Source organism: Bos indicus, chromosome 5 (assembly GCF_029378745.1).
Source record: "Bos indicus isolate NIAB-ARS_2022 breed Sahiwal x Tharparkar chromosome 5, NIAB-ARS_B.indTharparkar_mat_pri_1.0, whole genome shotgun sequence".
Classification (NCBI taxonomy): domain Eukaryota; kingdom Metazoa; phylum Chordata; class Mammalia; order Artiodactyla; family Bovidae; genus Bos; species Bos indicus.
This window is the reverse complement of record NC_091764.1, coordinates 5,708,047-5,780,135: the sequence shown is the minus strand read 5'-3', so window position 1 is coordinate 5,780,135 and position 72,089 is coordinate 5,708,047. Positions and strand designations below refer to the sequence as shown.

Here is a 72,089-nt window from a genome sequence, read left to right as displayed (position 1 = left end):
TAATCTGCATGATTTTAATCTTTTAATTTATCTATATTTTCTACATGATCATTTTAATCCACATAATTAATCTTTTAATTAATCTACATGATCTTAATTTTTAATTTACCTATATTTTCTAATTTTTTGAAATGCATGTGTATCATCTAATTTTTATAAGTAGAAGAAATTTTTAAAAGATGAAGAGTTTTTAATTCAGATGATGACTATTTAAAAAAATAAATAAAAATCCAAATTGGCCATCACCAGGGTATTGGAAAAATGTATGGGAGTGAAAAATATTCTTACTCTTAGAAAAACAAATGAAAGAAAAAAAGATCTCAGGTTAAAAAAATTGATGAAGAAAAAATATTACAAAGAAAAGAACAACTAGATGCAGTTTAAGAATATCCTCAAATGAAAAGGCATTTAAAGTGTCTATGATAATAATTACACTGTTTAAAATTACTTACTTTTAGAAAAATTTCTCTCTAAATGTTTACAAATTACAAGAAAATAATCACAGATATTAAATTAATGAATTAAATGTTAATAAATTAATTTTATTGATAATAAATTAATGTTAAATTAATAAACACAAAATTCATAGATTAAACAATAGAAATATTATGGATTCTAGATATGTATATTTTATAAAGAGATTTATCCTGACTTTTCAACATCAGCCAGTTTTTCAGTCATTGTCAAAGACAGAAAAAGGAATCAAAAGTAAAGAGAGAAAAAGGAAGCTATTAGTCAGAGATAAATAATTGTTCAGGGAAATGAACTCCTCTGAAGGAATATTTTGAAGGTAATTCTTAGTATCAGAATTTTAAGTTGCTAAAAGTTCACCATGCCAGGAGGAGAAGTTGACCACTGGCCAGGCGTTGTTTTATCTCTTCATGTGGTCATACAACAAATCTTTTTTTTTCCTAATTGGTTCTGCTGGGTCCTCGTTGCTGCACAGGCTTGTCTCCAGCTTCCACAAGTGGAAGCTGTGCTCTCGTTGCGGTGTGCGGACCTCCCATCGGGGTGGCCTCTCCTGTTGCAGAGCACAGGCTCTAGGCACGAGGGTGCCCCAGTTGAGGCACACAGGCTTCATTGCTCCGTGGCATGTGAAATCTTCCTGAACCAGGCATAGAGCTTGAGTTCCTGGCATTGGCAAGCAGATTCTTAACTGTTGGGTCACCAGGGGAGTCCAAAAGTTTCATAGACTTTTAATGTGTGAAGGACAAAAAAGAGGTAATAAGCCTTCAATTAGAAGAGAATATTCAACATAAATTTTGGTATGCCTTTTTATGTAGGAAAAAAAGGAAGCAAGGAAGGAAAGGAATTGTATTCCTTACAATTGCCTTGCTTGAGAGGTTTGTGTTTCTCATCCAGACATTTTGTAGTTGAGGATCATGAAGTTCAGAGAAAGTAAATAATCACTGGAAGGTAACCCAAGGCAGTACTGGAGTGACTCTGAAACCAGAGCTCTTTTCCAAGCAAACAGCTCCTAAGTGTCAGGCATTCAGGCATCAGTTTCTGAAACTGTTATACGTGAATACCATAGTAATAGCATACTAACTTGTCAATTCAATTTAAAATTTTTAAATAATTATTTTAAAAAAATTGTATTACTACTACAAATGGAATATAGTATCAGTGATACTAGATACTAGATACTCTAGATACTCTTCCAACAACACAAGAGAAGACTCTACACATAGACATCACCAGATGGCCAACACCAAAATCAGATTGATTATATTCTTTGCAGTCAAAGATGGAGAAGCTCTATACAGTCAACAAAAACAAGACCAGGAGCTGACTGGGCTCAGATCATGAACTCCTTATTGCCAAATTCAGACTTAAATTGAAGAAAATGGGGAAAACCACTAGACCATTCAGGTATGCTGCTGCTACTGCTAAGTCGCTTCAGTCGTGTCCGACTCTGTGCAACCCCATAGACGGCAGCCCACCAGGCTCCTCCGTCCCTGGGATTCTCCAGGCAAGAATACTGGAGTGGTATTCAGGTATGACCTAAATCAAATCCCTTATGATTATACAGTGTAAGTGACAAAGAGATTTAGGGGACTAGATCTGATAGACAGAGTGCCTGATGAACTATGGACGGAGGTCCGTGACATTGTACAGGAGACAGGGATCAAGACTATCCCCAAGAAAAAGAAATGCAAAAAAGCAAAATGGCTGTCTGAGGAGGCCTTACAAATAGCTGTAAAAAGAAGAGAAGCGAAAAGCAAAGCAGAAAAGGAAACATATACCCATTTTAATGCAGAGTTCCAAAGAACAGCAAGGAGAGATAAGAAAGCCTTCCTCAGCGATCAATGCAAAGAAATATAGGAAAACAATAGAATGGGAAAGACTAGAGATCTCTTCAAGAAAATTAGAGATACCAAGGGAACATTTCATGCAAAGATGGGCTCAATAAAGGACAGAAATGATATGGACCTAACAGAAACAGAAGATATTAAGAAGAGGTGGCAAGAATACACAGAAGAACTGTACAAAAAAGGTCTTCATGAACCAGATAATCATGATGGTGTGCTCACTCACCTAGAGCCAGAAATCCTGGAATGTGAAGTCAAGAGAGCTTTAGGAAGCATTACTACAAACAAAGCTAGTAGAGATGATGGAATTCCAGTTGAGCTATTTCAAATCCTAAAAGATGATGCTGTGAAAGTGCTGCACTCAATATATCAGCAAATTTGGAAAACAGCAGTGGCCACAGGAGTGGAAATGGTCAGTTTTCATTCCATTTCCAAAGAAAGGCAATGCCAAAGTATGTTCAAACTACTGCACAATTGCACTCATCTCACACGCTAGTAAAGTAATGCTAAAAATTCTCCAAGCCAGGCTTCAAGAGTACGTGAACTGTGAACTTCCGTTCAAGCTGGTTTTAGAAAAGGCAGAGGAACCAGAGATCAAATTGCCAACATCTGCTCAGTTCAGTTCAGTCGCTCAATAGTGTCCGACTCTTTGCGACCCCATGAATTGCAGCACGCCAGGCCTCCCTGTCCATCACCAGCTCCCGGAGTTCACCCAGACTCATGTCCATCGAGTCAGTGATGCCATCCAGCCATCTCATCCTCTGTCGTCCCCTTCTCCTCCTGCCCCCAATCCCTCCCAGCATCAGAGTCTTCTCCAATGAGTCAACTCTTCGCATGAGGTGGCCAAAGTACTGGAGTTTCAGCTTTAGCATCATTCCTTCCAAAGAAATCCCAGGGCTGATCTCCTTCACAATAGACTGGTTGGATCTCCTTGCAGTCCAAGGGACTCTCAAGAGTCTTCAACACCACAGTTCAAAAGCATCAATTCTTCAGCACTCAGCTTTCTTCACAGTCCAACTCTCACAGCCATACATGACCACTGGAAAAACCATATCCTTGATTAGACAAACCTTTGTTGGCAAAGTAATGTCTCTGCTTTTGAATATGCTATCTAGGTTGGTCATAACTTTCCTTCCAAGGAGTAAGCGTCTTTTAATTTCATGGCTGCAGTCACCATCTGCAGTGATTTTGGAGCCCAGAAAAAGAAAGTCTGACACTGTTTCCACTGTTTCCCCATCTATTTCCCATGAGGTGATGGGACCGGATGCCATGATCTTCATTTTCTGAATGTTGAGCTTTAAGCCAACTTTTTCACTCTCCACTTTCACTTTCATCAAGAGGCTTTTGAGTTCCTCTTCACTTTCTGCCATAAGGGTGGTGTCATCTGCATATCTGAGGTGATTGATATTTCTCCCGGCAATCTTGATTCCAGCTTGTGTTTCTTCCAGTCCAGCGTTTCTCATGATGTACTCTGCATATAAGTTAAATAAGCAGGGTGACAATATATAGCCTTGATGAACTCCTTTTCCTATTTGGAACCAGTCTGTTGTTCCAGGTCCAGTTCTAACTATTGCTTCCTGACCTGCATATAGATTTCTCAAGAGGCAGGTCAGGTAGTCTGGTATTCCCATCTCTTTCAGAATTTCCCACAGTTTATTGTGATCTACACAGTCAAAGGTTTTGGCATAGTCAATAAAGCAGAAATAGATGTTTTTCTGGAACTCTTTTGCTTTTTCCATGATCCAGTGGATGTTGGTAATTTGATCTCTGGTTCCTCTGCCTTTTCTAAAACCAGCTTGAACATCAGGAAGTTCACGGTTCACATATTGCTGAAGATCATGGAAAAAGCAAGAGAGTTCCAGAAAAACATCTATTTCTGCTTTATTGACTATGCCAAAGCCTTCGACTGTGTGGATCACAATAAAATGTGGAAAATTCTGAAGGAGATGGGAATACCAGACCACCTGACCTGCCTCTTGAGACATCTGTATGCAGGTCAGGAAGCAACAGTTAGAACTGGACATGGAACAACAGACTGGTTCCAAATAGGAAAAGGAGTATGTCAAGGCTGTATATTGTCACCCTGCTTATTTAACTTCTATGCAGAGTACATCATGAGAAACACTGGGCTGGATGAAGCACAAGCTGGAATCAAAATTGTTGGGAGAAATATCAATCACCTCAGATACGCAGATGACACCACCCTTATGGCAGAAAGTAAAGAAAAACTAAAGAGCCTCTTGATGAAACTGAAAGAGAAGAGTGAAAAAGTTGGCTTAAAGCTCAACATTCTTAAAACTAAGATCATGGCATCCAGTCCCATCACTTCATGGCAAATAGATGGGGAGACAGTGGAAACAGTGGCTGGCTTTATTTTTGGGGGGCTCCAAAATCACTGCAGATGGTGACTGCAGCCATGAAGTTAAAAGATGCTTGCTCCTTGAAAGAAAAGTTATAACCAACCTAGATAGCATATTCAAAAGCAGAGACATTACTTTGCCAACAAAGTTCCATCTAGTCAAGGCTAGTTTTTCCAGTAGTCGTGTATGGATGTGAGAGTTGGACTATAAAGAATGCTGAGTGCAGAAGAATTGATGCTTTTGAACTGTGGTGTTGGAGAAAACTCTTGAGAGTCCCTTGGACTACAATCCAATCAGTCCATCCTAAAGGAGATCAGTCCTGAATGTTCATTGAAAGGACTGATGTTGAAACTGAAACTCCAATGCTTTGGCCACCTGATTCGAAGAACTGACTCATTTTAAAAGACCCTGATGCTGGGAAAGATTGAAGGCAGGAGGAGAAACGGATGACAAAGAATGAGATGGTTGGATGGCATCACTGACTCCATGGACATGAGTTTGAGTAAACTCGGGAAATTGGTGATGGACAGGGAGGCCTGGCATGCTCTGGTCCATGGGTTGCAAAGAGTTGGACATGACTGAGCAACTAAATTGAGCTGAGTATCAGTGGTCATAAACAGAAGGTATAAAAATGTGCAAAAATGCTTGGTTTTCAGTTCATCCCAAACCTATTTCCACCTCATTGTGATTTTAAAATTTCTTTCTGCCTTGGGTGGCCCTATGGGGTCTTGGTCAACTTCTATTTCCCACCCTGCCCCAGTCTCTCTAGGAACTGAAGGCTGTACATCAAATAAATATGAATGCCATCTGTCTCCAAGCTTGTCCTGAGAAGCCCTCCCTGCCCTACCTCCAGGACTGTAATATTCATCTTCTGTACAGTATAAGCAATCTGGGAAACTCTGAACCAAACTCCTTCCTATCCTTCTCTTCTACAAAAAAAAAGTACCAAACACAAATACTGCTGAGGGATCAAAATATACAAATGAAGAGTGCAGTTCTGAGGCATATGAATTGCCCTAGTCATTCAGTAATGACTTTGGAAAAACACAAAGGGCTCATGTATCCTTTTTAGTAGATAACATTTCTCTTTTAATGTTCTCCTTGGCGACATTTATTTATTTTTAGAGTTTTGTGGCTAGCAGACTAGACGGGGGCATGATCGATCTATTCCTTTATGCTCTCTTTAGTGTTGAAGGCAGTTGTTAGCACTGAATCAATTCTATCATGAACCAGACTAGAGGTTATGACCACGAACACAAACGGGCTAGCGGTGCCTTGGGCTTTTATCCTGTAGGCAGTCATTGTCTCTCTCTGGTTCTTTCAGAATCTGGGACGGACCATTCTTTGTAGCTGCGATGCATTTTCTTTGGAACTTAAGTGGGTAAATGTTGATTGTCTGAAGGCTTCTTCAGGTGATGACAATTTGGTTGTTCAGTTCAGTTCAGTTCAGTTGATCAGTCGTGTCCAACTCTTTGCAACCCCATGAATCGCTGCACGCCAGGCCTCCCTGTCCATCACCAATTCCTGGTTGTTGCTACTGCTACTGCTAAGTTGCTTCAGTCCTGTCCGACTCTGTGCGACCCCATAGACGGCAGCCCACCAGGCTCTGCCGTCCCTGGGATTCTCCAGGCGAGAACACTGGAGTGGGTTGCCATTTCCTTCTCCAATGCAGGAAAGTGAAAAGTGAAAGTGAAGTCGCTCAGTCGTGCCTGACTCTTAGCGACCCCATGGACTGCAGCCTACCTGGCTCCACTGTCCATGGGATTTTCCAGGCAAGAGTACTGGAGTGGGGTGCCATTGCCTTCTCCGAGTGTAGCCTATTCCTTTCGGGTATGCAGATCCTTAATTCCTGATCTGTGTGCACTTATCAAAGAGTTAGATTGTGTCCCTGTAGAATCTGCACTTCAGGACAGCCAAGATTCCAAGTTTCTTGTATTTTGCATAGCATCTATTCTCTGTTTTCCTTATGTGGAATCTTGTTAGGTTAAATTAAAAAAAAAAATCCTTTACCATTAAAAATTTAAAAAGCAAGGAGAACAAGGGTCTAAGTAAAATAAGCATCCAGTATATAGGGAGCCCTCACCCTATGTATGTAATCCTTTCTCAAAGTATGGACACTGATTGGGGGAAAACTGTAGGGGAGGAAAAACAATCTCTTTCCTCCTCGGTTCTCTACTTAGAGCCACGTAAATTAGACTGACAAACAGATTAACTAGAGGAAAGCTTACTAAATTATTTAGTATAAGTTTTGCATGACATGGTAGCCTTATAAGGAAATGAAGACCTGAGAAACAGTTAAGTCTGAGTATTTTTAAACTAGGTTTGATGTAGAATGGAAAGTCATGGGGCATTATGAGAGGAAAAAAAAAGAGTATGAGCTAAGGGTAGTAAACTAGGGAAACTTGGCGAAGCCGGTCCCCCAGACTCCTCTATGCATCTCAGAGACGAGGATTCTCCTCTCCTCTGGGTGTAGGACGGCACCTCTCTCGGGGGGATGCGGGTCGGGGGAAACGACCTACTTCAGAGGAAGATCAGAGAGTCCTCCCTACATCTGTCATTGCTCGGATTCCTTCAGTGTAAAATTTTCACAGTGGCAAGGTACTGTATTGTGGGGTAGCATGTTCTGAACCTCACCACGACTAAACATTTTTTTTGCTTAAACAAAGACTCTTTGAGAGTCTACTGTGCTCTCAACACCTTTTCTACGGAAACAATAGGATGAATACTGTTTGGACTCCAGGGCCAGCTCACTGAAGCCTTTTCCCCTCACTTGGAGTGAAGCTGTGCCACGAGATGTGCAAGTCAGACCTCTGAGCCCTGGGAACAATAGGCCACGTGACAAGACAGGAGGAGGAGAGGAGGGGGAGAGAGAGCGGTCCCTTCTGTTGTAGGGACTGACTCGCCCTAGGACCAGTGATTAGGAAATGCTTACTGTTACCGTGTTATTTGGGGCTAGGCACTCACTGTTCTACGTGATTTATGTAAAATAATTCCTTTACACAGATCTGTTTTGGTTTGTGCTGCCAGCCGCTTTCCTTCCTGTCCCCCTTCTCTCCGCAGCACCTGTCTCTGTGTGACCTGGGCACGTACGGGTGTCCTGTGCGCTCTGCTCTGGCTCCTGCACCCTCTGCTCTGGCTCCTGCACTGGCCAGATGGGTGCTCCACAGTGCTCCATGTTCTACAGTCCTCTCTTCTCCAACCCTCACTCACCAAAGTTACCGTCACTTCACTGTAGCTGATCTTAGGTGCTAACAAGAAACTCTTTAGAGATGCTTTCATATGCAAAGAGGAGACCTCATACGTCAAATGCATTTCTGGTGGTATTTCAGGCAGGTGGGTCTAGCAGTGAGGAACAGACACGTCTGGGTTCCAGGTTACTGAGTGGAAGGGTTGGCCCTTCTGAAGAGCTCATTTGTGGAGACCACACCTCAGAGCTGTTTCTGTTTTTATAGCATCTTCCCTTCTCCACTTCTGAACATGAGAAAAGCACAGGAGAAAACTACCAGCAAAGAAAAACTGGCACACTCAGCTTCTCTTAAATTCTATAGAGCAGACCAAGGCAGGGGAAGTCAAGGCAATGCTGTGGAAAAAAAAAAAATGGGGATCTTCTTTGGGCTTCCCTGGTGGCTCAGATGGTAAAGAATCTGCCTGCAATGTGGGATACCCACGTTCGATCCCTGGGTCAAGAAGATCCCCTGGAAAAGGGAATGGCTACCCACTCCAGTGTTCTTGCCTGCAGCATCCTGTGGACAGAGGAGCCTGGTGGGCTATACATAGTCCATGGGTTTGCAAAGAGTCAGACACAACTGAGTGACTAACACTCACTCACTTTCTGTCATTGTTGTTAATGTTCTAACACCTATATCTGGGGATTATTGGCTGACCCATGTGAGAATTAATTCATACTTACTCCTTTTTCAGGCAAGCTCTAAGTAGAAAAAAAAGTCTTAAAAATTAACTTCTAGAACTCTTAGACCATAATGGTGGTTTTTTTTTTTTAAATCTTAATTCTTAATGATGATAGCAGACTAAAGCCTTCAAAGACAGGAGATGGTTTTCCTTAGTCATTTTTTGGGTATAGCTTTCTGAAGTAAGAATTAATCATTTCACAAAGGCATGATCTTTGCTTGCTTATAAGGCATGATCTTTACTTCTGAACAGAAGGTTCAAGTCCTATTAGTCTTTGTCTTCTCCAGATTAATAATGCAGAGGTTAAAAGCGACGACATCGTTTCAACTCAATTTTCATTTTTATTATAGTAAAACTGTTTTATGTACTTTCCAGGGGAATCTTTAAAACAAGATTTTCACTGAAAGAAAAAGAAGTGGGAGAATAATTAGATGGTACTTCTTGATAAGTAAAAGGCACATTTATGCCTCATATATTGTTGTTTTTTCTAATGAATTGATTGTCAAATTACGTACAATGGAATATCAGTGCATAATAGAATTGCTGGCTAATGATCACAAAGTCTACTTTCAGAGGTTTTTCTTACTAACTGACCCATGAAACCACTATTGCCTGGCTAGGCGATGCCACCATTCATTTACATTTTGTGGCTCTAATCACAATTATAATTAACAATTTGTGTTATTCTTTATATAATCTCTTCTTTCCCTATTCAACTGTGAGCTCCCTGAGGAAATTTCAGTCATGTTCACCTCTCTATTTTGCATCCCAGGTGTGATCATAGCCCCCTAAACATAATAGGCTTCATAAATACCTTATATTTACATAAATATAGTCATATGCTGAATAAACAGATAATAGCACTGAACACATGAGGTAAGTTCATTGTGCTAGTTTAGCAATGAACTTGGCCAAGTTTCTTGGCACTGAAGACCCAAGTGAAAACATACTGGGCTTTTGTTCTAACTGCAAATAACATGTACACGAAGAGACACTTTTCTTTCAACTGAACCCCAAGGCACCAAGGAACAGAAATGACCACATTTGTGATTTTGCAGAACAACCAAATACTTTTCCAATGTGCTACTTTACAGATGCTCTCGAAAAGTTTACATTTTACTAGTGAGAATGCTTTTGTAGATAACAGATTGCACAGCCCGGGTACACTGATATCAGTGAGTCAAGACGGAATATAGTTTGGAGTTTAACTGCTCAGACTGTGGAGTCAGGAGGCCCTGGGTATGCACTCTGGCTCCACCCCATAGAAGCCGGGTGATCTGGGCGATACACTCCCTCTGAGCCTTGGTTTCCATATTGTAACACTCATTCTACTCTTCAGTGTGTTGTGTGAATTAAATGAGAGAACTTATATACTCCTCAGACAAAGTAAATACTCAATAAATTAGAGCTAGTATTATTAGCTTACAGTACTGAAGCAAATTCCAAATCCTGAAAGATGATGCTGTGAAAGTGCTGCACTCAATATGCCAGCAAATTTGGAAAACTCAGCAGTGGCCACAGGACTGGAAAAGGGCAGGTTTCATTCCAATCCCAAAGAAAGGCAATGCCAAAGAATGCTCAAACTACCACAAAATTGCACTCATCTCACATGCTAGTAAAGTAATGCTGAAAATTCTCCAAGCCAGGCTTCAGCAATATGTGAACTGTTACCTTCCTGATGTTCAAGCTGGTTTTAGAAAAGGCAGAGGAACCAGAGATCAAATTGCCAACATCCGCTGGATCATGGAAAAAGCAAGAGAATTCCAGAAAAACATCTATTTCTGCTTTATTGACTATGCCAAAGCCTTTGACTGTGTGGATCACAATAAACCATGGAAAATTCTGAAAGAGATGGGAATACCAGACCACCTGACCTGCCTCTTGAGAAATTTGTATGCAGGTCAGGAAGCAACAGTTAAAACTGGTCATGGAACAACAGACTGGTTCCAAATAGGAAAAGAAGTACGTCAAGGCTGTATATTGTCACCCTGTTTATTTAACTTCTATGCAGAGTACATCATGAGAAACGCTGGACTGGAAGAAACACAAGCTGGAATCAAGATTGCTGGGAGAAATATCAATAACCTCAGAAATGCAGATGACACCACCCTTACGGCAGAAAGTGAAGAGGAACTCAAAAGCCTCTTGATGAAAGTGAAAGTGGAGAATGAAAAAGTTGGCTTAAAGCTCAACATTCAGAAAACGAAGATCATGGCATCCGGTCCCATCACTTCATGGGAAATAGATGGGGAAACAGTGGAAACAGTGTCAGACTGTATTTTTCTGGGCTCCAAAATCACTGCAGATGGTGACTGCAGCCATGAAATTAAAAGACACTTACTCCTTGGAAGGAAAGTTATGTCCAACATAGATAGCATATTGAAAAGCAGAGACATTACTTTGCCAACAAAGGTTTGCCTAGTCAAGGCTATGGTTTTTCCTGTGGTCATGTATGGATGTGAGAGTTGGACTGTGAAGAAGGCTGAGCACCGAGGAATTGATGCTTTTGAACTGTGGTGTTGGAGAAGACTCTTGAGAGTCCCTTGGACTGCAAGGAGATCCAACCAGTCCATTCTGAAGGAGATCAGCCCTGGGATTTCTTTGGAAGGAATGATGCTGAAGCTGAAACTCCAGTACTTTGGCCACCTCATGAGAAGAGTTGACTCATTGAAAAAGACTCTGATGCTGGGAGGGATTGGGGGCAAGAGGAGAAGGGGACGACAGAGGATGAGATGGCTGGATGGCATCACTGACTCGATGGACGTGAGTCTGAGTGAACTCCGGGAGTTGGTGATGGACAGGGAGGCCTGGCGTGCTGCGATTCATGGGGTCGCAAAGAGTCAGACTTGACTGAGCGACTGATCTGATCTGATCTGATCTGACTGAAGCAAAACTAGGGGAAAATCTAAAAAAAAAAAAAAAATGAATAATGTCCGTTCCCTGGCAGTCAAGTGGTGAAGATTCTGTGTTTCCACTCCAGGGCATGTGGGTTCCATCCCTGGGGAACTAAGATCCCACATGCCCTGTGACGTGGCCAAAAAAACAAACAAACAAGAGTTAATAGTGATCATAACGATAAAAGTTCCTTACAATCTCAGAGGCTTACGTAAGTATTATGAAGTAACATATCTCAATCAATTCTTGAGTGAATTTTTCCCACCACAGGTATGGGAAATGAAGATATTTTATGTGAGTGGATAATGGGAGTCATCTTATAGATACCAGGTAGTAGAGAGCAAATTTGTTCTGCTGAGGAAGAAAAGATACCAAGCTTTGGCATTCTGACCCGGGCAGAATTTCCACTCAGTTGATTGGAAGTGCAGATGGCAAGGGTGAGTGTAAATATAATCAAGTTCTTTTATCAAAAATTTGATTAAGTACCTGATTGAGGCTCCCAAGGTCTATTCCACATAAAGAGAAAGGGCAGCAGAACATTATGCCATCCTGGACTGTGGGGACGAGTCAGGTAAAAGGGGCACCTCCAAAGCTGCTGAAACAATTGAGGTACCTTTGGAGTCCGCTTATGTTGTTCTGTTAATATGTTGCAAACTGCCACATTTGTATAGGTATAACTCTTTGAGTTTGGGAGTAAAGACATCTAAGACCTTTAACATCAACTAGCCAATTGATCTGATTAACTCTTAGGAAGATTTTTTCTGCGTGAAACAGGAATGTGAACACCACAGAGTCCTCACCCTCCTGTTTTCTATAGCAGGAAAGCATTGATTCCACTCACCTATTAATTGTCAAAATGAAACGGGTCTGTGACATAGCTTTCATTTCTAGCTGTATTCCTAATATGATGGAGTAAAGCATTATAATGATAATATGAGAATAAATGTTTCTGAAATTTATAACCAGATAATGGAAGAAAGCTGATGTAGTTCAAAACACGAATTGATCCGTGATTTAGGAGTGAGAACAGGTCATACTTTGATTCCATCTAGGCCTTACCTATATGGTTCATTGGAGAAAATAGTTAAGCAGTTTCATTCTCTATCTTGCATTTAGGGCAGGAAATCTGAAAAATTATAATAAAGTGAGTGAAAGTCTCTCAGTCATGTCCAAGACTTTGCAACCCCGTGGACTGTAGCCCACCAGGCTCCTCTGTCCATGGAATTCTCCAGGCAAGAATACTACAGTGGGTTGCCATAGCCTCTACAGGGGATCTTCCCAACCCAGGGATCACACCCGGCTCTCCTGTTTGGCAGGTGGATTCTTTACTGTCTGATCCGCCAGGGCAGCCCTCCTGATCAGATCATCTAGAGCAGGGTTCCTCACACTCCAGAATCTGATGCCTGATGACCTGAAGTGAAGCTTACGTAATAATAAAAGAAATAAAGTACACAGTAAATGCAATGCACTTGAATCGTCCCAAAAGCCACCCCACCCCCCACCCCAGTCTGTGAAAAAATTGTCTTCCGTGAAACTGGTCCCTGGTGCCAAAAAGTTTGGGGACCACTGATCTAGGGCTCTTCTGTCTCACTTGTAATCAGCAGCTACATGTGGCTATCTAAATTGAAATAAATTAAAATTAAATAAAATTAAAATATCAGAGAGAGTCCCTTGGACAGCAAGGAGAGCAAAGCAGTTAATCCTAAAAGAAATCAACCCTGAATATTCATTGGAAGGGCTGATGCTGAAGCTGAAGCTCCAATACTTTGGCCATCTGATGTGAAGAGCCAACTTATTGGAAAAGACCCTGCTGCTGGGAAACATTGAAGGTGGGAGGAGAAGGGGACAACAGAGGATGAGATGGTTGGATGGCATCACCAACTCAATGGACATGAGTTTGCGTAAACTCCAGGAGTTGGTGATGGACAGGGAGGCCTGGTATGCTGTAGTCCATGGGGTTGCAAAGAGTTGAACACAACTGAGCAACTGAACAACAAGAAAAATATCAGTTCCTCTATCACAGAAGCCACATTTCAGGTGCTTGAGAGCCATTATGTGGCTGCCATATTAATCAATGCAGATACTGAATGCGCCAGTCATTGCTGAAGGTGGACAGAACTGGACAGTTCTGTTCTAGAATCACTAAAATTACTGGCTGTTTATTTGGGATGGCTCCTAGGACCTTACAAAATTCCAACATCATTCTAAGTTGGTAGAATTGAGGAAGGTGATTTGTCCAACTATGGACGGAAATGTACACTTGTAATTCCTCTTGCAAATGTCATGCCCTCAGTAATTCTGTCCTGACATCTGAGAACAACTTCTCTTTCCAACTGTAACGCTATGTTACTCGGTCTCTACTAAACAAGGGTTTTCTCATTAAATCTACACAATAGTTCTATGAGAAAGGTATTGTTATTTTCAAAATGCAGATGGAGAAAGTAAAGCTCAGCGTGATGAATCTACTTGTCCCACGTTATTCAGCTGGTAAGGGGACAATAGGAACTTCAACCCTATGCTCTCTTAATTCCAGAGTCCTGTGTACTCTTCACCACCTTCTCCAGTCTATCAGAGAAAACTGAAATAGTGCTTTTTGTGTACGAGCCCCTTTAGAGCTTTAGATCCTTGAGCCAGACTCTCACACGTAATCGCTGTGTTACCTTGAGCAAACAATTTAACCACTCTGTGCTCGGTCCCTTATCTGGAAAATGGGAATGATAACAGTAGCTGCCTCAGAGGGCTATGAAAGGTGAGCGCCTGTGAAGCACATGGAGCAGTGCCTGGCCCTGGGAAGAGCTCAGTTAAGTGTTTACTGTTATTATCTCATTCAGTGTTTTTGTTTTTAAAGAGATTGAGAAATAGCTTTTGGTAATGTCAATTGCTAACTATTTATAGGTCTGAAAAACCCTTTTAAAACAGTATGTTTTTTGAGATATCAAACAAAAGAGACCAGAAGACCAACCTTCCTTCATCTCCACCCCCAAAAGTTGGCTGACTTCAGCCAACCTGCTGAGTTATCACGAAAGGAGAAGTGTCTCCAAAAAGCCTGTGTGCAGCAGCAAAAAGTCCTCAGAGTGCAGGAGGTTTAACCAAAGCTTAGACAGAGTCTATTTTCACTCACCCTTTTCTTTTTTTCCCCCCGAGAATGTAAGAAATGGACATAGGATTCAGAACATTAGGTAGAAAGAATATTATCAGAAAGGGACCGTGTACGGAGTGCCATCAAATGCAGACCTTACTTGCTGCTGCTAAGTCACTTCAGTCGTGTCTGACTCTGTGTGACCCCATAGACGGCAGCCCACCAGGCTCTGCCGTCCCTGGGATTCTCCAGGCAAGAACCCTGGAGTGGGTTGCCATTTCCTTCTCCAATGCATGAAAGTGAGAAGTGAAAGGGAAGTCGCTCAGTCACGACCGACTCTTCCCGACCCCATGGACTGCAGCCCACCAGGCTCCTCCGTCCATGGGATTTTCCAGGCAAGAGTACTGGAGTGGGGTGCCATCACCTTCTCCGAGACCTTACTTAGGGTCATTCATTTTGCAGTTCTGAACCTAGAGGACTCTAGGAGAGCCTTTCTTGTTGGCACCTGGGAAGAGGAATTCAGAGTTCATAAACAGAAAACCTGATGGGTTTCTGGGGCAATATTTTTTGTAAACTGGGCAGAAAAATGGAATGTCAGAGCTGGGCAGCCCTTTACTATCCAGGATGGAATATTCTGAGTTTTCTGCCTAGAAAGAGGGTTGGAAGAAACCATGCCAGCTGGCACACAGTTCTGAAGCTGACGGCCCCGTACTCCATAGACACAGGCCATATCAATAGTGCCAGCCCCGGGGAGGGGCTTCCCAGGTGGCACAGGTGGTCAAGAACACACCTGCCAATGCAGGAGACACAAGAGATGCATATTCGATCCCCAGGTCGGGAAGATCCCATGGAGAAGGGCATGGCCACTCACTCCAGTGTTCTTGCCTGGAGAATACTGGATCCAGTCCTTAGTCTGGTGGGACACAATCCTTAGGGTCACAAAGAGTCGAACACTCGCTCCCAGCACGCTCACTCGCAGCTTCAGGGAAGAGGGTTCTGAAACAAATCAAGTTCCAATATCAGAAAAACAAAAACCAAAAAATTCCCCAAACACACACAGCAAAATAAATATCCAGGCCTCATCATTTCATTCTTCTTAGAAGTACTCTCGTGGTGACCTTCTGGAGTCAATTACATTGTGCAACTCTTAGAATAGTTCTAAGAAAAGAGGGTGGTGGTGGATTTCTGGTCCCAGAAGGAATGGAATAGCCCCTCACAGTAGGCCAGAGGAGCAGAGGGAGAAATTCAGAAAGTGGGGCTCTTTTGGAAAATCTACAGTAGCATTTCATTTTCCAGTAGGGCTAGTTCTCCTCAGGGCATCTCTTCTGCAGGCCTTAGGTGTTGCATTAGGAGAATAGGAAGATGGCATTAAAGCTGCAGCCAGAGGAACTGAAACCACTGCTGCTGCTGCTGCTAAGTTGATTCAGTCATGTTGATTCTGTGAGACCCCAGAGACAGCAGCCCACCAGGCTCCCCCATCCCTGGGATTCTCCAGGCAAGAATTCTGGAGTGGGTTGCCATTTCCTCCTCCAATGCATGAAAGTGAAAAGTGAAAGTGAAGTAGCTCAGTCATGTCCGACTCTTAGCGACCCCATGGACTGCAGCCCACCAGGCTCCTCCATGCATGGGATTTTCCAGGCAAGAGTACTGGAGTGGGGTGCCATTGCCTTCTCCGACTGAAACCGCAGCCTCATTTAAATAAGTGAGAGAAAATTTAGGGACAAAAACATTTCCTCCTTATTGCTTTCTGTTTTCTCCAAAACTCATTATTCTAAATAATTAAGATTATTTCTACTTAATTTTTCTCAGTTGATCAGTATTCTGTTTATAAAAGAAAACATAATGAGCTTCTAAGTGCTTCCCTGGTGGCTCAGCTGGTAAAGAATCTGCCTGCAATGTAGGAGTTCCCGGTTTGATTCCTGGGTGGGGAAGATCCCCTGGAGAAGGGAAAGGCTACCCACTCCAGTAGTCCTGCCTGGAGAATCCCCATGGACAAAGGAGCCTGGCAGGCTACAGTCCATAGAGTTGCAAAGAGTCAGACATGACTGAGTGACTAAGCACACAGCACAAATGCTGATGTGTGCCAGGTCCTGTGCAAGCCACTGAAGCATGATTTCGTCTTGTCTTCACAAACCTTGACCGAGATTGATAGTAAGTGTCAGAACCAGGATCAGAAACCCACAGCTCCCCACCCTTTCGCCAGGAGACTGTTCTGTCCCATGCAGGTGTGTGTAGTCCATTAAAGAAAATTGCGTCCGCCACCCCCTTCTCCACCCCATTACCAGCCACAGTGAGGCCCTCAATTATAACGAATAGAAAAGTTAGCTTGTGAAGGTTTTCCTTTTGAACTGTTTGTCAGCATGGGGTCCCTCCCTATCATTTTCAGTTCAGACGGGACTCACACCACTGTCATGCGCACACACACACACACACACACGCACGCACACGCACACCCTTTGATGTTCATCTCCATCTAAAATTCCTTGGAAGGGTATAGCAGCTCCTAAACAAACAGATGCCTGCAGGAGACTAAATAGGGGAGGGAAGGACCAGTCTTATGTTTTTTATTTTCTTCGTTTTATTTCCCCCTACATCCCACTGAAGCTAATATAGTTGTTTTAGGCTTTCCATGAAAATATAACTTCACACAATGCCAAATGTAACTTTTCCCATAGTCTAGACCAGACATTAGCGAACTTTTTCTGTAAATGGCCATAGAGTAAACAGTTCAGGCTTTGCGCAGTTTGCCTCTTTTGCAACAGTTTAACTCTACCATTATAGGGAAAACAAGCTTAGACAATATGCAAACTCATATACTTGGCTGTATTCCATTACCCTCTAGGGTATGTCCTTATCTACACTGTTGAAGACCCTTTGCCACCAAGTCAGTGAGAATGTGGAGAAGGCAAATATCTTAAACCCACCCCTAGAAGCTGCACGTGCCTCTTCTGTTCGGATTCTATTGGCAAGAACTTGATAACACAGTCATAACTCAGTGTTCAGGGCCTGAGGAAGTTAGTCTCGGATGACAGCCATAGTCCCTGGAGGGAAACAAGACTGGATTTTTGTAAGGAAGAGTCTCCACTAAGGGGTATTCTCCTCCCAGGCTGATGGGGCTGTGAGTGTGGAAATCATTCTTCTAATATCAACTTCATTATCCTATATAATGACTGTAACAGTCCTATGGGATCAAAATTATTTCCACTTTACAGATAAGGAAATTGAGACATTATGTAACTTTCATAGAATATTGTTCCTTGTTATAGTACATTTTTCCTTTTTTATGTTTATTTGCAATGTGTCCTCAAATAGATCATAAAATCGTGTCCCCAGTGTTAACAGAATAGAACTTTGTTAATTGAATGAGCAAATTAATGATTAACATATGTTTATGTGCTGATGCTTGAAACGAAGAGAAACAGACTTCTTGCTTCATAAGTAAATTAGTTTGATTTTTTTTTTTTCGGCTGTGCCACATAGCACATTCCCCAGCCAAGAATCAAACGTATACCCCTTTCAATGGGAGCACATAGTTTTAACTACTGTACCACCAGGGAATTGCCTAAATTATTTTGGTAAAAACAAATGTTTTAAAATTCAGGTACTCAAGACATCTATTAAGGAGTATTAAATATGGCTGCTAATTTCTTCTGTAATGCTGTCATGGAATCATATTTATTTGATTAGTCCTTTAATCTAGCATTTGAAAAAAACCAAACTAGTCAAAAAAGCTAGTAGTTCAATCAAAAGATTTATGCATATAACACATAAAAAACCACTTGGTAAAAAAAGGGAAAGCTTTCTATAGCCAAGGTTGGTCCTTAGATTAGAACAAGAAAAAGAAAGAAAACTACAATTACTGAGTAAATTGTATGATGGGCCCTTTATATACATATTCCTCACAAAATCCCATTAGGTAAAGTGAAAGTCGCTCAGTCACGTCCAACTCTTTGTGACCCCATGGAACTCTCCAGGCCAGAATACTGGAGGGGGTAGCCTTTCCCTTCACCAGGGGAATCTTCCCAACCCAGGGATCGAACTGGTGTCTCCTGAATTGCAGGCAGATTGTTTACCAACTGAGCTATCAGGGAAGACTATCAGGGAATTTTTATTAATATTTACATGTACAGGAGTTTACAGAAAATAAGTGAAACTCAAAGAAGCAGTTATACTCTGGAGCTTTTATACACTTCTTAGGAAAGACAACTTGAGCTAAATTGTGGGAAAGTGACTAACAGGAAGCAACTATTAGAACTGGACATGGAACAACAGACTGGTTCCAAATAGGAAAAGGAGTACATCAAGGCTGTATATTGTCACTCTGCTTATTTAACTTATACACAGAGTACATCATGAGAAACGCTGGGCTGGAAGAAGCACAAGCTGGAATCAAGATTGCCGGGAGAAATATCAATCACCTCAGATATGCAGATGACACCACCCTTATGGCAGAAAGTGAAGAGGAACTCAAAAGCCTCTTGATGAAAGTGAAAGTGGAGAGTGAAAAAGTTGGCTTAAAGCTCAACATTCAGAAAACGAAGATCATGGCATCTGGTCCCATCACTTCATGGGAAATAGATGGGGAAATAGTGGAAACAGTGTCAGACTTTATTTTTCTGGGCTCCAAAATCACTGCAGATGGTGACTGCAGCCATGAAATTAAAAGATGCTTATTCCATGGAAGGAAAGTTACGACCAACCTAGATAGCATATTCAAAAGCAGAGACATCACTTTGCCAACAAATGTCCATCTAGTCAAGGCTATGGTTTTTCCAGTGGTCATGTATGGATGTGAGAGTTGGACTGTGAAGAAAGCTGAGCGCTGAAGAATTGATGCTTTTGAATTGTGGTGTTGGAGAAGACTCTTGAGAGTCCCTTGGACTGCAAGGAGATCCAACCAGTCCATTCTAAAGGAGATCAGCCCTGGGATTTCTTTGGAAGGAATGATGCTGAAGCTGAAACTCCAGTACTTTGGCCACCTTGTGGGAAGAGTTGACTCATTGGAAAAGACTCTGATGCTGGGAGGGATTGGGGGCAAGAGGAGAAGGGGACGACAGAGGATGAGATGGCTGGATGGCATCACTGACTCGATGGACGTGAGTCTGAGTGAACTCCAGGAGTTGGTGATGGACAGGGAGGCCTGGCGTGCTGCGATTCATGGGGTCGCAAAGAGTCGGACACGACTGAGCAACTGAACTGAGCTGACTAAGAAATATATCAAATCAGATCAGATCAGATCAGTCACTCAGTCGTGTCCGACTCTGCATTTGGTGATCTAGACAGTAGGATGGCAAGACTCACTAAACTAGTTTCACAGATCAGAAAACCAAGTAACAACAAAGAATACAGTGACTTGACCACAGCCAGGCAACTAGTTGGGAACATTGTTGCAACCATGATCTAGGTCTTCTAAGTCCCATTACAGTGCCTATTGTAACTATTTCATTACTGCCTCTTCCTTAACTGCCCACCCAAGGAATTTAAATAGGATTATTCTATTTAACCACAGACCTCTGGGGCATAACCTTCAGGGTAATATGAAGGTCACTGTTCCAAAATCTCACAACCAGGTTTATCCATTTACTGTTCTGTGGGAATAATAGAACCCACCTGTGGGATGCACTTGGAAGGAGATAAGGCAGTGTGGATGTGAAAGTCACTCAGTCATGCCCAACTCTTTGTGACCCCATGGACTGTGCAGTCCATGGATTTCTCCAGGCAAGAATACTGGAGTGGATAGCCTTTCCCATCTCCAGGGGATCTTCCCAGCCCAGGGATCGAACCCAGGTCTCCCGCATTGCGGGCGGATTCTTTACCAGCTGAGCCAGCAGTAGGGAGTATTACAAAGGGGCCTCCATTTCCCTGCCCTCTGGCGGCAGGTTTCCCTTTAGAAGAAGCTCCACGGGGAGGTTTATTCTTTCTGACTGAATTGCTTATCTCCAGGGCAGAAGGTGTGATGCATCTGGTGGGGAAGTTGGGAGAAAGAACTGGGCAAACAACCCAGTCTCTTCTTGGGTTCCCTTTATTTCAGAGCTTGTTGTCCACTTCTCTCTTCTGCCTTCCTGAGGGGACAGGAGAACCTGTGCCTCAAGGTGAAACTATGCAACCCAGACTGGGACTTGAACCCATGGTCTTTTAGCTGAGATCACACCTGGTCTCAGTGCTTCTCTGTTGTCTCAGATGGTAAGGATTCTGCCTGAAATGCAGGAGACCCGTGTTTGATCCCTGGGTCGGGGAGATCTCCTGAAGGGAATGGCCACCCACTCCAGTATCCCTGCCTGGACAGTTCCCTGGACAGAGGAGCCTGGCTGGGCCCCAGGCCATGGAGTCAGAGTCAGACACGACTTAGTGACTAACAATAACACATGTGGGCTCAGGACTTAATGAAGCTCAGGTTCTTGATGTCTCACCACAGAAGGAATTCAGTGAGAGACAAAGTGATAGGAAAGAAATAGATTTATTTAGAGAGAAATACACTCCACCGGCAGAGTGTGGCCATTCTCAGAAGGCGAGAGCAGCAAAAGCGGTTATCAGTTTTTATAGGAGTGGTTAATTTCATAGGCTAATGAATGGGGGGAGTGTTCCAGCTATTTTGGGTAAGAGGTGGGAATTTTTAGAAATTGGTCCAGCACCCATTTTTTGACCTTCATGGCAGCTGTGGGTGTGTCATTTAGCTTGCTGATGTGTTAGGATGGGTGTAACATCAAGGCTCAAGGTCTCGTGGAAGTTGCCTCCTCCACCATCTTGCACCCATTTGGTTCTAATCATTTTGTGTCATGTCCTTGGGCTATGTCATTCTTTTAATGGTTGTGCCCTGTCCCCTTCCCTCCTGTTTCAGGCGAGGAGGCCTGTGTTAGTGGTGAGGTCTGAGCAGATACAAAGCCATGTTCTCCGACTTACTTTTCCTGCGCTATTTTGATCTCTGTCTGCTTACCTCCTGCATCTGTCTTTCAACTGGTTCTAAACTCAGGCAGGGAAAATGGATTTTATTTACTGGCTTCCTGGAACCCAAAAAGCAGATAGATTCCTTTGCTTTCCTTGCTCATAGGAGAAGGTGTCCTAAATTCACTGGAAAAAAAAAAAATGTGTCTGAGCAAAGTTATACATAATTTTTGACGTGTGAACCAAGTTTTAACTTGTAGGTGTGAAAAATGCTTTTATGTAATTATAAATCTAAATGGGTATGGCTTTTCCACTAAAATCACAGTTTTTATTATTGGTGGTTCTGCTGAAATTTGCTAAGTATTTTAGAACTTTCAATATGTCATAAGAACAAACTGGATATAAAAAAAGAACACCTGATGAAATGGAATAATAATTATAATACTAATAAAATATTACTAAAGTTGGAAAATTGGAAGTGAAATCCCTCTCCCTTTTAAGTTAGAGCCTCAGAGTGATTAGCAGTAGGGAAGTTCTGGGATCCTCCTCTGATGTTAATTTTGATACAAGAAAGTCATAGCCCATTTGGGCTGTGAATAATTTTTCTTTAAATTTGTAGTATTTCTTACTGAGATCTGGGATCTCTTTCACGCAAGGGAATCAGCATATCAACTCTGAACAAGATTAGCTGTAGCTCAGTCACTCAGTTATGTCTGACTCTCTTTTGACCCCATGGACTGTAGCCTTTCAAGCTCCTCTGTCCCTGGGATTTCCAAGGCCAGAATACTGGAGTGGTTGCCATTTCCTACTCCAGGGGATCTTCCTGACTCAGGGATTGAACCTGCACCTTCTGAATCTCCTGCATTGGCAGATGGATTCTTTACCATCGCACCACTTGGGAAACCTCCTGAACAAGACCGAAAGTTACTCAGTTGTGTCTGACTCTTTGTGACCCTGTGGACTGCAGCCTGCCAGGCTCTTCTGTCCATGGTATCCTCCAGGCAAGAATACTGGAGTGGGTTGTCATTTACTTCTCCAGGGGATCTTCCTGATCAGGTATCAAACCCTGGTCTCCTGCATTACAGGCAGGTTCTTTACCATCTGAGCCACCAGAGAAGCCCCTAGTCTGGTAGATATTGGCTGATTTACCTTTCTCCTTTGGCATCTCAAATTCTACTCTCCTCTGCCTTTCTTTCTGCTCTAGGTCTCCTTTGCTTACTCCTCCTCTTCTGCCAACTCTTTAAATGCTGGAGTTCGTGGTTCTCTTAATTTCTTCTTTCCTTTTCTACAAGGATCCTCATCTACACTCCTTGCATTGAGGGTTTCTAAATCTGTACTTGCCACTGGAGTTATTCTCCTGAACTTCATGCATATTTTCAAATTTCTAATTGCTGGAGGCATCACAGCTGTCTCAAACACAGCATGTCCAGAACTGAACTCATTTTGTGCACTCCTCCCAATATTGGGAGATTTCATGTGTAAAAGTCAGCCTCTCTTGAAAAATTGGAAAATCTGATAATACTGAGCCCATGTGACTACAGCTGGCTGGAGGTGGGGAGTAGCTACTCCCTGTAAAGGAGGCCAGTGGTCTCCTGTTGTTCAGTCTCTTCCTCTCCCTTTATCCTATACCTGGCTGACTTCACACAATAAATTCTTGGCCTGGCAACTGTAGATGTTTGAGTCTGTGGCCATGATCTAGGCCATACTACACCATGTGATGAATAAAGAAATAAACTGAAGAAACAGACAGCATAACTCTTTTTATGTTCTTGCTGAAATCGTTTCAGCTTTGGCCATTGGGAACTCTTTCAGATTGGCTCCTCTGTCCTTTTGACATGCTTCATCGCTTTTATCTTTTTTCAAACTTCCTTCCTGTTTGGCATTAGAAGATATTCCAGACTCATATTTTCCCTCCCCAGTCCTAGAGAATCAGCCATTTCTCCTTTTCTAGGAAAATGGTATTTAGAAATCAAAATCAGGGTGCTGGGTGTGCTTATTGCTATTAGAATCCCATTGCTTCTAGACCCTCTCAATGGACAAAGCTAGGAAATATACATATATATATATATACTAAGCTATGTATACACACATCTATCTATCTGTTCATCTATAACATGAATTTCTGCTGATGGCCCTAATTTAGCACCCCAGGGCTCATTTTAGCTTTCTCTCCTTGTTTATAACATTTTCTTTAATAATGAGAGACCTGGCTCCCATTATCTAGAATTATTTACTTATTTGTTTGAGCCTACTATTATGAATTAAATCGTGTTCTCCTGAAGTTTATATGTTGAAGTCCTAGCCCCCAGTACCTTATAATGTGACTTTATTTGGAGGGCGTCTTTACAGAGTTAAGAGGTAAGCAAGTTAAAATGAGATTATTAGGGTGGGCTCTGATCCAATATGACTAGTATCCTTAAAAATAGGGGAAATTTGGACACAGACACATGCAAAGAGGGAAGAAGATGTGAAGATACAGGGAGGAGATGAACATCCACAAGCCAAAGAGAAAGGCCTGGAACAGATCCTTTCCTCACAACTGTAGATTTAAAACTGTGAGAATCCAGGACTTGTGAGGCAATACATTTATGTTGCTTAAGCCACCCGGTCTGGTACTTTGTTATGGCAGCCCTAGCAAACTAATACAGATTTTCTAGTGTACAGGGAAATTAGTTCTGAAATTCCTAATACTTAGCCCTATGAGAAACAGACTTACCAATCAGAGTACAAAGTTTGTGTATAGCTCTTTTTGCCTTTAGCCTTATAATATCTAGTCACAACACTGTTTTCCAAAGTCAGTTCCTTGTCTACCTACCCCTTCAATCAATGAGGTCATATTATATATTTGTAATATAATAGTTTGTCACTGCCTGCATTCCATCCCAGGATTTCTCAGCATCTTGGTTGGTTTTTAAAATTTTGAATACAGCAAACGGGTTTTGACAAATGCATCATGTCCATTTGGCTTCCCTGGTGGCTCAGAGGCTAAAGAGTCTGCCTGCAATGTGGGAGACCTGGGTTTGATCCCTGGATTGGGAAGATCCCCTGGAGAAGGAAATGGCAACCCACTCCAGTATTCTTTCCTGGAGAATCCCATGAACAGAGGAGCTTGGTGGGCTATAGTCCATGGGGTCGCAAAGAGTCGGACACGACTGAGCGACTTCACTTTCACTTTCACCTGTAGAGTAGATGAGTTTCTACCCTAAAGCATCCCCTCCCTCCACAACACCTTCAGAGTCAACCCTTTACCACTCCTGAAACCCTGGCAACCAGTGGTATGTTTTCCATCCCTATAATTTCACCTTTTCCATAAGCCATATAAATGGAATTATATAATATATAACCTTTTGAATCTGGCTTCTTTCACTAGCAAAAATTCATTTGAGATTCATCCATATTGTTGAGTAAATTAGTAGCTTGTTCCTTTTCATTTCTGAGTGGTATTCCATTGTAGCAGTATTTATCGATTCACTTGTGGAAAAACATCTTTATTGCTTCTGGTGTTTTGCAATTATGAATGAAGCTGCTATAAATATTCACCTCCAGGTTTGTGTGTGTATGTGCATGCATGCACAGTTTTCAATTCACCTAGATAAACACCCAGATATGAGAAAGCTGGGTCATATGGTGAGTGTATATTTCATTTTATAAGAAGCCGTTAAACTGACTTAATGACTGTGCCATCCTGCATTCATGCCAGCAATAAATGAGAGTTCCTGTTGTTCCACATATATACCAGCACTTTGTATTACCAGTTTTTTTTTTTTTTAATTTGAGCAACTCTAATAGGTGTGTGATAATATCTACTTGTGGTTTTATTTATTCAATCTTATTTTATTTTATATTTAGCTACACCGTATGGTTTGTGGGATTTTAGTTCCCCAGTCGGAGATTGAAACCAGGCTCTTGTCAGTGAGAGCACGGACCCCTAACCCCTGGACCACCACCAAGGAATTCCCCTGACTGTGGTTTTTATTTTGCAAGCACTGCATTTTACAGATTCATTCCTGTTGCCATATTACGTCCCGTGTTCTGTTGTATAATTCTCTATGATGTGCATCTGCCACATTTCACTATCAATTCTCCCAATGACAGACACTCCGACTTTCTCCAAAAAATACCATGAAATTTATTTTCTTTATTCATTATGATCTCAGAGATTTCAGTATTTCTTTACATTCTTTTCATCATCAAGTTATTTCATACACGAGGGAAAATAATATCTAAACAAATATTCAAACAATATCCAAAGCGTATCTAAAAATCTTCTTGCATTGACTAGATTCTCAACTTTTCTCACATAAACTCTGTGATAAATGTAGACATGATGCAGTTGTCCTCAAAAAAGGATGATTTATTAAAGTATTGTGACTTCTATTTTGTTTTCAATGACATTTCTTTCCTTTCTCCCTCCCTCTCTTTCTTTCCTTTCATTTAATCTCCCCCCAAAATATTTATTGAAAATCTCTGCCTGTAGTAGTCATTGTTCAAGCCAAGTGTATACACAAAGACGTGGCCTGCTCTGCTGTGGTGTGTGCTGGAGAGAAGGAAACATGGGAACAGACAGACAGACACAGAGGAAAGAGTTGTCTGAAAACAGACAAAGAAGTGTAGCCAGATTGGCCTTGGTGAGCTGGGAAGGATTCCCGCAGGAGATAAAGATTTGAACTAAATATTAAAGGATTAATAGAAGGGGAGAGCAGAAGGCGCAGAAACACTCCTCATGTTGAGGGTCTACTGTGTAGTTCAAAATCATGAAATGTGGATTTCATGAAAGTAGATAGGGGGACATATGGCTAGAAACAGAAAAACTATACAAAAAAGATCTTCACGACCCAGATAATCACGATGGTGTGATCACTGACCTAGAGCCAGACATCCTGGAACGTGAAGTCAAGTGGGCCTTAGAAAGCATCACTACAAACAAAGCTAGTGGAGGTGATGGAATTCCAGTTGAGCTATTCCAAATCCTGAAAGATGATGCTGTGAAAGTGCTGCACTCAATATGTCAGCAAATTTGGAAAACTCAGCAGTGGCCACAGGACTGGAAAAGGTCAGTTTTCATTCCAATCCCAAAGAAAGGCAATGCCAAAGAACGCTCAAACTACCACACAATTGCACTCATCTCACATGCTAGTAAAGTAATGCTCAAAATTCTCCAAGCCAGGCTTCAGCAATATGTGAACTGTGAACTTCCTGATGTTCAAGCTGGTTTTAGAAAAGGCAGAGGAACCAGAGATCAAATTGCAAACATCCGCTGGATCATGGAAAAAGGAAAAGAGAGTTCCAGAAAACCATCTATTTCTGCTTTATTGACTATGACAAAGTCTTTGACTGTGTGGATCACAATAAACTGTGGAAAATTCTGAAAGAGATGGGAATACCAGACCACCTGACCTGCCTCTTGAGACATTTGTATGCAGGTCAGGAAGCAACAGTTAAAACTGGACATGGAACAACAGACTGGTTCCAAATAGGAAAAGGAGTACATCAAGGCTGTATATTGTCACCCTGTTTATTTAACTTCTATGCAGAATACATCATGAGAAACGCTGGACTGGAAGAAACACAAGCTGGAATCAAGATTGCCGGGAGAAATATCAATCACCTCAGATATGCAGATGACACCACCCTTATGGCAGAAAGTGAAGAGGAACTCAAAAGCCTCTTGATGAAGGTGAAAGTGGAGAGTGAAAAAGTTGGCTTAAAGCTCAACATTCAGAAAACGAAGATCATGGCATACGGTCCCATCACTTCATGGGAAATAGATGGGGAAACAGTGGAAACAGTGTCAGACTTTATTTTGGGGGGCTCCAAAATCACTGCAGATGGTGACTGCAGCCATGAAATTAAAAGACGCTTACTCCTTGGAAGGAAAGTTATGTCCAACCTAGATAGCATATTCAAAAGCAGAGACATCACTTTGCCAACAAGGCTAGTCAAGGCTATGGTTTTTCCTGTGGTCATGTATGGATGTGAGAGTTGGACTGTGAAGAAGGCTGAGCACCAAAGAATTGATGCTTTTGAACCGTGGTGTTGGAGAAGACTCTTGAGAGTCCTTTGGACTGCAAGGAGACCCAACCAGTCCATTCTGAAGGAGATCAGCCCTGGGATTTCTTTGGAAGGAATGATGCTAAAGCTGAAACTCCAGTACTTTGGACACCTCATGTGAAGAGTTGACTCATTGGAAAAGACTCTGATGCTTGGAGGGATTGGGAGCAAGAGGAGAAGAGGATGACAGAGGATGAGATCGCTGGATGGCATCACTGACTTGATGGACATGAGTCTGAGTGAACTCCGGGAGTTGGTGATGGACAGGGAGGCCTGGCGTGCTGCAATTCATGGGGTCGCAAAGAGTTGGACACGACTGATCGACTGATCTGATCTGATGGCTGGAAAAATAGGATGATTCTGCGTGGGATGGGCTTTGTAGGGCTTATGTTGTCATGTAGACATCAAAGAGCCATTAAAGGTTTTATTAAAAAGTTGACTTTATTAGATTTGTATTTTAGAACCATAACTTTGGCATTTAGGCCAGAGGGGGATGAGAATGGTAATAAAGAGACCAAGTGGAAGTCTATTACATATAATTCAGGTAAGAAATATTGAACACAGACATGGCCTGTTTTCTCACTAAGTTGTCCATTTGTGAGAAACAAGGAAAAAAGTGAAATCTGGGAAAACAGAACTTTATTTAGCATGTGAGTTAAAAAAGAAGAAGATGGAAAAAAAAAAAAAGAATCAAAGAGCAACATAAGGTACCCTTGCAGTGAAGGAATCTTGCCTGATGTGATACAGAAACTTACACATAATAACACTGTGTACATCTAAATACACACAAGTGGATTGAAGTAAAACTGGGGAAATCTGAATAAGATTATGGATTGTTGTTACCTTTGTGGTGAACTGGGTAAAGTTTACATGGATTCTTTTATACAATCGTGAGTTAATCTACAACTACTTCAATGGTTAAGCCTCTGAGCTTCCAATGCGGGGGCCTGGCTTTGATTCCAGCTTGGGGAACTAAAAATCCCATACGTCACCTGGTGCAGTCAAAAAAAAAAAAAGCAAAATAAAGATGTTTTCAACCACTCTCCTCTGCAAAAACCTATTAATCCTCTTTTGGATGTAGAGGGGAGATTCAAGGCAACTTTTCCACAATTGCTTACTGAAATTTTGGTTGATTTTATGTTGTAGTTATATAATAATTTGGAAAAAAAGAAAACCAGATTCAAAATTAAGATAAGGTACTAAAATGTGCAGTTTTTAGATAATTATGATTGGTGCCATTACATATTTTATATATTGATTGTGAGGACAGAAAATAAACATTCATTGAGTGCTTAAATGCAATCATTGCTCTGGGGTGGGGGCTTACATACAGTTTCTATTTGATGCTGTCAAAGTGGCAAATTTTATTAGAATTATTCATACACTTCTCAGATAGGGAAGCCTAAGGGTCAGTATGTGTAAGTACTTTTGAGAAGTCACAGTCTTAGGATGAAGCTAAGCCTGTCTTTCAAACCTGTGTACTGTCCTATGACTTAGGGACAGTTCCAGACACAAGACGTTTAAGATAGCAGCTCTGTCACTGATTTGTCTGGTTGAGCTCTACAGTATCTATATCCAATATTTAGAAATGTGGAATATAGTACTTTTCTAGTGTGGATTATTTCAGCTCAGGAAAATATGTTTTCAAATTTGTGACAAGATAGCTTTGATAAAATATTTACCCAAAAAAATGGAGTCGAATATGATTAGACTTCAGGATAGTTCCTTCAACCTTTAAACAAAACAAAACCTCAGTAAGAAGTTTATAATGTTTAATTTTTATGAAATGTTTACTATCCATCAGGTGCCAGGTCAAGCAACTTACATGCTGTTTAACATTTCACAATAAAATAGGCATAAAATGGGCTATGTGACTTCAAAGCCACACTTCCAACCCACTGGGCTACAATGCTGTAAGCATCCGTCAGATGAAAATAACGGGGAATGAAGAAAAAAGAAACTCTAATAAAAAGTTTTGCATGATCCAAAATTACTGACCAGAGCCACCATTTATTGTAAATAAATTACATGAGTTAACTACATTGTGTGATTCCGGGGCCTAAGGGGGTCGAAGCCATGTGAAAAGCTCAGTGGTTTATCAGATCACAAAGAGTCGGATAGGACTGACTGAACCGAATTGATGCTCAGATCAGTCATCTTCTACCCCTTTACGTCTTTTTATTTTCTCCACAGCTCTTTCACTTACTAATATGTAAAAGTATTTCATTGCTTGTCTATCACTTGCCCCATCTCACCAGAACACAAGTTCAATAAAATTAAGAATCATGTCTTTCTTGTTCAATGCTGTATTTCCAGTGTCTCAAGGTGTTCCTGAGAAACATTTGCTGAATGACTGCCTAAATGATTGCCCTTCTCTGGGCTTAAATGGTAGAGGTTTAGATTTACAAACTGTGGTTCAAAGGATCACATTAGCAATCTATTAGCGTTTCATTTCTTTTCTTTCTTTCTTTTTTTTTTTTTTTTAGCATTTCATGTCTTAGATTGGCTAGGATAAGTGAAAGAAAAGGGAGGAGGAAACTGGAGGAAGGAGCTGGAGAAAAGGGAAAAGAGAGAATATAAACTGGTGATGATAATCCTTTGAATAGGGGGTGGGAGTTGTCAGGAATTAGGAAGTGTCAGAAATTAGGAGCCTTAGATCAGCGGCTGAAATTGGTGGGGTTCCCAAGAGTGGGATGGAAGCCATCATGAAGGCTAATTTCAATTTGGTCTCAGATAGTCAAACCACAAAAGGTTATGCAAAGGAGGTACAAGTTATTTAGCTTTGATTAGACTGCACTGGGGCTTCCCTCATGGCTCAGACAGTAAAGAATCTGCCTGCAATGTGGGATACCTGGGTTCGATCCCTGGGTTGGGAAGATCCCCTGGAGAAGGGAATCGCTACCCACTCCAGGACTCACGGGATCGCAGAGTCGGACATGACTGAACGAATTTCACTTCAGCCTGCATTGCTCTTGAGGCTGCCAGAGAAGTCAGTGCCAAGGGTACTGACATACTGGGCGCTGGTCTACCTATCTTGTATATTGGAAATTCTTCTTGAGGAGTCATTACTGATGTTACTATAATCCTTGTGAGTTTTACATCACGGTCGAGTAGAATGTCAATGAAGACAAACGGTTGAGAAATCAAAAGAATCACATGTGAAGAACCAAAATGAATGGATAAACTGAGGCATCTGTAGCATAGAGTGGGAAAGACAACTAGTTTCAGTGAGGTTGGGAGCGCTGAGGAAAAAACCTGTATCCTCTAAAGTGGAACTGGGTTAGTTACAATAGACGACTCTAAGTAGTTGGAAGTTTCAAGGACTACAACAGAGAAGAGTTGTTAAAGTTTTTAATCTCAAGGACCCTTTATAGTCTTAAAAATTTAGGAGTCCAAAGATGTTTTATGTGCATTAAAGATAACTATATCGTATTTGAAATTAAGAAATGAGTAATTATTTCATTTTAAACAATAAACCGATTAAATGTTAACAGAGAACAATATTTTATATGAAAAGTAACTACTTTCCAAAATAAAAAAATTGAGCAGAGTGATTTTATGTTTTTGCAATCTCTTTAATGTCTGGTTGAACAGCAGATGACGGGGATTCTAATATTTGCTTCTGTTTTCAGTGTTTCCATATCACATGTCATGTAGCCTCTGGAAAATTCCACTGTGTAATTATGACAGAATGAGTGTCAAAGCAAATAACATTTTAGAATTACTATGGAAATACTTTGACTTCCCCCTTGAAAGAGTACTGGAACCCTCCGACCACACTTTAAGAACCACTGTCTTAAGAGTTAGTATTAGTCAATCCAGCTTCAATTGAAAATAGCCATGAGGTTGGATTTACTTTTTCAAAATGAGGAAACAACACTGTCCTCATTATAAAGCGTCCAGACCATACACGAACATGCCATTTTCATCCATCAAACATAAGAAAGCAGAAATGAGGGATTGCAAGTCACGTAAGAGGATGGAGAAGTTGGAATGAAGAGCATCCCCGGAAGCCACGGTAAACCACTGAGTTAGGAAAAGCAAAACCGGCAAAAGACGCCACCGAGGCCGTTAGGAGGAAAGAACTGTTGTTCTTACGGTAAAAAATGGGCGGGGAGAGGAAACGGTTATCCGGGATCCTAGAGTTTGTAGGAATTAGGCCCCGACACGGTAGGAAACTAAGGAGCGCTCGCTGTCCGGATGCGGCAAGGCAGGACCCGGAGGTTGGCCTCCCGCCCTCATCCTTCCCGGTACCAGGCCGGGGTGGGAAGTTGGGGGAGGCGGGGGCCGAGGTGGGCCGTGAGCGAGGCTGGGGTCAGGGCCGTACCCCGGAACGGAAGGGGCGACGAGTTCCTTTCTTGCTAAGAGCGTAGAAAAGAGATGGCTGGAGGCGTCGTAGGGGGCGGAGGCGGGAACCCAAGTCTGGCGCTGCGAGTTTGGAGGTCGCCGGGGGAAAGGAGGAAGGTTCCGTTGCTAGGCGACCGGTCCTGGCCCCGCCTCCCAGTCGCGTCGCTAGGAGACGGGGAGGCCGGGGGGCGGGCGGCGGAGCCAGCCCTGCGTGCTGACGCTGATTGTATATGAGCGCGAGCGGCGGGCTCTCGGGTCTTTTTTAGCGCCATCTGCTCGCGGCGCCGCCTCCTGCTCCTCCCGCCGCCGCCCTGAGTCACTGCCTGCGCAGCTCGGGCCGCTCGGCTCCCCGCGCTCGCCACCGGTAACGGGCTGGGGCCCGACGGAGAAGGGAGGGACGTGGAGGCCCCGGGCGGCCCGCGTGAGCGGAGGGGTGAGGGGGCTGGAGACGGCGAGCGGGGCCTCCGGGGCCGTCCGCGGAGGCCGGAGCCCGAGCCGCTGTGGGAGCCGTGACCCCGCCGGCGGAGAGGGCCCGCGGCTCGGCCGATGCTTCCCGGGAGAGCCGACCGGGAGGCGTGTGGGGCGGGGGAGCGTCGGCGCGACCCGGGAGGGTCCGCCCCGGGGCCCTCTGAGCCCCGTTGGCCTCTCCGCGCCCGCGAGGGCGCGGCCCCGGCGAAGCCCTGGCGCCCGGAGCGGGGAGGCGGCCGGGGCGCAGGCCGAGTCGGGGTCTGCAGCCCACCGTCGCCGCGACGCCCACTCCCTGGAGGGGAGGCCGCGGGGGGAGAGAAGGAGCCGCGGAGGCTGCGAATTCCGACGGGAGGGAGGGGCTGCGCGGGGACCAGGCCCCGGGGCGGGGAGGGGCGAGGAGGCGGCGAGGCTCCGGGCTGCCCGCCCCCGGGAGGTGGCGACCCGGCCGGGAGGGGAACCCCCGCGGCTTCCCGCTGCACGTGGCCGGGGCCCAGGCGCGGGTGCAGACCCCCTTCTGGTAGCCCTCCACTAAAAGTTGAGGAGGTGGTGGGATGCGAGGGTGAGCAGGAAGCCAACCAGTCCAGCTCTTGGGTTTGCAACTCTTCTCTGCTTCTCGTTCATCTTAATCTTTTTAGGTACCGCAAGAAAGAGTGAATGTTAGTTGATGGATGAAGGAGCGGGGCCTTCACTACTAGGATTTTTAAGAATTATCGCGTGTAAAGCACTTACGTTAGCTGTTGTTAACAAGAGATTCTTTTGTGTCCTCTCAAGTACAAATTAGAATTAGGATGGGTATCTTGATCAGGGTTTTTTTTATTTGGGAAGCATTGGTCGTAATTAGTCGACTCCTGAACAGTGGAAGTAAATGATTTGGTCTGCAGTGTCTTTTTAATTCGTCGAGGGCGTCTGTTGCTTTCTTACTAGTTCCTTTATTCCCGTTCCCACTGTAAGATACTTAACTAGCTGTTTGGTGTTTAACGTTATGGTGGAGGCGTTAAGGGGTGAAATGAGACGCACAAGTAAGCGTATACTGAGCCAGGGTTGTAACCTGCTGCCTCATCAGTGCTTCATGCTTTGCCCTCAAAAAAAAAAAAGAGGCCGGGAAAGGAGGCGGGGAATGAAGGCCTGTCGGGGAGGGCTGGGTTTTTGGAGGAAGAAAGAGCCGGGCACGTGATGTCCTCAAAGAGCCCCAATTTTATTCTGTTTGATTGTGGGTTCTGTAAGGACTGCATTTTAAAAGCTCACAACTTAACACTGCTTATCTGACTTCAGGAGAGCTGAGCTGGAAAACGAAATTTGCCATTTTTGAAAGTAGGTGGCATCAAAAATACTTTTTCAAATTAGTGTTTTAGGTCCTGTTTTGTTGTTAGCTTTAATAACTACTTCTATACTTATTTTCCTTAGGAAGTAATACACCTTACCTTTGATTGGATAAAGGAAAAGCCTTATATTTAGAATAACTTACTTAAAGCTGACAGGAGGTAAATGAGGTTTACAGTGACCTTGTGGGACTGATGTCTTAGGCTTATTCCGAAGTTGTCTGAGTTCAGATTAGTGGCCCAGATCTAAAATGGGCCTTTTACTTTTTAAAAAGATTGGTCCTTTCATACCAGTCTGAAAATTTTCATAAGTTTTATTTGTTGTAAAGTACCTGTTTTTGATATTGGACCTATTGACAGGGAAAATTGTTAAGCTGATACTAAATGTGACACGATTGTCTTTGTCATCTAACGATTAAAAAAACAAAACCCACACGTGTACCAGAACTAACTTAATCCACAGTGCTATTGCTTGTTTTATTACTTACTCAACTTGCCCATATTGCCTTGAGATGACTGATTCTGAACTCTACCGAATGTATTCAGTACATATCCTTTTGTAGGAAAAGTGGCTAAAAAAGGTAGAATCTGTTTGACTTCAAGGTATGAAGATATCAAAATTAAACATTGCTTTTCTTTGTTTTCTGCTTGATAATTTGAGATATTAATGAAAGGCAATGAATCCTGATCAATTTAGGAAATAAGGATCAATCTGTTCATACCCTCAAGTCTAATCAAATCTGTAATTGCTTATGTTCTTAGTTGATTCTTTGAGTAAATATTTTAGCTCCTATTTGGACATATATCATGAGCCAAACAGGCAAATTGGTTATTTTATATAAATTGTTGAGTGGTTATGAGTGTTCTGAAGAAAAAGAGCTGGAAAGTGGGAGATAGAGGAGTATCTATAACCTCCTTACATGAAGGAATTTGTTAAAATTATGCTAATATTAAGTCCCATTTCGTACTAATTCCATCTGAATAAGTTGGGCAGAGTAGGGATTAGAACGTGAGCACTGCTGTTTTCACTCATCCTTGTAAGTTACTTAGTACTTGAACTGCAGATCAGTAGACCACATTGCTGGACTTGCCAAGTGGTCTCAGCCCAAAGTTAGTTCTGGTTACCAACTGTTTTCTACTGCTACATAGTTTGATATATTTTTACTTGTTCAGAAGTTTTATACATTTTGATTTTTGTTGGAGAAGGGGGTCATAATTTTGAAGAGTTTATTAATTACTGTGAAAATATTGTCTCAGATACAGAGGGTACAGACGAATACAACAGGCATAAAATAATAGGATTTCTTGCATGATTATTCAGGCAGTGTTTTAAAATTATTATACATATATATAACTCAGTGCTCCCAGAGATAAGTAGTATCAACAATTAAATGAGGAAACAGGTACAGAGCAGTTAAAGAACTTATTATCCAACGTTACATAACTGAGAAATGATAGTTTATAATAAGGATTTTATATTGGTTTAAAGCAAGTTCCCTTGACTTAATTGTTGTACTATACAGTATATAGGGCTTCTCTCAGCTCAGTTGGTAAAGAATCCGCCTGCAGTGCAGGAGACCTGGGTTCGATTCCTGGGTCGGGAAGATCCCCTAGAGAAAGGGATAGGCTACCCGCTCCAGTATTCTTGGGCTTCCTTTGTGGCTCAGCTGCTGAAGAATCTGCCTGCAATGTGGGAGACCTGGGTTCGATCCCTGTATTGGGAAGATCCCCTGGAGAAGGGAAGGGCTACCCACTCCAGTGTTCTGGCCTATACAGTCCGTGGGTTCGCAAAGAGTTGGACACGACTAAGCGACTTTCACTTCACTTTATAGTATGTATCTGCTTAGAATTTAAAAGCACTCTTTCTTGGGTTCCACTGGGCTTCCAAGGACAGTTAAAGCACTTATAGTCATGAAGATTTCTTCCAATATATGTCTGATATTGTGAATACCTTGTAGTTTTGTTAATTTTCACCAGATTATCAGTCCATGTGTGTTTCTCTGCTGTTTGGTCAGATGGTACTATAGATAATGCGATTACTTGAACAGAAGATAGTGTTCTCAAATAGTGTATTTGGCTTGGGACCCGTATAAAAGTCAGTTCTAGATTGACTTGGTATCTCTGAAGTGAAAAAGTGAGCATAAAGAATGAGATGTTCTAGCTACATAAAGAACGAGATGTACTACTACTACGAGGTTGTGTTGGAATCAAGTACTGAGCCCCTGGCCCACCGAAACTGTTGGTAGAACAGCAGTGTCCAAAATACAGGTTTGTTTAAAATGCATTCAGCTTGAGGTAGGTCTCAGGTAAAGGGAAATTCTTTTTTTGGGGTTTTACTGGTTCCCTTGAACCTTTTTGCTTTAAAACGTGTGTGTCCGTGCACACTCAGTATCGGGCTCGGTTCCTCTCTAGAATTTTCCAAGCAGGAATACTGGAGTGGGTTGCCATTTTCTCCTCCAAGGGATCTTCCCCACCCAGGGATTGAACCCAAGTCTCTTCTGTCTCCTGCATTGGCAGGTGGATCAGTTACCACCGTGGGCTTCCCCGGTGGCTCTCAGAGAGTAAAGAATATGTCTGCAATGCAGGAGACCTTGGTTTGATCCCTGGGTTGGGGAGATCCCCTGGAGAAGGGAAAGGCTACCCATTCCAGTACTTTTGACTGGAGAATTCCATGGACAGAAGCACGCTACAGTCCATGGGGTCACGAAGAGTTGGACACAGCTGAACAACTAACACTTGTTGTAGTTTTCTTTTTGTTATCCTTTAAAACTTTTAAAACTTTACTTTAAATTTTTGATTGTGCTGCGAGGCTTGTGGGATCTTCGTTTCTCAACCAGAGGTGGAACCCAAGCCCTCACAATGAAAGTGTAGTGTTCTAACCATTGGATTGCCAGAGAATACCCCCAATATGTAGTTTTTAATGATTGGCTATTTCACTGTGAAGCAGCTATTTTCTGTAAAGGAATATAACTAGGTTATATAATCTGTGTAGTGGGTGATAGGGTTTGGCTTTTGGAATAGTGGAATCGGCATGGGTATTGGAAGTCAGATTTTAATTCCTAGTGTTTTCATTTGTGTGTGGCTGAGCAAGTTGCTTACCGTTTTATCTGCAAATAAGAGGAAAGTCTGTAAGTCTTACAGAGTAAGCTCTGTAAATGTTATTTTTCTTTCCTTCTCGTTGGAAATAAGAACAGAATCAAGTATACTGGAATGGTAGATCATTTGATTTCTGGACGTCTAGCTTTTATATAACCACAAAATAATCAGCTAACGATCTGATTGAATCACTCATTTCCACCTCTTTCTCCATTGGAAGATTTTCTTCATGTTCAGGTTTTCTGGTTAAGATTTGCCTTCAGTCTTGTTATGAACCCTGTCTTTACATTGAGATCTGTAACACTGAGTACTGGGTTGAACTTTTTATTGTAAATGTTAATCCTTAGGAATGTTTCTCCTTTAAATCTTTTTTTTTTTTTCCCAATGTTAGTACAATGACACCAGCTTTTGGTTAAGGATTGTATTTTACCTTGAAGCTGTTTGTATTCTTGTTACAGATGTGTTTCTTATAAGTTGGATGCAGTTGAATTTTCTTTAATCTGATAGTTCTAAAAGGGAGCCTTTAGTTGATTTATGTAATCACTATGATAAGGTTTAATTTTAATTTGTGTGTGTGTGTGCTTTTTATTTGTCCAACCTGTTTTTCTTTTAGATGGATGTAAAAATAAGTATAGCTTCCCCAGTGGCTCAGTGGTAAAGAATCTGCCTGTAGTGCAGAAGTTTTGGGTTTGATCCCTGAGTCGGGAACCCACTGCAGTATTCTTGCCTGGAAAATCCCATGGACAGGATCCTGGTGGGCTCCAGTCTATGGGATCACAAGAGTGATCTGTTTCCAAACTTTTGGGGTCACCCTAGAAATTCCAACGTGTTTATTTAAGAACAGTAGAGTAATCCATTTCCTCCCCACTTATTCTCAGTGCTGACTTAATATTATGGTAGTTTAAATTTGACACATTACACAGGGGTAATATTTCTTTTAAAATATTTATTTTGATAGTATGCTAATATCCTTATTTCCTCTCATTTCTTGTGTCTTTAGACCTTCTCTTTGGGATCACTTGACTTATGCCTGAAAAATATACTTAACAGAATTTATTAATGAGAGTGCTGGAGATATTTTAGCCTGAAAGTACCTGTTTTACCTTCTCAAAGGATATTTTGGTTGGGTGTAGTAGTCTAAGATCCTTAGTTACTTTCAGCACATTGAGCACACAGACCGTTCCGTCGTCTTTTGGTGTCTGTTGAAGAGAAGACGGCTGTCAGTCTTTTATGCGTTTGACGTTAATCTGAGTCTTTTTTCTGAGTCCTTTTGAGGAGACTTCTGTTTCGTCTTGGATTTTCACTCAAGCATCTTAAGTGTGGGTTTTTTATTTTGCTAACTGGAATTTATAGACTTGTCTTCCATTAGTTCTGGAAAAGAACTTGGCTATTTATTTCTTCAAATATTCTGTCCATTCTCTCCTCTACTCCTAGAACGTCTGTTAAATCTTTGTTAGACTTCATTGTATCCTAAAATGTCTTTTCCATAGTTTTTATTCTCTAGTCTCTGCCATACTTCGGAAGATTTCTTCTAAGCTCACTTTCAAACCGCTTAATTCTCTCTCCAGCTGTGTTTGGTTTACTGTTAAACCTGCCCATTTAGTTTGTTTTTTTTTTTTCTGTTATTTGCTTTTTTTTTCTGTTTTTGCTTTCTGTTGTTTTTATTTCTGGAAATTCTGTTCTTTGCCAGGTTTGCTCTTTTCACCTTTAGTAAATGAGTTTCTTATAGATACTGCTGCAGACACATATTTTCAAACTTAAAAGGCATGGTTGTTTTTTGTGTGTGTGTGGTCTTTTAGACAGTATTGAGGTCTTCCATAGGATTGACGTCTGTTGCTCTCCGTCGCCCCTGTTCTTGCAGATGACTTCATGAACTTCGTAAGGTCTAGCGTGGTGCTCTCACTTACATCTGGTTATGCAGGTGCCTGGGAGTGCTGATGATGGCTCTAAGCTCACAGCTTGAAGTTCGGGGCACAAGGCTGATGAGGTGGATTGGGGTATTGTCCTGGAGAACTCATTTATTATCTCTGAGAAAATAGCGCTTTGAGGTTTCTGCTTAATTTGGGAAGGTTGCTCTAAAGATTCCCTACCTTGGTAAGTCCAGAGCTTTTGGTTTCCGCAGACCGTTCGCATCTGAGGTTGGCAGGTTTCCCTCTGGGCAGAAGTAGTTTACTTATCCTTTTCCTTCCTGTTTTGCCTTCAGTTTCGGTTAGTAATTTCTTATTATCTTACTTTTTTAAACAAATATTTGGTTCTGTACTTTTAATTAATTTTCATTAGTAGAGTTGGTCTGCATAATCTAGCTTGTCACTTCCAGGAATGGAAAGTCTTCAGATCTCTTAGAAAGCAAATTCATGTCTGATAAGTAAAAATCTCACTGATTTTACTTAAAGTTGTTGACTTGCAGTTAAAAAAAAAATCTGTAGATATTAAACTAAACTTGTGTTTTTTGATGTGATCTGATTGCCTGAGACCACCTGTCTCAGAACCTGGTTTCTTATTTAGAATTTTTTTTTTTTTTTGCATCTACTCTCTCAGACATGTTAGTTTTGAATCTGGGTATGGGAATTGGTCCATTATTTTTATTTTTTTAGATTTGTTTGTAATTTTAGATTTATGGGAAAGTTGTAGAGATAGCTTAGAGTTCCCATTTGCCCTTTACCCAATTTTCCCTAATGTTAATATCCTACATTACCAGGGTGCATTTACTGGTCAGTCTGTACATTAATCAGAACTGAAAGAATCTGATTTTAGCCATCATGCCAGCTAATTGTTTTGCGAAGGATAGTTCAAAATGGACAGATTGAAAGAAACTCTGTGTTTGTTGAGTATTAATTAGATATCAAACAGATCTTTTACATGAATTTGCTTCTTAATAAGAGAAACCAATGAAGGAACCATTTTCTTCTGTGTTGAAGATGAAATAAGGCCAGAAGTTGTTTGCCTGAGCTAAATTCCCACAAAGCTGGTGTTAGCCCAAATGGTCTGACTTCAAAACTAGGCGTTGTTGTGTGCGCGCCCAGTTGTGTCTGGCTCTTTGCGGCCCTGTGGCAGGCTGCAGCCAGGCTTCTCTGGCCATGGGGTTCTCCAGGCAAGAATTCTGGAGTGGGTTGCCATCTCCAAGAGATCCTCCAGCCCAGGGACTGAACTCATGTCTCCTGCATTGCAGGCAGATTCTTTACCACTGAGCCATCAGAGAAGCATACTTTAAAAAATAGAAGTGTATATGACCAAGAAATCTATTACTTTAGCCGGAACGGGCAGATTGGAGAGGGCATCTGTGAGGAAATGAATTGCCCTCCTGTTCTATCTTGAATCTCTGTAATAATGCATCAAAACGATAAGAGTTTGAATTCTGAATATAATGGTAGCAAAGTGGACGCTGAGGAACAGTGTAGCCAGTCTTCTGTGAACATGTTAGAATGTTATAAAATTTTGAATTTAGAAATTTTGGGTGTTTCTTTTTCTTTCATGCTTTTTGATAATTGTTGGATTTAGTAGACTATATATTCAAGGGAGCAAATTCTAAACTGTTAGTAAATAGTATCTGGATAGGAAAACCTAATAATGCAGTATGAAATGTAAGCTCTCATTTACTTCTAGTCTTTTCTCTCTCATACACACCTGCTGTTAGGTTTCTGGTGTATTTTTCTAGAAATGTCTTATTCATAAGAAAGTATGTGGATGAGAATGGATATTCGTATACAGTCAGGTTGCGTTTTACTCCTGCTTTGTTGCTCTTTCCGTATCAACTCAGATCTGCATCTTTTTTTTCCTTTTTTTTAAAAATTATTTTACTTTTGGCTCTGCTGGCTGTGCAGGCTTTTCCTGTGTGGGCTTCTCGGGGTCGTGGCTTTGGTTGTGGAGCAAGGGCACTGCGGTGTGCGGGGTTCAGTAGCTGCAGCTTGTGGGGTCTTCCCGGATCAGGGATCGGACCCGTCTCCTGAGCTGGCAGGTAGACTCCTCACCACTGAGCCTCCAGGGAAGTCTTGCTTTTTCTTCTGTTGTTGTTGTTGTTTTTAATTGCAAAGCATTCCATTGCATGCACATTCCACACTAGTGGTTTAATTTTGCTAAGTAACTGTAGCGGCCATATATGTGTCTGTGTGTGTATATATATATAAACTTCGTATACTACTCTGAAGGATACAGTGCAGTGATTGGAAAAAGCAGATATAATCCCTGGAGTCATGAATGTTATGGTCTGGTCACTGGTGGAAGACAGACCTTAGTCAAATAATCACAATAATCTATAATTACAAACTGGAGGTATCTTATGATGGAAAGAAATGGGGCTTTATAAGAGTGTGTACAACCAAGAAATCTTACTTAGCCAAGATGTACAGATTGGAGAAGGCATCTCTGAAGGAGTCAGTGCTAGTCTGTTTTGTCTTGAAGAAGTAAAACTTTGAGCGGACAGTCAAAGAATATGTAGGACTTGGATTTTAGGAGAACCTATTAGACAAACGTGACAGGTGTACAGGCACTTAGATCCTTTACTTCTGTTTTTTCAGGGTAGGTTCTCACAAATTGAATAACCAAGTCTGGAGATGGACATGTTTAAGGTGTTTGTTATTCCCATAGCCAAATTGCTCTCCAGAAAGATAACAGTTTATGGAATTCCCTGGCGACACAGTGGTTAAGAATCTGCCTGCCAATTCAGGGGACATGGGTTTGCTCCCTGGTTCAGGAGGATTCTACAGGCCTGGATCAACTCAACCCACCCGCCACGACTGCTAGAGCCAAAACGAGAATAGCCCCCACTCATCACAACTAGAGAAAGCCTGTGTGCAGCAGGGAAGACCCAGCACAGCCAGAAATAAATAAAGGAAAGAAAATAGTTTCTGTAAACGGTAGCCATATTTAAGAATGCATATTCACCATAATTTTCCCTGCATTATTGATCTGATAGATCTGAAGCCCACTTGTGTTTCTTTGATTCAATATTTTCGTTATTTTTGAATTAGTATATTCGTAATTTTTTGCTAAGTGTTTTGTTAATGCTGACTTAATTAACCAGCATCGCTAGAGAAATACATCAGTGCTGTTAGAGATTATTTACAGTAAATAGAAAATATTTAAAAATAGAGTAGGTTATAGTAGGAAGAATTATTTCCTTTATAATTGTCTAAAGGATGGATGTTGGATTAGTAATAATGCTCCAAAGGATAGCACTTGACTGCTAAAATCAGAAAGTCAGTTTTTTAAAGTGAAACGTGTATTAAACATATTGATATGAGGAATCAAATCTTGTCACTTTTTGTGAGTGAAAGACTAAGGTTTTGGGACTTCCTGGTGGTCCAGTGGTTTAGAATCCACTTTGCAATACAAGGGATGTGGGTTTGATCCCTGGTTGTGGAACTGACTCCACGTGCCACGGAGCTCAGAAGCATGTGCTCCGGAGGCCTGGGCCACAGCTGGGGGTCCTCGCGTGCCGCATGGCCAGCGAAGGCCTGCACACCACGGCTGAGACCTGGTGCAGCCAGATTAATAAATAAAATGCTTTTTAAAAGATGAAGGTTTTAATTTTTCAAACATTAAAAACTGATTTTAATGTGGGAGTCTATAAGCCTTTTTTTGTTTTGTTCTGATTAAACTTTTTTAATGGGTCTCAAATTCTGTGACAGATTTTTGGTCATTTCTATTAAAAAGTACTGATTTTAAAAGCTAATAACTTAAAGCTGCCACATACAAAACTAATGGTTCGCAAAACAGTCTTCTGAAGGTTTTGCAGTGCAGGTACCATTAACTAGACTTTTACTGTAAAAACTTAAATGGCCAGTTGAGACAAACACCACTGATACAGCCTGGGGCGGCCCTACGGGGGTAATGCTCATGCAGCCTTGGGCTCTCTGGGCACACTTGGTGGCCTTGCCAGTCCCAGGTGCCGCCTCTTGTCTGCTGCTTTGATAATACCGCCAGCAACTGCCTGTCTCATGTCACGAGCAGCAAAACAGCCAAGAGGCAGATAGATAGGCCGAGAAACTCTTAACACACATGGCCTTGCCAGGAATCATATCAGTGATGGCAGCATCACCAGATTTCAAGAATTCGGGGCCACCTTCTAGCTTTTTCCCAGAACACTTGGTCTTCAGTTCAGCATGCTTGCATTAGAGCTGTGTGACAGTCCAGCACTGATTTGGGCCTGGATGGTTCAAGATCGTCACCTGAGCTGTGAAGCCAGCTGCTTCCGTTGGCGGGTCATTTTTGCTGTCACCAGCCACATTGCCACAAAGAACATGTTTGACAGACATGTTCTTGAATCTCACATTGTCCACAGGAGGGCCATTAATCAAAGCATCATGGTGCATTTCAAAAGACTTGTTTCCTTGACTGGAGCAAGGTGACCACATTGCCAGGTTTGAGAATACCAGGCTCTATTTGACCCACAGGGACAGTACCAGTACCAGTACCACCAATTTTGTAGACATCCAGGAAGAGCAAACCCAAGGACTTATCAGTTGGGCAAGTTGGTGGCAGGATGCAGTCTAGAGCCTCAGGCAGTGTGGTTCAGTGGGCATTGCCATCTTTATGGGTGACTTGGCATCCCTTGAAAGGCATAGTGGCACTTGATTCCAGCAGTGTTGTCACCATGACAACCAGAAATTGGCACAGATGCTTCTGTGTTGGGATTGTAGCCAATTTTTTTATGGAGGTGCTGACTTCCTTAGCAGTTATCTCTTCTGGCTATAGGGTGGCACAATGCAGTCCATTTCGTTACCTCCAGTGTAACGAAGGTTCCACACCCAGAGAGGAAGCCAGAAGGGCCTGCTCGTGGGTCTGCCCTTTCTTGGAAATACCAGCTTCAGATTCGCCAGCACAGGTGCCGGAATGTGCCTGGAGTAGTGTTTTTGATGAACTCTCTGTGTCCTTGGGGCTTCCTTGGTGGCTCAGTGACAAGCTGCTTGCCAGCGGGGGAGCTGTGGGTTTGATTCCTGGGTTGGAAGGGTCCCCTGGAGGAAATGGCCACCTATTTCAATCTTCTTGTTTGGGAAATCCCATGAAAAGCAAAATCCCATCAACAGAGGAGCCCAGTGGGCTGTAGTCCATGGCATCTCAAAAGAGTCTGACACAGCTTAGTGACTGATCAATCACTGTGTCCCAGGGCGTCAGCTAGGTCACAGAGTACTTGCTGGTCTTAAATTGACACAGGGAGATATCACTGGTGATTGATAATCACTCGTGTTAGCTTTCCGATTGTCCTAGACCCAGGCGTACTTGAAAGAGCCCTTTCCCATCTTGGCAGCCTCCGTTTGGACTTTTCAGTGGTTCCCGGCTGAATCCCACAGCGTTTGTAGATCAGGTGGCCAGTAGTGGTAGACTTTTCTGAATCTACATGTTCAGTGACAACAGTGTTGACTTGGGTCTTCTTTCCCATTTTTGCTCAGGTTTAGTGGTGGTTTTTATGACACCTGTGTCCTGGTGGCAAAGCTGTTGTGAAAAAACTAAGCTTATTAAAAAAGTAAATCTGCATTACCCATGGCACTCAGCTGTTTTTCAGTCTTCTCTAAGTTAATCCTGATCCTATAGTGTGAAAGAGTGTAGGATATGCTTTGGCCAGTCCAGCATTCAGAAAACGAAGATCATGGCATCCGGTCCCATCACTTCATGGGAATAGATGGGGAAACAGTGGAAACAGTGTCAGACTTTATTTTTCTGGGCTCCAAAATCACTGCAGATGGTGATTGCAGCCATGAAATTAAAAGACGCTTACTCCTTGGAAGGAAAGTTATGACCAACCTAGATAGCATGTTCAAAAGCAGAGACATTACTTTGCCAACAAAGGTTCGTCTAGTCAAGGCTATGGTTTTTCCTGTGGTCATGTATGGCTGTGAGAGTTGGACTGTGAAGAAGGCTGAGTGCCGAAGAATTGATGCTTTTGAACTGTGGTGTTGGAGAAGACTCTTGAGAGTCCCTTGGACTGCAAGGAGATCCAACCAGTCCATTGTGAAGGAGATCAGCCCTGGGATTTCTTTGGAAGGAATGATGCTAAAGCTGAAACTCCAGTACTTTGGCCACCTCATGTGAAGAGTTAACTCATTGGAAAAGACCGATGCTGGGAGGGATTGGGGGCAAGAGGAGAAGGGGATGATGGAGGATGAGATGGCTGGATGGCATCACTGACTGGATGGACGTGAGTCTGGGTGAACTTCGGGAGTTGGTGATGGACAGGGAGGCCTGGCGTGCTGCGATTCATGGGGTCGCAAAGAGTCGGACACGACTGAGCGACTGATCTGATCTGATCTGATCTGAACTGCTTAGTCGCTTAGTCACGTCCCACTCCTCGGACCCTGTGGATGGTAGCCGGCCAGGCTCCTCTGTGGAAGTCTCCAGGCAAGAAGACTGGAGTGGGTTGCCATGGCCTCCTCCAGGGATCTTCCCAACCCAGGTATCAAACGCAGGTCTCCCACATTGCAGGCGGATTAGTTACCGTCTGAGCCACCAGGGAAGCCCTAATAACCAAGAACATTATGGACGAATGTGCTGACATACTCAGGGTAAGCTGGAGGCATGGTAGTACTCAGTGATGTGACATTAAGTGCGTTTGAAGGGATGGGGAATGTTTACTTGGTGGATCTGGACCAGAGCTTTATAGCTGCCATTGAATAGTTTAAAGGGCTGACATTTAATAACCAGAATTATTAAACTTAGGGGGAAAATAAAAGATCTCCAGGGGATCATGAGTGCAGTACGTGGCAGATTTTGGCTTTTAACATGAATTTGATAAAAATAACTGTTAAAAAATCAAGTGGGTTTGAGAGAAGTAAAGCATTTTGTCTGTGTGTCGGACTCTTTGCAACCTCAGGGACTGCAGTCCACTAGGCTCCTCCGTCCATGGGGTTTTTCAGGCAAGAGTACTGGAGTGGGTTGCCATTTCCTTCTCCAGGAGATCTTCCTGGCGGAGGGATTGAACCCTGGGTCTCCCGCATTGTATGCAGATACTTTACCATTCTAGGCAGATGCTTTACCGCCTGAGCCCCCAGGGAAGTGCATTTGTCCATACAAAGAGGCAAATGCTTATCGCGGCTCTATTTGTAATACCCCCTCCCCCCAAAAGAAAACCCAAGTGTCCATCAACAGCTGAAAACTTAAACATAGAATAGAATGTATGTTTTCAATGGAATACCACTATACAATAAAAAGTAATGAACTATGCGGTAAGTACTACAACAGATAAATCTCATTCTGGATGGAAGAAGCCAGACCAGAGGGGAAAGTACATACTCTATGATGCCGTTTCTATAAAATTCCAGAAAATATAAGCTATAGTGACAGAAGGCAGAGCAACGCTTGCTTGGGATGGGAGGCAGGAAGGGTAGGAGGGAGGTATTCTAACAAGGCAGGGGTATATTTGTTATCGTGACTTTGATGGTTTCATGGATGTGTATATATATATATATGTTTTCATCAGAACTCCTCAAGAGTACTGGGAGGTACTAAGCAGCCCAAAAATTGACCGTTCATGGTTAAAGGAATTTGAATAAAGACTCTTTGTATTACTCTTTTCCTGTGATTCTAGCACACCTCAGATTCTTTTAGCCAACAGTGCTGCTGTAAATATCCTTGCCCCGTAGATTCTGAATGCCAAGTAGTAACTTTCCTGTTTTAAGTAGCGTCCTCTGAAGAATTTACTTCAGTGACTAGTGTCAGTGTTCCACCTCCTGGCCCCTGTTTGTTTTTAAACACTTTTAACGGGAGTGTATATATATACGTGTGTGTGTGTGTGTGTGTATAATACCTTAGCATGGTATTGATGTAAAGAGCTTTGGTTTCAGATGTTTTTACTGGTTTTAAATAAATTGTATGTTTTCTTTTTTTAACATTGATATTTCTCTCCATAGATATTTGGCATTTGTACAACATGGCAGACATCGACAAGTAAGTGACAGAAAGTTGATTCTTTTTTCAGAGATTTGGCTTCACTGTGTACTGTGTGATTTAATTAACAGCAGTACTAATTATGTATTATGAAAATGTAATGACTAATGCTTAGTACCTACTATTTTGAAAGTTGGGTACAGTGTATCCAAGACAAAATATAGTATACATAATCATTGTCATAAATATACTAAACCATTTGTCAGTGTTTATTCTTAGGAAAGTGCTGAGCACAATAATGAGTCATAAATATTTGGAGAATTCGTTTTTTACCATTTCTCAAAGATTTTACAACTTGGACTGTAAAGTATCGTACATAAAGATAAGTTTATAAAATTTAATGTGTAGAGTTGAAAGAACAACAGGACACTTGTGTGCAAGTTTTTAAGAATTGCAGCATTACTCTTAGAAGCCCTGTGTGACCCTTCTCATTTGCATCCTCCTCTTCTCTCCAGATGTGTCAGTACTATCCTGGCTTTGTCTAGTTCGCTTCTGTTTTTCTGTAGAGCTTCAGCCCCTACAAATTCTTAATCAGTATTTACTTTTGAAACTCTTAAATAGCAGTCACAAACTTAGCTGTGTAAAGAAAAATTGCAATATAGCTGAGAAGTCAAAAGTACGAAAAGAAAGACTGTCTGGGTCATGGTCTGCCTTCAGCTTTCCTGAGTCTTACAAAGGCTTATTTTGAAGAAGTCCCTGGGCAAGGTCATACATCCAGGAACCACAGGTTTACTGATGTTGGCATCTGGCAGGCTTCTGGTGCGGATGGATGTCTTGCGGAAGTATGGTCCAGGAGAATGGGATGAAGGGCACTGTTTTTTGCTATTTGTAATTCCATGGTAGGCTGCCAACTCAAAGGAGTAGGTAAAACAGCCTTTCAGGATGAAGGGGTTATAATGTGATTATCCGCAGCTGTTGTAGGCAGCAGAGCATGGAGGTGGGAGGGAGGAGACTTTATTACAAGGGCAGCACGTTCAAGTACGTCTAAGAATCTGGCCAGTCCTCCCACGCACACTGTTCATCATTAAAAGGAGAGTGGCAGTGTGGGTGTCGCTGAGGAAGGCTCTCAGAATGATGGTCTCCTGAGTCACCCTGCGCGGTGTGGCGTGCTTGACCTTGGCTTCACCGTTGTCATTGTGCATCTCTTTTATCTTCCTGGGGTTTCTTTTTCTCCTCTCTGGAGTTTGCTATGTCCCATGTTTTCTTTTTTTGTACTTGTGGTTTAGCACCTTGGAAGAGTACGAGGGCAGTGAATTCTTTTGAGATGGCATGACTGAAACGACTGGTGACCTTCTGCTTGACGGTTTGGGTATGGCATTCTAATCTGGGAATCACTCTTCTTTAGGATTTTGAAGGCACTGCTCCACTGTCAGCTTGCTTCTAGTGTTGAATTTCAGAGTCGTCATAATTCTTAATCACTTGTATGTGAGACTTTTGAATAAATACAGACATATGTATCTATTTCTGGAAGCTACTCAGGCTTCAGAGTTCACAGTTTTTGACATTGTTAGGTTTTATGCCTCTTGTGTTAGGCATACAGTGGTGGACCCTTTCAGTCTTGCAACTTGGTATCTGTCAGTTCTGGGGCATATGCTTGACTTCCTTTGTTGAATGTCGTCCTGTTTTCTATTTCTGGAGCTTCTCTTATATGTTGGACTGCGTTTTGCTCTAGTTTCTGGCTTTGTCTCTGCTCTTCTTTCTGGACAAAGCAGAAGAAACTATCTTTTAACTCCTGTGTTGAGTTTCTAAATTTCTATTATTTTAGTTTTCAAACATTCCTTTGCTCCCTGTTCCTGTTTTATAGCATCTTCTTATTTGATTGATAATTTCTTTTCTCTGGATACTCATTCCCTTGTATTACCTGTTCAGTCTTAAATTTTCTTTCCCTCTGTTTTGGTCTCAGTGTAGGAGGCTTTCCTCAGATAGGAAGTAATACTTGTTTGCTCATTAAGACTTGGGTGGAGGGAATGCTTAGTTGAAGGATGTTTTTTTTTTTTTTTAAAGTTAATTGGAGAGTTTGAGTGTTGGGGAGGGAAAGACTTACCAATTTAGTATTTAATCAATTTAATACCCATCAGGGTGGGTATTTGTTGTGAGAATCCCCAGTGTTAGAATGGTACTTTTTTCCTGGGCTGGTCACACAGGCCAGTGAAGAGTGTTTGGGGGGCTAACTTGGGAGAGGGCAGCTAGGGAGGAATGTCTGTATTCCGCATTCTAGTATGTTTCTCTCTGTGGTCCTCTAGTCTGACCTCAGTTCCCTTTCCAAAGCAGAACCTCTTCTGCTAGAGAGAGCATCCTAAGATTTATCAGTTTGCTTATCCTCCCTGTTTTATCAACCTTCACCACCAAGCCCTAGTTCTTTAAAGACACTGTAGGCTGGTTCTCAGCTCTACTACTATGGACTTAGATTTCAGTTGTCCGTAAATTTGTTGGCTCTTATTTCCCTGTCCTTCCGTATTTGTTTTAAAACTTCTTTATCATAATCTTAGTGGAGATTTTAGAAGGATTAAGATCAGTTGAGTATGTGCAATCTGCCATCTAGCCTTCATTTTGTTTTAACGAAAAAAGAAAGAAATTGGTTGTGATAGCTTGATTCTGCCCTACCCCCTCCCACTCCATTATTTACTGTTGGATGCTTGTGAGCTCTTAGCAGGGTAGGAGGAGAGAGGATCCTTGTTCTTCACAGCAGGAGTCAGCAGACTCTGTAAAGGATCTGATCATAAATATTGTAGGCATTTTGGGCCATGTGGTCTGTGTTGCAGCTCTTCAGCTCTGTTATAGTGCCACCAGGGAAGTTGGGCTGTGTGAGAGAAACCATAGACAGTAAATAAATAAATGTGGTTGTGTTCCAGTAAAACTTTATTTAAAGAATAGAAATGGGCTGGATTTGGCCATATGACAGTTTGTGGACTCTTGTTTTAAAGCTTTAAGGTTTAGATGTTCAATAAGTGATTGAATGAGACGACACCTGGGGGAAGAACTGTTCCACATTATCTTTAGTGACCTTGGCTCTAAATATGCTTAATTTTATAATAAAAGATACTCCCAAAATAATCTGTGTTGCTTCTGATGGGAAGACTGCTTTTTTCCCCCTTAGTTGACAGAAACAGATTTTTGTAGAATACGGTTGACCTTTTCTGTAGTTGTTACTGTATGAAAATTAGGTCATATTTGTTCCTATGTGCAAATTAAGTTTTCAAATGCTTTTTTAAGATATGAAAGCAGCTGATTTTCTAAACCAAATACTAAAATGTAGAATTACATAAGAAATTGTATGATGCTCTTTATATTGACTTAGATATCCCTGTTTTAATACTGATTGTAATATCATGTTCAAAAACTAGAATTTTAAGATGAAATTGGAAGGATATTGTTACTTTCTCCTAGTTTTACTCTGAGCATGAAGTAGACTCAGATCTTCCCCTTAACTTTTACTGTTCTTCCTCATCTCCACTATGAAGTAAAGAAAAAGGAAAGTCCAAAGACAGATACAGGCTTATGTGGTTGTTCTACAGCTAAGAGAGATTCAGGAGCCTTTTGTTTTTCCAGACTCCTTTATTTATTCTTAGCTGGAGACTTCTTCTCCAGGATGCCTCGTGGTCCTACATGGCTGCTGGAACTAGCCATTATATCCCTGTTGTAGGAGAGAGCAATACCAAAACAGCCTCAGCTGTTTACCATCCGATTAAGGAGGATGGTAAAATTCTGCATTGCTTCTCCTTTTTATCTCACTGCCAGAATTTGGTTATATAGCCACATCTATCTGAAAGGTAGGCTGGAATACGTAGACTTGTTAGATTGATGTATTACCATCGCATATAAAATCAAGAGTGCTGTTACTAGGAAGAGTGAAATCAGTAGATATTGAGTTGGAAGCACGTACTTTCTGATGTTATATTCTCTGAATCACAACCCATCAAACCACATTTTTAGCTTAAAGTATAAACTTTATATTTGAAAAGCTTTTAAATGAAATATTAAGTACTTCCAATTTTTACTTATTTACATATGAAGTTTGAAAACTGGATTATCTTTTAGATTTCTTGTTTCATATTTTTGAAAGAGGCATATTAACCTAGAAAATGAATTGAAGTTTTCTATAATTTTTTTTTTTTTTTTTTGGGTAATTGGTACATTTGAACCTTGGTGTGATACTATAATATTATAGCAAAGAACAGTCTGAACTTGATCAAGATTTGGATGATGTTGAAGAAGTAGAAGAAGAAGAAACTGGTGAAGAAACAAAAATCAAAGGTATTATTTTAAATTACTTCAGGAGCCAGTGATTGCTGGCTCACATCTTATACAGGACAGTAATAAACGCCATTCTCTTTGAATACCTGTCCACCTTCCTGATTAGCCACACCCACAGCAGCAGTTTTGCGTGTGAATGTATGTTTGGGATGGGGAGGGAGAAATGGAAAGGAAGAGGGAGATGGAGGTGGAGTGAGGGAGATGGAGGTGGAGTGAGGGAGGAAGGTATGGATCTGGTGACCCATCAGCGGTCACTGTGGCCCTCTACTGCTGGTTGGACATCATGTCTTGTCAAACAGTTGCCTATGAGTTTTATCTGAATTTAGAAGTGTCTTAGGTAGTGGTAGGAGTTGTTGGTAGTGGTGCTTCTAAACATTAGCTTAGACTTGAAAAGGTTTAACATGTAGAAAATATGTTGTATGTATGTCTGTCTTTTTTAAATTCTTTCTAACCAACCAAAAAAAGAACATTTATTAAATGTAGACAAAAATCACTCAACATTTTCTTTAGCGATTTATTTTTAAAAGGGGTAATAATGGTTAGTGGGGAATTATACTGCTTTAGGGTATAAAGGGGCAAGAATATCAAGGTACCAGATGACTTGACTTCCATTTTTAGGCCAGAATGAGGTTTATTGTGAAAAGACTACTGAACTAATGATACAGGACTGTATCTTTATGGCCATATTGGTACTTCTAAAAGTATGTTGGTTATCACAACTGTATATCATTGAAGAATCAAATTACTATTAGAAGTAAATTGATCTTTAAAGACATAAACTGGGAAAATTGATGCAATTTTTTTATAAAGTCTGTATTGACAGAGCAGATGAGATAGCAGAATAGTTTTGCACAAATGTAGCTTATTTTTGGATGGAGTGTAATTTTTAGAGGCCATCAACCGAATTTTGTTTGGCTTTAGTTACAGCCTTTGACCGTCTCAACTGTTAACTCGGTTCAGGTGCACATAAGTACATGCACAGGCTCAAGGAATCATTCAGGTCATTCATTTGACCATCTTTCTCCCAGGCTTGAAAGGGTCACTGTTTTTGCAGTTTTCTTATGTGTTGTCTGACTTCAAAGGGTTATCAAAGATCACAGATAGGCATCTGGATGAATCTTTGAACTTCTCAAAACACAAGGTGGGTAAAACACACAGGAAGAGAAAGGATAGTGTTCAGAATAGTTGTGGCAGTGGCCTTGAGAAGTGGTGGCCTTAGACATCTTTAGGAACCTGAACTTGTTCTGTACGCTAGATTTTCCTAGAGTGAATTTTCCTTACCTTGCTGTTCGTCTCTACTCATACCAGAGATTTATGGGCTAGTCAGGAAAGCTTCATGATTGGATTGCCCTATTAAAATAGCATAATACATTTTCATAAAATCCTTCTTTCGATGCCCTTTTGTTTTTTTTTTTAAAGCGCGTCAGCTGACTGTTCAGATGATGCAAAATCCTCAGATTCTTGCAGCCCTTCAAGAAAGACTTGATGGTCTGGTAGAAACACCAACAGGATACATTGAAAGGTACACGTTCTTCTTTTTCATAGTCTGTCTTTCTATAATCAGCATTGCAGGTGAATATTTTTAAGGTCATCTGGGACTTAATGTATGTCACAGTGGAAAAGCTAATGTTCATTATAGGATTATTGGGAGTTTAAAATTTTGCTAAGTACCAATTTAGAGTTGGTCTTTTAAAGTTTATTTTGGTTCATCTCCATAGGAAGTATATGAATCTTAAATCATCCCTGAGATTTGTTTAGAGATTTGTTAGAAATGCAGAGAATTAGCAGAAATACAGACTTCTTATTTATTTCATTGGTGATAAAAGTCATTAGTAATAACCCAAGTATCTTATTCTGCCTCTGATATTTTTTACACAACTTTGACTTTAAGATCTGCCCACGTTGCTGTCTCTCTGTACCTTAGTCAGTAGTTTCTCTGTGTTCCCTGGCTGTCTGTGATGTTCGTCCACCATGCTTCACTGTATGCTTTTTCTTTGACGGCCATCTGGATTGTCTCCGAGCTCCATCATCACAGATGCCATTGTGATGGTCATCCTGGTGCATGTCCTCTTAAGGGGTTGTGTGAGAGTTTCTTTGGAGTATGTACTTCTCGGGGGATTGATAGTTGTAGGATATGCAAGCCTTCAGTACTTCCAGGATATGTGAAGGTTGATTTAGCTTTGTGTCCTTGCCAGCAGTTGGCATCATTCAGCCTTATAGTTTTTGTCTTTACCAGCCTAAAGAGATGCAGGCTCCTTTTGTTTATTTGTGTTTTCTGATTTTTAATGAATTGACGTTCTTTGCGTGGTAATTGGGAGTGGGCCTTTTAGGTTGCTCATTTGTACCCTTTGGCCCATTCACTTGTGGGGGTTTACTGTCTTTTTCTTGTTTTGTAGGAGTTCTTATGTGTTCTGGATTTTAATCCTTTCTCAGTTTTAGACTTTGTAACTAATTTTTGTGTCATTTCTATTAATTTTGTCCATGGTGTCCTCCATTAAATCCTTAATTTTTATGTTCATTAACTTTTTTACCTACGTCTTATTCTTTTGAAGATGTATTTTCCTTGCTCCTACGTTTCCTATTGACTTGATTAGTTTTATCTTCTACCTTTAGACCTTGAATCCTTCTAGAGATCACCTTTCTGTTTCTTAGTAAGTTTTTATAGCGCTTCACTCCACGGTTCCTTCTTTCCCATTTATGTTGCCACCTTTATCACACATCAGATCCTTCTAAGCGCCTTTGTCTCTGAGCAGCACTCCTCTCTTGCAGCAGCGGTCTTCATTGTTTCTGCCTGTTCTTCTGCCATTGTCCCACTTACTGACTCTGGCTTTAGAGTATGTCTTCATATCTGACAGTTGCTTTCTCCTACCATCTCTCACCCATCATGGAACACACTCTTAGGATTGATCTTACCATCTGTAGCCCGTTAGCCCATGTATGGTTGAGGGTGAGTTTATTAGGGTTTTCTTAAAAAACAAACAGAACCCCCAAAATAAAGCAACTACAATTTTGATAGGGATTCCACTATCTTTTTGGTATTAAATTGTCTCATCCATGTCCTTGTATTTATTCAGATCGTATTCTGTATTTTATTACGAAGTGTTCTTAATTTGTATTGTTATTGTGACTATTATTTTTTACTGTATTTTCTGTTTGACTTTTTTTTTTTCCGACTCTTGATTTTGTTATTCAGTGTACATGTATGTGTACTGTGCTTAGTCGCTGAGTCATATCCAACTCTTTCATGACCCCATGCACTGAGTCCCTCAGGCTGGTCGCAAGAATTCTGGAGTGGGCTGCCATTTGAGTTGTTCATGATACAGGAGTGCTATTGATTAGTATTAAAGTTGATTTTGTGTCCAGAAACCTTGCTATTCTTGTTGTATAGTAATTTGTTCTTTTATTTTTCCCATAGCCCCAAAGTCTCATCTGCAAACAAGGGCAGTTTTAATTCTCATCTTCCACATTATATCACATTCCATGGTAATTTTTTTTTCTTGATAACATTGGCTAGGACTTGCAATATTGCGTTAAGCATTAGCATCAAAAATGAGCATTCTAATCTTTACCAGAATTGAATGTATAATCTCTTCACTAATTTGGTATCTATTGGTGATTTTTTAGTGGTCTTCTTGTCCTTTTTAGATTCTGATGATCTTTTGACTTTTTCTTTGAATTTACTAATTATATATTAAATATATACTTTTGGAAATATGAGTTGGGTACTTAGGGTGGGTAGTTACCTTATTCACTAGTGGAAAGAGCTTACGTGTGCTGGTAAACTAATGTCTTCAGTTTCTCTTTTGTCAATTGTGGAGTTTTATTTTCTAAAAAATACACATTTTATCTAGGTGTAAAATTTATTAGTATACAGTTCGTACTTTTAAAAAATCTAATTGTCCCTTCCGTATTCTGTACTTTGTATCTTCATTAGTTTTTCCAGTTGTCTCAGTCTTAATGTTTTTAAGAACAGGCTTTGATTTTCCATTTTCATATATTTTTGTTATTGCTGCTTTTTCCCCCCTTGCCTTTAACATTATTTCCTTATTTGGGTTTGCTCTATTCCTCTTTCCAGTTTCTTGATTGCATGTTTAGTTCAAAAAACCTTTAACAGCTATAAAACTTTCTATAAATGTTATGGGTATGTTCAGTGTGAAGATCTATATGCCAAAGTCAACAGCTTAGGCATATTAGTTGTACTGTTCAGATTCTCTTTATTTCTGGTTATTGATTAATGCTTTATCAGTTTCTGGGATAGATGTGTAAAAAATGTTCATTCACTTAATTTACCTCTCTCTTATTATAGTAAAATAGCTTATAATCTAATAGCTTTATTTACCCTTATTGATCTCTTAAATTCACCGATAATGTACTTCCTGTAGGCTTCTGTTTTTTTTCCTTCTAGGCAACAGTAAATTTTACCAATTTTTAATTCACCTATACCTTATGTGACATCTCCTGGATTTTTTTTTTTTTTTTTTTACTTCCTCAAAATTATTTTTAATGAATATGAGTGTCTGTGGCATATTTCTGGAAGCCTCTTAGGCAATTTTTATTTTACTTTCATATCTGAAATTTTGCTTGGTCTTCATATCTGAAAATTTTAGGTTCAAAGTCTTAAATATCACTTCATTTTTTTTTCTTCTATATTATAGGTTCAGAGTCTTAAATATCACTTCATTTTTTTTTTCTTCTATATTGTAGGTTCAGAGTCTTAAATATCACTTCATTTTTTTTCTTCTATATTGTATATTCTTGTTTCCTTTGAAGCCTGATGTCACTTTGATTCCTTTTCCTTTATAGTTTATTTGCTTTTTTCATTAATACCTTTAGAATGTACTTGTCTTTGATAGTTATATGTCTCAGTAACGTCTCAGTGCTTTGAGTAAGGATTTTCATATTTCTTTAACTCTGAGAAATTTATTATACACATTGCTTCAGATAATCTACCTTCCTTCTCTTTTTCAACTGTTAACATTTATCATCCATGTCTCCATATCTTCTAGCTTTTCTGTCTTTACCACTGCCTGTCTGAGAGCTTTTAAATCTCATGGATTTTTTTCCTTCAGTTGAACCTCTATTGTTTATCCTATTTGTTGGTTGTTTTAGTTACTGTATTTCTAATACTTAGTATTCCCACCTTGTTTTACAGTTCTTGGTCTTGTTTCATAGTATCTATCCTCCTTCATCCCTTTAAATATATTTACATTCTTGTTTAAATTCTTCATGTGTCTAATAATGCTTTAGATGCTAAATAGTTGGTTCTTGCGTAGTACTCAGGAACCATCTAGTTATTCTGATCTTATTTCTTTGGCTCACTGGGTGATATCAGTTACTCCTGTGAGTATCGAGGGAGGGTTGGCGGTTAGACTTTGGTTTTGACAGTCTCATGGGGTTTAGAGAGAGAGGGGACAGGATGAGCTTGAAGAGAGCTCCCGTCACCTCAGTCTCATGGGGTTTAGAGAGAGAGGGGGCAGGATGAGCCTGAAGAGAGCCCAGTCACATCAGTGTCATGGGGTTTAGAGAGAGGGGGGACAGGATGAGCCTGAGGAGAGCCCAGTCACCTCAGTCTCATGGGGTTTAGAGAGAGAGGGGACAGGATGAGCCTGAGGAGAGCCCAGTCACATCAGTGTCATGGGGTTTAGAGAGAGGGGGGACAGGATGAGCCTGAGGAGAGCCTAGTCACCTCAGTCTCATGGGGTTTAGAGAGAGAGGGGACAGGATGAGCCTGAGGAGAGCCCAGTCACCTCAGTCTCATGGGGTTTAGAGAGAGAGGGGACAGGATGAGCCTGAGGAGAGCCCAGTCACATCAGTGTCATGGGGTTTAGAGAGAGAGGGGACAGGATGAGCCTGAGGAGAGCCCAGTCACCTCAGTCTCATGGGGTTTAGAGAGAGAGGGGGCAGGATGAGCCTGAGGAGAGCCCAGTCACCTCAGTCTCATGGGGTTTAGAGAGAGAGGGGGCAGGATGAGCCTGAGGAGAGCCCAGTCACCTCAGTCTCATGGGGTTTAGAGAGAGAGGGGGCAGGATGAGCCTGAGGAGAGCCCAGTCACCTCAGTCTCATGGGGTTTAGAGAGAGAGAGGGCAGGATGAGCCTGAGGAGAGCCCAGTCACCTCAGACTGTGGGCTGGCAATTGCAGACAGTTTCTTGGGAGGAAGCAGTCTACTTTGGTTGTAATCGTTGCTCCTGGATTGGAGTTGGGGGAAGAGTGAGTGCTTACGGCTCTGAGCACGTCCAGCTTTCATCAGCTCTTTGTGTTATCATAAGAACTGGGTTCTCTGAAGGGTGAAGGGGACTGCAATGAGCGTTGAAAGCAGATGCAGTACTTAAAAGCTTTGCTGCACAAAAGTTTTCTTCCAGCTTGACCTCACCGTTAGTTACCTACTCTGGTTATCACCACCACCCATCCCTGTCTTTGAAGTTGCAGTCCGCTCACCCTGTCTGTACCAGTTAAAGGCAGCCTGCGGTCTTCAGAATTTGCTCATGGGATGTGTATGCGTGTGAGTGTGTGTGTCTCAATTTGCTCACGGTGTGTGTGTGTGTGTGGCTCCATAAAGTTTCTAGGATTGGTGGTCTTTTTTTTTTTTTTTTGGACATGAAGTTGAGGGTAAAGCTAGGTGACCAAGTTCTTTGACCACCTTGACAGAACATTTTACTTTCAAGGATAAGAAATAAAACTTGATACTTGAGGTTTTTGTTTTTTGTTTACTTACCTTAAGTGGCTAAATAAGAGACTTAATTTGATTACAACAATATGTCTATGGCAGGAAATTTTTTTTTTTAGCTTTTGATTTTTTTATTGGAGAATTGATGATTGTGCTGTGACAGTTTCGGGCTGACAGTCGAGGGACTCAGCCATACATTTACATGTATCCATTCTCTTCCAAATTCTCCTCTCATCCAGGCTCCACATAACATTGAACAGAGTTCCCTGTGATACAGAGTAGATCCTTGTTGGCTATCTATTTTAAACCTAGCTATATGTACGTGTCGATCCCAAATTTGCTAACTCTCCTTTCCCCTCATGCTTTCCTTCCTCTCTGACAACCATAAGTTCATTCTCTGTGAGTCTGTTCTGTGAATAAGTTCATTTGTATCATTTCTTTTTAGATTTTACTATAAGGGATGTCATACAATATTTCCTCTTCTATTTTACTTACTTCACCCAGTATATCAATCTCTAGGTCCATTCGTTACAGCAGGAAATTCTAACCTGGATTTTGGATGTGTTGTACAAACTGCCTGAGTGAATGTTTTTTGGGTTTTAGAGGGATTCATAAGTTCAGTAATTTTTTGAGGGGCTCATAAACTAGGTGTGTATATTCTTTTTTTTTTTTTAATCTATGTCGCATAGTGGATCATATGAATTATACTTCAGGAAAGCTGTTATTTTAAGAATCCCCCTCCCCTCTTCATAAAATACTATGTACTTATTTAATGTAATTTCAAATTCCAAATTAAATATTGAGAGTAAAAAAAAAATAATGCTGTAGGATACCATTCTTTTTCCAGAAAGAGATATGGTCCCCTCTTTTACTGTAATAATAATAGACACAGGTGAGATATGCAGTTGACCCTTGAATAAGGAGCTAATCAGTGTATAACTTTATACATAGTGTATAACAGTATATAAAGAGTCGCCCTTTGTATCTGATTCCTCCATCTCCATGGATTCAACCAGCCACATACTGTATAGTACTGTAGTATTCACTACTGAAAAATGTCTGCATATAAGTGATTCAAACCTGTGTTCAAGGGTCAACTGTACATACTTTATTTGTGTTTATTCACTGATTTTGGCAAGCCTTGTGGCCTGTGGGATCTTAGTTCCCTGACCAGGAATCAAACCTGTGTCCCCTGCAGTGGAAGCTCAGAGTCCTAACCACTGGACTGCCAGGGAATTCCTTCAGTTCATATTTTAAAAAATAATTCAGGTTATCAGGATAGTCAGTTCATGACTTTTTAACTGTATGAGATTGTTTCACACCTGAGATACCAGCACTGACAAGCTCAGTGCTAAGGTGTGATTACAATGAAAGATTTAGGATTTGTGATACAATTTACATTTTCTTACAGTTTAAATTTGCTACCTGGTTAAATTTGCTCTTTTGAAATGCTTAATGGTCATGAGGTCTATATTTGAATGTACCTTTTGCTTCAAATAGGAAACCTGTCATTCACTAAAGGCTTCCCAGGTGGCTTAGTGGTAAAGAATCTGCCTGCCCATTCAGGAAACCCAGGTTCGATCCCTGAGCTGGGAAGATCCCCAGAGGAGGAAATGACAACCCATTCCAGTATTTTTGCCAGGAGAGTCCGTCCTACAGGCAGAGGAGCCTGGCAGGCTGCAGTCCATGGGGTCACAAAGAATTGGACATGAATGAGCATGCATGTTGCTAACTATGAGTGTCATTCACTAACTTTTATGCATCAATTTCAATATGACAAAAGTGACTTGTGTTTTACTGTGATGCTGTATAATTGGTATTTTCTAACCTTTCAGCTTGCCTAGGGTAGTTAAAAGACGGGTGAATGCTCTCAAAAACCTTCAAGTTAAATGTGCACAGATAGAAGCCAAATTCTATGAGGAAGTTCATGATCTTGAAAGAAAGTATGCTGTTCTTTATCAGCCTCTGTTTGATAAGGTAATGTTTTCTAATACTTTATCTAAAGTTCAAGTAGATAATAAAGCTTTGAAAATATAAACAAACTTTTGTTAGACCTCTCAGCAAAATGGTTATTAAAGATATTTGGGGAAATTATCAATAATAACAATTCAGCTTGTAGTATGAAGTCATTAAATCTATGAGTGTTAATGAGACACAATTTTTAGCTTGGATGCCAGAGTTTTTATGCAATTTTTTTTAATCGTTTCAGCGATTTGAGATCATTAATGCCATTTATGAACCTACAGAAGAAGAGTGTGAATGGAAACCAGATGAGGAAGATGAAATTTCGGTTGGTATTATTATCTTTAGTATGTTTTTATACTTTGGGAATATTTCTTTTATTGTGAGATGGATATGAGTGCAGATGAGCCACTGTTAGCCTGGCACTGTCTATACCCAAATTTACTTTTTCCTTGTATTTTTATAGTACTTAAAGTTTATAGATTTATATAAACTTTTACTTTGAACTTCCTGATGACATACAAAAGGATTCTTCCCATTTTTTGAGTGGAGGTGAAGGCTTCTAAGTGTCCTGCCCACCTTTATAGATGGCAGGGCTGTGACACAGATCCAGTGCCCTGTTAGGTGATCTCATTTCTCCAGTGTTCATATTTTAACCTTGATTAAGAGAATATATTTTAATTAAGAAAACCAGTGAGTGAGGCAATAAACAAGGTTTATGTTTCTTTTGCTTTTTCTCTTTACTGTGCTTAATTCTTTTTATTCCATGAAGCTAAAATTTTTTTCTCTACATCTCATGGGTCCTAGTAGCTTTCTTTTGGGAGGGATATGGTATAGTGAATATTTATAGAAGTAAAGGTTTGCTGTGGGTACAGCATTGTTTACACAATTAGACTAGAATTTCTTTGGCTGAATGTTAGAATTAGTTGATGGTTTGTTGGGTCCTGAATGTAAAACATTTTATCAAGATGTCTAATCTAGGTATCCAGCATTCATTAATGCTGTCTTTTATTAAGGAGGAGCTAAAAGAAAAGGCCAAGGTTGAAGATGAGAAAAAGGATGAAGAAAAAGAAGATCCCAAGGGAATTCCTGAGTTTTGGTTGACCGTTTTTAAGAATGTTGACTTGCTCAGTGATATGGTTCAGGTAATTTTATTCATAAAACACCAGTTTACGTCAAAGAGTAAACCTGTGGAATTTAAATGACTGTGATGACTGGTTTCTGTATTGTTGACTTTTATAGAATGATTGCCTTTGAGGGGAAAAGAGTGCTCCAAGGCTTATGGGAATCTTAGTTCCCTGATGAGGGATCAAACCTTGGCCCTTGACAGTGGAAGCATAGAAGCCTAACCACTGGACTGCAAGGGAATGCCCATGATGGCTTTCTTTTGAAAGAGCTGTTATTGGTAGGAGGGGAATTGCAGCTTTGATTAATGTAATCAAATAAATTCATTTCCAAAAATTAAATAATGAAACAGTTTCTTACATAATTGCTCATTTCACTGTAATTCTCACATAGCCCTGTGCCTCTTGGTTTTAGATGGCAGAGTATGGAGGTTATGGTGGGTTGTTTGATTGTCTGACCAGAGAGACTTTTTTCACTCTGAAACTATTCCAAGGAATATTTGCATTGTCAAAGAACACTGTAAACATACGTGTGTGTGTGTGTGTGTGTGTGTGTGTGCGCGCGCATGCGCGTGCGTGTGCATGCCCAGTTATATTTGAGTCTTTGGGACCCCATAGCCCACCAGGTTCCTCTGTCCATGGAATTTTCCAGGCAAGAATACTGGAGTGGGTTACCTTTCCCAGCTCCAGGGAGTTCTTCCTGATCCAGGGCTTGAACCTTAGTCTTGTGTCTCCTACATTGATAAGCAAGTTCTTTACTTACCTATTTTAATAATTGTCCTTTTCTCTGGGAAACCAATATAGATGTCACCTTCGGGAAACTTTGCTTCTCCTAATCTGAATCATTTCTTGGGCCACTTTCATCTGCATTATTACTACCTTATGTTGTGATTGTTAATATCATGAAAAAGAAACCATCTCAAAACAATGACAGCTTATTGCATTTCTGTTTTTTAGCAAAGTAGTAAAGGAACAAGAAGCAGCTGGAAATGGTAACAATTATGATCAGAAAACATTTTTAAACATTTTTAAACAGTATAAGGCATAAAACCTGGAGAGTAAATTTTAAGGTTCATAATTATACATAAAACTTCAATAAAATGTCTCGGTTGGTTAAATGCATATCGTCCAATAGAAGAACTCTAGTCTTAAAATGCCATTTAGATACTCGTTTTGATCTTTTTTTTTTTTTTTTTAATTTAAAGGAACATGATGAGCCTATTCTGAAGCACTTGAAAGATATTAAAGTGAAGTTCTCAGATGCTGGTCAGCCTATGGTAAAAGAATCTTGAAATATTTCCAGTTTTGTAGCATTAGATGTTTACATAGTAGATCAATGGAACTTTCTAAAGAAAGGTGACATTCAACAATTAGACAAGGGAGTGAGAAGAAATTGAAAATGATATTTGGTACTTTGAATTGTTAGTCGGAATTAAAGTTTGCATGTTGATAGTTGTGATGCTGTATTTATTCCTTTTCCTCCCTCTGATAGTAAAAATCATCCATTTTTGATACTGAATTTAAAATGTATTAAAAATAACAGCAAAGTGAATAAGAAAATGCTTATTCTGTATGAAAAAACATGTGTCTAGAAAGTAAATAGAACAGAAGGTGTTAGAGGGTTCTTACTTCTTCATTATGGAAGATGAGCCAACAGCTTTTCCCTGAAACCATCAGGATTAGATGGAAAGCATGGGCAGAGTTTCTGTGAGCTGTAGCACATGCAACATGTTCTATTACGTGTGCTAAGGTTGGGCCTTTGCTCTGTCAGTCTAAGATTGAAAGTCCTCTCTGGGGAGATGGCGGGAAGAAGGGAGAGACTGTTCAGCTGTACCTAACCTATTTCATAAACATGTTACTAAACAGTGTAAGCTGAACTAAGTTTTGCTCAGTTTATTTGGTGCCATACATTGCTTTTAAGGTAATTTGGGATTTACGACTTTTTCCCAGAATAGGACTTTGTCACTTAAAATTTTGTTTATAGAAATCATACATTAAGCTTTATTTACTAAAGCATTGAAATTTTATCATGGAAAAATTTAATTTAATGTTTTTTTTGTTTTTTTTTTTAAGAGTTTTGTCTTAGAATTTCACTTTGAACCCAATGAATATTTCACAAATGAAGTGTTGACAAAGACATATAGGATGAGGTCAGAACCAGATGATTCTGATCCCTTTTCTTTTGATGGACCAGAAATTATGGGTTGTACAGGGTGAGTTTCATTTTAGTACTTTAATAGAATGCTATATCTATTTTTATTTTACTTACGATATGTGATATTATTTTCTAGTGTGTCCGCTTGGTACACACATACATACATAGTTTATCTCCAAATATTTCAGTAAGATGTTTTCTGAGAAGAGCTTAACCATTTTTGCACGATTTTCCATGGACCATAATAGATATTTTTCCAAAGGAGTACACATTTGAATGTATTATATTGTGAGTTTGTGGTAATTATAAATACACTTATTGAAAAAATTTGTTTAGAAATAAAAATTTTCTCTCTATACTGCTACAGAAAGCAGCACAAATTTCCCCCTCTAAAATTGGAAAATAAAACATTTACTTAGAAAAATGTCAGCTTTCCAGCAATTGAAAGTAAATGCGTTAATTGTGATAGACATTCTTTTCCCTTTGTTTTGGAAGGTGCCAGATAGATTGGAAAAAAGGGAAGAATGTCACTTTGAAAACGATTAAGAAGAAGCAGAAACACAAGGGACGTGGGACAGTTCGTACTGTGACCAAAACAGTTTCTAATGACTCTTTCTTTAATTTTTTTGCCCCTCCTGAAGGTAAATAGCATTTTGCTTTGAGTATTTATGGTTGTTTTATTATGAGCTCTGTTTAACTTTTTACTCATTTGGATTTCTTTTCTCAATTTTGCAGTTCCTGAGAGTGGAGATCTGGTAAGCTGAATTGTTTATTTGTTGAATTGTTTACTGTATATAAAATTAAAGGACTGTATATATAAAATTAAAAGACTGGTTCTCAAATGTGAGGAGTGGGGAAGTGGCCACTAGTATTTTGTACTGAGGCTTTCTAATGCAGAGAAGAGGACCTTTACACATCTGAAAAATTACTCCTTTGAAAATGCTTTTGCTGCTTCCACTGAGAAATGGTGGGAGGCTAAAGATTTTCTTTTCTTTTGAGACTTGCAAGTACTGACGTGAGGGATTCAAGTTTTCAAACTATTAAGTTTTCTTCCTTATGGAAAATGGAGTGTATTAAGTCATTTATACTGTTTAGAAAACACTAATCACATTCTGCTTAGATTTTTTTTCTGTAGTTATTATTCCAGTAGAAATGTGGTTATTTTATATATGTTGATCATATAGCTGAAATGTGCTTGGCATGCAGCCTGGAATGAGGAACAGCCTTTAAGAAATCTGTATATGCAGTGTAGGCTAGACATGTTTTGAATTTGGCTTAAGTTTATTACCAAGTATTGATGGTAACAAAAGACAGTCTTGAGTAGTTACGGATAGAACATCTCTGTCTGCGATTAGAAGTTTTCCTTCAAAGTCTTCTCCCCTAACCCTTCAGTGTTTTGTTGTTGTTACTAGATGAGATTGTGTTGATGGATCGAAAATAAACATTCAGGATTTCACAGAATATTTACTCATTGTTTAGTATCACAGAATTGGAACTTTAGTCTTGTGGAATAATTTTAATTGTGAATAATGTCAGCAGCATTTCTATGCTGTACTTTGCCATTAAGTAGTAATCCGAGACTGACTTAGTCTTTATCAAGTAGGACTTCATGACATTTGGCACTGCCCAGCTGCTTGGATAAGTCTCCTTCAGGAAGTATGAAGTGATCCTCTCCGGTCTATATTATGTGCCATATACATAATTTTATTTATAAGAGCCTGAGATCCTTCCTTTTATTCCATTCGGTGTTTTCAGTAATATCTTTAAAAGAAAATTGCAGGCATATAGCAAAGTTGCTATTGTAACTTTTAAACTAGAGGAAACTAAGCAATGATCAGTAGGCACACTGACCTAACATTCTCTTTTTATTAAAAACCTGTAAACCTAAGGCACATGTAGAAGACTATTTGACCATGCACACATGAGCTACTTTTAAATGTTGGAAGTTGAGAGTTTCTATGAATGATTTAAACTGAGCAGTCCCACATATGCCAAATTTAGTAAGTTATTACATTTTGTGGTTCTGTTTTTCCTTAACAGGATGATGATTCTGAAGCTATCCTCGCTGCAGACTTTGAAATTGGTCACTTTTTACGTGAGCGTATAATCCCAAGATCAGTGTTATACTTTACTGGAGAAGCTATTGAAGACGATGACGATGATGTGAGTGAATCTGAATCCTGCAGTGAATCCTTTGGTGAGGGTGTGGTAGTCAGAACTGGGGAGAGGTTTAATGAATAGATGGAGCTGTTAAAAAGCAAGACAGAATAATTCAAAATTAGGCTGATTACTTACATCCTTTTTGGTAACCTCTTTGGATTGTTTTAAACAGATTCTCTTAGAATCTGTGTGTTTGGTATATTGTAGTTTTATTTTCCTACTATTAGGAAGGCTACTTTGAAATAGTAAAACCTCAGTATGTTGGGTTAGTGTTGTAAATCCATTACATGGTTTTGACCAAACAAATCATAACCTTGGACATTTTTGAATTCTGATAAAAATCTTTATTAGAAAGCATGGAATTTTTATTTATAGAAATACAAAGTTACAACTTAAGGTAAAAATAGGTTGTTCTCCAATATTTTGGACATCTTTCTTGTTAAGTGGCAATCATTCCAGTAGGCTTTAGGTCCTTTTACAGACAAGTAATATTTACAGTCATAGTTACCTGCTCACAGTTTACCCATGATTATCCTGTGTTCTTGATTTTTATTTTTTAAGTTGTCAAATTTAGATCATGGCACTGAGCTGGGTGACTCATGTAGCTATTGTCCTTGTTTTAATCAGTTGCCAAACGGAAGTATTTTTTCCTTTTTTTAGACATTAGTGGATACGGTGGTGGATATTAAGTAAATGCTACATTCAGATGTTAGCTTCATTCAAACGTCATCTTTTTTTCCCTTTTTTAGTATGATGAAGAAGGTGAAGAAGCGGATGAGGTAATGTTTACCAAATGAGCAAATAATTCTCTGTTTAACACATTGAGAAGCAATTGAGTGACTTATGTATTCCATTGGTATATTCATTATTCCATGATACGGGATAAAAACGTTTTTTTTGGAAAAACGTGGTTTTAGAATTCTACATCCAAGCAATGTATGTATGAGGTTTCAATAAATAAACTGCAAAACTCAGAACACTTTTTTTATTTCAAATAATTCTGTTCTGCTGCAGGGTTATCAGCTCTTTGAAGAAGTCAAAAGCTGCAGTAAACTTTTTCAACGTTGGCTGCAGTAAATCTTTTCAATAAAACCTGTCTGGATGTCTCAAGTTGTGTTGGGAAATTTTTCATATTAGAAGCTTTCAAATTAAATTGCATTGTCACCAAACTCTGTAATCATGAAAAATCTGTTGACTTATAGAGTAACTTGTATTAAGTTCTCCCTACATTATGAGCCATTCCTTCCTCCTGTGTACCTACTTCATGGATGCGTTTTGAACTTTAATATAGGAAGGGGAAGAAGAAGGAGATGAGGAAAATGATCCAGACTATGACCCAAAGGTGAGCAAAATTAGTGCTGTTTTCTGTTAAATTTAAGGCAGGCTAAATATGAATTGATGTTTCTGAATATAAAGTTTATTTTTGCCCATTAAAGCCTTTAATAAATCCTCACTGGCATTTCAACAGTACGTGTAATTTCAATGTACCTTTCCTAAGAAACTTTGATTTTTGGTTCTGACCTTACGGTTTTCATAGTTTCAGCCTAAATACCCCTAGGATTCTATTTTAATGGTGCCTTATCTTGGGCATTTTTAAGCATTCAAAATTACTTATGCTGGTGTTGTTTAGGATGTTTTCTCTTCTAAGGAAAGCTTGTAAACAGTTTTAAATCATCTGAATGCAGAAGTGCACAGAAACAGGAGAGCAGCGCTCTTAGGTTCTCCCAGTCGCCTCTTCTCCATACCCTAGTCTAGTCTTCCTGTTCCTAGGAAGGTGTCATATCAGGGTCAGGAAAGGACTTTATCCCCTACAAAATGCTGGGTGTTACCAGGATTCACTTGAAACTTCCAGGTTCTCTTTAATGCGTTTATTCATTTGCTTATGCTGTAAAATACCCAGAAGATGCTTTAACCTAGTCATCAGGTAAGAGAGGGTAGTTAAAAAATCAAATATTCTGACACGTCTGTATTGGTCTTAACAGCTAAATATGAATGAAATTAGTATTTTTGAAAGGCAGAAACAATTGGTAATATGACTTAAGATAATTTGGTTATTTTAAGATTATACTTTAATGTGTTTCACTTTATGGCGTTCATTCTACAGTGTAAAATCAGGACTTTGTTTTAGCATTTTTGTGACTAATATTTGAGTAATTTGCTATAATTACTATGCCATTTTTTAAAAATTTGGCAAAAATTTTGACAACATTGAGATAATGTGGTAATTAAAATAATTATTATTATTGAAAAAATTAACTGAAGCGGATAGAAAAAGATAGATTGACTGTTGTTTTCCTTTAACAGAAGGATCAAAACCCAGCAGAGTGCAAGCAGCAGTGAAGCAGGATGTATGAGGCCTGAGGATAACCTGCACTGTAATAGCCTAAACACAGCTATTATTTACTTACAGCCTTATGTTTTTGTATTTTCTTGGTAGACTCAGAAGTTTTTTTTAAAGGAAAGGAACTGATATTTTAAAGACCAAATTTGTTCTAATTAGCATTTTAACTAGTTTTTCTGCCAGCTGCATCGAGTGCACAGAATCTCTCACGCATGTTTGTCCGTTGCTATATAGTTTGGTTCTTCTTGGAGTATTTTTATCATGTAACTGTTAGATTAAAGCTATGAAAATGAACAGAACTGTGAAATGAACCAGATTTTTTTGTCTTGCTAAGTTTTTTCCTGAAGAACCAAAGTATTTTTTCAGCTGGTTGAATGGGTTTAAGTTTGCTTGCAAGAGCTGTGCCTTTCATTACTTTGTTACAGAAATACAATGACTTGCATTAAGACAATTCATCGTTCAAAAAGCAAAACTTGTCAAGACAAGTATATGGTTAAGAATTTCCAGTAAGCCTACACCTGATAACTTAGATTAACAGGTTTTTGTATGTCAGGTGACACCATTTACTATAAGAAAAGCTTATTAACTAATAGTATGGTTATTGGTTATCTTAGGGAGGTGAATAAAACCTAGTATTTTCAGAAGTTATGCCTCATTATTTTTATTTTAATTGTACTTTTAAAATTTAACCTCCATTAATTAAGCATCTTTTCTTTGTGGTAGGATCTACCTTCTGCTTCCATGGAAAGGATGAATTTACATCATTTGACAAGCCTATTTCAAGTTTTTTGTTGTTTGTTTGTTTGCTCATTTTTGTTTTTGCATCCTAAAATAAAAATGTCATATAATTTTAGTTCTCAAAAGATAATGTCTTAATTTTGTACTAAGTCAGATAGAAGCAGAGTCCCAGCTCAGATTATGTACCCAGTTTACCATATTACTGAGGAAAAGGGTGCCGAATTTGGAAGAGGTACTACTACATCTACTAATAAGAAAGTATTAAAAGAAAAAAAGACAAAAAAGTCTTAAATGATTTAATGGTTTTCATAGAAAAAGTGAAAGGTTAAATTTCATTTCCTTTGGTCATAACTAGACTGAAGGCCCCAAGCCTCTACAGTTAATTCCAATTCTTAGTGCTTAAAGTGTGTCATTTACTTACCTTGCCTTTTGCTTTACTGTGTATTAAAATGGGTAGTACTGTTGACTTAACTACCTCACAGATGTGTTAAGGCATATTAAGTTAAAAATTTTATGAAATATTTCTAAGTTGCATTAAAAGCTCAAAACTTTTGACCTGTTGTACCACAAGTATATGATACTCAGCATCTTAATTATACCAAGGCTAGATACGAATAGTTAACTGGTAAACCAAGTTTAAGAACCTTTATTCTGGATCCAGTCAGGCAACACTTGTAGATCTTTGTGTGGCTCCTGTTTCAACAGAAGTAGGTAATGAGCAGCTGTTTCAAGGGGTCCTAGCATTTTTTCCAGCTACTTTAATTTTTGACTATATTGTAGTTAATACTATAGATGTCATGGGACTAAAGTGGAAATAAGACCATTGTTAGAGGGGGAAAATGCCATTAAATTAGGGACTGTAGAGCCACATTTAAAATACCTCAGGCTAAATACTGTTAATTTTGGGGATGAATATTAAAGGTTTGACAGAGTGGACTAATTGGGTTGTAATTACAGGAAAGCCTAGAATTCCTGGTTTTAATAAAATTACATTGGGCTCATTTTTAGAGGTGATAAAGCGTCTGTTTTAAAAATTTAGTATTAAGGTCTTAGAATATAAACACATTTTGTTATTTGTATAGTACTATCCATTCCTCCTGAACTTTTAATTAACTACTGGAAATCCTTAACCAATTGCAGTAGTTTATAAAAAAATGCCATGAAAACACCTTCTGTTTGTCCTCTTTATTTTCAAAATGATTTTGCTTGTTTTAATTAGACATTCTGCACTGATTTTTTTTTTTTTTTGGTACCCATAGCTCATCTGAATACAGCCTTTTCTGAACTAAAAAATTTTAATCTGAAGATAGAATCCCATTTTTAATGAACTTAAAAGTAGCAGCAAAACCATTCCTTTAGGAAATAGCTGTTGCCAAAGTGAAGAGATAGATAACTATTTCTTGTTATATATCAAGGGGGGGAATACGGTCTGCAGAGGAGTTTTTTTTTTTTTTTTTTTTTTAATAAAGTTGGAGATTCAAGGGATATCAGTGTTCATCAGTGCCATTTCTCCAGTTTCAAAATGGTTTTATTCCATTTTAGAAATTTGACATGTAATTTGAAATCCTTAATAAAATTTGCATTTAATTTTATAAAATGTACTGGTGATATTTTGGGTCGTTTTTGAAAAAGAATGAGTATATATACTTCTTTTTTTAAGAAGAGTGGAGATATTTTGAGTAGGCTATTCTGTGCTTAGGCCATGATGGCCTGTAAAATTTGTAATTTTAAGAGCAACTTCCTAAGCCCTGCTAAGTGGAGTTTGTCACTGGAAGACTAGAACGGAAGGAATTTCATGTTCTGCAGATTATGCTCTCAGTTACTACAGATGTTTTTGAGGCCCTTTGAATTCTATCTTTACATTTTCAATTTATAGTTTTCTGTAGTCCAGGCTGTGACCAAAAAGTTCTCTCATTTCTTTCTAGAAATGGTAAAATCCCATACGAATACCTCCAAAGTAATACACTTAAGATTTTTTTCTGTCTTTATGGTTACTCAAATATGGTAATAAGCAGAGAACAACAGTTCCATAAATTGATTAGCTTTGGGTTTAACACGGCTCTCTGAAAGTTACCTAGTTCACTGAAGCCGTAGTAATATTTATGTGACGTAAAAATGTCTTCGTGTGAAATTGGCTTACATAGCAGTACTTTTAAAAAATGGGATTCTACCTCATTCCTTTATAACACATTTAATAGCGACACACAAACCTTAAAAGGACATGTTAGACTTGATAGAAATACTTTAATAATTCTGTGAACAGGTTAATGGTATTGGTTGGTAGATGATGAGGTCTTTAACTGAATTAACTTTATATTACTGCTGCTTGTAAAACATATGAATTTGTGGGTTATCTTGAGTCGTAGGCCATTCCCATCACTGAATAATAAAACTTTTGAATTATTGTTTGTGAAACCTCATCGTACCATGCAGAAATACTAAAATGATTCAGATATTCTTTGAATGCTTGGTTTTAGGGCTTGGTTTAGAATTTGAGTCCTATTTTTAATGAGTTAGTCTTATAAAAAATTTTAGCCTTTATATTTTTGACTAAGTCAAGCCAAATGTTGTTTTAAATGTACAGAATTAATGGATAGTATAGAACAAGCATACATTTCTTTATAAGAACCTTAGGAAAAAGAAATCACATGCTAATGTAGTTTTTAATCTTCTGCACTGTATATATAATTGTGAACTGGATTTTGTTTTGAAAATACATGTTTATAATTTAGGTAGTTTGCTACTTAAAGCACTAAGTCTCTAATAGCTGAAAAGTAAATGTAAATGATAATGGTGAAATTAACATAGATATATATATAGTGGTGATTTTATATACTAGTTTAAAAATACAGATGCTAAAAATTTAACTTGGAGGAAAAGCCAAGTTCTTGGACTAATTAAGGTTTGCTTACTGACTTCAGAGAAATGGGAACATCTTTGTTGGGATGTGGAATTACTTTTAAGGATAAATGTTTATTAGAAAAATTGATGTATTCAGTTAATTATATTTTCAAAAATACAATATAAGCTGTATCTTTTGTTTCTTCAATTTGACATTATACTGTACTTTGTTTCTCAGCTTTTTAAAAATTTGAGGTATTGACGAGTTTTCTTAAGTGCGAAATAAATGAGAAATGGAGCTTAACAACTTAGCAACAATAAATTGCCAGCAGGAAATAAGTTGGTAATCATATTGCTTAATTTTCATATTGAAAAATGAGAGTTTTCGCTTTTGTAGAGTTTTATGACTTTGAAACTCAGCACCTCTAGCGTCCCACCTACCTGGCCTTGAGCAGGTGCGTTGGCCTTGAGCAGGTGCGTTAGCCTTGAGCGCTGCTTTCTCCGCACTCTGCGGGCTTGCCGCCGCCTCTGTCTCTTGCATCCTGTGAACTGTCTGCTGCTCACGGGTCATACCCAGCGGTGGGCTTGCGGAAGGTCCACTGCTGCTTTTGTTCCACTTCTGCCACCTTGGTTCTTCAGAAAGGCTGTTTTTAAATTTAAAAAGCAAGTAACTGGGTATAAGTGTTGAAAAATGCCAGAGGTGGACAGATCTCATATCAAGAATTAGTGGTATTAATACTCATGTTTTTTTAATTAATGAACTTCAGGTAATTGTGGTTTAGAAACTTACGGAGTGGTCATGTCTGCTAAAATACTCAAATCTTGTGCTTTTAGCTGGGAGTACAAATTTGTGTAGCAAGGGGTGGAGGATAGAGCAACTGAAGGTGAGCATGGACTCATGAAGTTCTTGAAGTAGGACTGCCCACAGCAGCTGAAAGGCAGTAAGAGTGGGAGACTTGCGGGGACCGAGCCATGGGAGGCTCCAAGTGAGGATGAGGATGACTTCAAGACTTGCTGTCAGCTGTTTGTAAAGAACATTGGGGCTGGCTAGAGGCTAGGACTAAAGTTAGAGTAGTGTGTCAAAGTAAAGGAAGAGTAGATTCAAGGCTATCTGCAATAGATCTCCTTAAATTTCCAGGTTGCTTTTTGTGGGGGAGCCCTTATCAATATTGCAACTTTTCTCAACTCTAAAATTATAATCTTTAAAAGAATTCCTACATATTCTTTGACACAAAATCGCCGTTTATTGACT

At 40.1% G+C, this 72,089-nt stretch overlaps 1 protein-coding gene across 3 annotated transcripts; it reads left to right on the top strand.

The window, feature by feature from the left end:
• Positions 1-32,046: 32,046 nt before the first annotated feature.
• NAP1L1 (nucleosome assembly protein 1 like 1) lies at positions 32,047-68,111 on the top strand. 3 transcript variants are annotated; one of them, XM_019960201.2, is made up of 16 exons: positions 32,047-32,199; positions 46,561-46,597; positions 50,766-50,851; positions 52,271-52,373; positions 59,352-59,493; positions 59,726-59,806; positions 60,495-60,623; positions 61,808-61,879; positions 62,676-62,815; positions 63,253-63,398; positions 63,493-63,512; positions 64,798-64,920; positions 65,667-65,696; positions 66,209-66,259; positions 67,222-67,292; positions 67,982-68,111. In XM_019960201.2, exons 2-15 carry the CDS (start codon positions 46,581-46,583, stop codon positions 67,255-67,257), a joined length of 1,176 nt encoding a protein of 391 aa, XP_019815760.1. In that variant the 5' UTR covers positions 32,047-32,199; positions 46,561-46,580; the 3' UTR covers positions 67,258-67,292; positions 67,982-68,111. The 3 variants fall into 3 exon arrangements, 2 of the variants coding, with proteins under 2 accessions (XP_019815760.1, XP_019815762.1); XR_011566508.1 differs by lacking the exon at positions 67,982-68,111 and having other exon boundaries at positions 65,932-66,259; positions 67,222-67,902; XM_019960203.2 differs by lacking the exons at positions 50,766-50,851; positions 52,271-52,373 and having other exon boundaries at positions 32,048-32,199.
• The last annotated feature ends 3,978 nt before the right edge of the window (positions 68,112-72,089 follow it).

Excerpts from the sequence above, each read along its gene's own strand:
- NAP1L1 (XM_019960201.2), top strand. Across the intron at positions 59,807-60,494 it reads ATGAGGAAGATGAAATTTCG|GAGGAGCTAAAAGAAAAGGC; the intron begins GTTGGTATTATT and ends TCTTTTATTAAG. Across the intron at positions 63,513-64,797 it reads TTCCTGAGAGTGGAGATCTG|GATGATGATTCTGAAGCTAT; the intron begins GTAAGCTGAATT and ends TTTCCTTAACAG.